At 37.7% G+C, this 72,089-nt stretch overlaps 2 protein-coding genes, 1 non-coding gene and 1 pseudogene across 10 annotated transcripts; 1 reads left to right on the top strand and 3 right to left on the bottom strand.

The window, feature by feature from the left end:
* Nucleotides 1–32,103: 32,103 nt before the first annotated feature.
* On the top strand, nucleotides 32,104–36,749 carry LOC110625483 (B-box zinc finger protein 19). 8 transcript variants are annotated; one of them, XR_002489588.2, is made up of 7 exons: nucleotides 32,106–32,568; nucleotides 33,725–33,821; nucleotides 33,932–34,047; nucleotides 34,137–34,379; nucleotides 34,522–34,616; nucleotides 35,983–36,257; nucleotides 36,475–36,749. XR_002489588.2 is itself a non-coding variant. In XM_021771090.2 (6 exons), exons 1-5 carry the CDS (start codon nucleotides 32,476–32,478, stop codon nucleotides 34,609–34,611), a joined length of 639 nt encoding a protein of 212 aa, XP_021626782.1. In that variant the 5' UTR covers nucleotides 32,104–32,475; the 3' UTR covers nucleotides 34,612–34,616; nucleotides 36,475–36,749. The 8 variants fall into 8 exon arrangements, 7 of the variants coding, with proteins under 7 accessions (XP_021626782.1, XP_021626781.1, XP_021626780.1 ...); XM_021771090.2 differs by lacking the exon at nucleotides 35,983–36,257 and having other exon boundaries at nucleotides 32,104–32,568; XM_021771089.2 differs by lacking the exon at nucleotides 36,475–36,749 and having other exon boundaries at nucleotides 32,104–32,568; nucleotides 35,970–36,238.
* Nucleotides 36,750–39,732: 2,983 nt separating this feature from the next.
* LOC110625609 lies at nucleotides 39,733–43,342 on the bottom strand (annotated as a pseudogene).
* A 131-nt stretch (nucleotides 43,343–43,473) lies between these two features.
* On the bottom strand, nucleotides 43,474–45,418 carry LOC110625869. Its single transcript, XM_021771553.2, has 2 exons — nucleotides 45,321–45,418; nucleotides 43,474–44,524 (listed from the first exon to the last, which is right to left on the bottom strand). Exon 2 carries the CDS (start codon nucleotides 44,453–44,455, stop codon nucleotides 43,712–43,714), a length of 744 nt encoding a protein of 247 aa, XP_021627245.1. The 5' UTR covers nucleotides 44,456–44,524; nucleotides 45,321–45,418; the 3' UTR covers nucleotides 43,474–43,711.
* A 43-nt stretch (nucleotides 45,419–45,461) lies between these two features.
* On the bottom strand, nucleotides 45,462–45,534 carry TRNAE-CUC. Its single transcript has one exon. It is a non-coding gene; the product is annotated as a tRNA-Glu (tRNA).
* Between the last annotated feature and the right edge of the window lie 26,555 nt (nucleotides 45,535–72,089).

Here is a 72,089-nt window from a genome sequence, read left to right as displayed (position 1 = left end):
TGCCAGGGATGTAGAATGGGTACAACCCGGACTTTCTCTTACATAGTGCTAGGGACGTAGAATGGGTACAACCTGGACTTCCATACCACACCGTATCATATCACATCGCATCATATCGAGGACTAAGGATCATCCAATAACCATCCACATCATCATCACATTATGCAATGCAACATATTCGTGAATTCTAATGCAAGCAACCTAGAATATCACATAGCATTCGTGATGCATGAACATGCTCAAATCTATATTGATTTTGCTTTAAAACATAAGTGTTTATTCTACTCACCTCAACTAGCTCTGACAATGACTGAGTAGCTGACTCACTGCTGGGGTCCTCGGTTCCTCGGGTCCGAACCTACACAGGTGGACACAAATGAGGGACCAAACAACTAGAACATAACTCTAAAAACATCCCCCAAAAACCCCCTAAAACACCTCAAAACAATCATGCAAAACATGCAAAGGAAGGCTGAACAGGGCACTTTCGGAGGCAGGTTCGGCGACCGAAAGTCCCTCCAGAGCCGAAAGTCAGGCAGGTTCGGCGGCACCTTCGGCGGCCGAAACTCCCAGACAGAGACAACTCATGCATGTTCGGCGGCACTTTCGGCTGCCGAAACTGCCCTCCAGAGACGAAAGTCCTCTTTCGGGGGCAGGCTTCGACAGCCGAAAGGCTGGCCTCCCAGGCAGGTTCGGCGGCCGAAAGTCCTTCGGCTGCCGAACCTGCTTTCTGCCAAAGGGCAGAAACTTGGTTCATCATGCACATTTGCCTCCCAAAACCATCCAAACATGTATTTTCCTAATCTACAACATACATACTCAAGCATACAAGTTCCTAGGGGCTTAAAACTATCTTAAACCCCATCTACAACACATCAAACATCCACATTGTCCAAAAACATAACATGAACCCATAAACCTAACCATAAGCTAAACATGCATTCTACCCCATAGATCTACTTAAAACTTACTTAAAACATGCCATAAGCTCAAGATCGGCCCTTATGATGCGGAACCCAGGACCAACATGTGGTCAAAAACCCCGTCACACAACTTGACAAAGAACAAGACAAAGAACAAGACAAAGATATCTTCCAGAAGGTTGCAGAAGGTTGCTCTACTACACCCCTAACCAACCAATGTGATTAGAAACATAGATAATCAAGCGAAGATTGCTCTACCACACCCCTAACCAACCAATGTAATTAGAAACATAGATAATCAAGCGATTCCAGCTTCGAGAACGCCACAAGAAATTCTTGATAAGTTAACTAAGCATGGAGGAGATCCATATTAGAACGCCACAAGGTTAAACCTTGATAAGTTGCCAAATAATGGAGAAGAACCAAATATTGTTCATAAAATCATCTTTATTCGCTGTCTCTTGTGGCTGCCACCTTAAAGGTGTTTTTATAGCCTTCAAACCCTAATTCTATTGTACGAAGGTGTAATTACAATATAGGAAGGGTATCTACTCAAATAGTTAAATCTGGATTACATTAAAGATCATTTTCCTAAATTATCTTGGAGAAATCTCCTTCCTAAATGGGCTGCACGAATTTGGCTTCTAATCTATACCAAATTAATTTAAAACAAATCCCACAAAATACTAAAATACCAAAATAATAAAACTGGCCTAAATGCAATTTGGTCATACATGCATTACGCGATCTGAAATTGTGTTGTGCGTCCACATGTATTGAAGAGAGTCTGACTTGTTTCCTTATTCTCCCATGCTTCCCAAATATAGTTCTCATCTCGTAAGCCTTGAATTAAGCGATGGTAACTTGATTTGTCATGATTTGGAGTTTTTCATTTTAAATCTTTGAAGCATTGTATTATTTCCTTACTCGTATCACCTTACCTCTTGAAGATCGAGAGGAGAACGACCCTAGCTCGGAGATGGGAGAGATTGAGCTTCTTGAACCTCAAAGCTCCAAAACTTACTTTATACTCGAAAATCTTCAAAACGAAGGTGAAAACTCATAAAAATCATGAAGAATGGAAGGAAGAAACTCAAGATTGGCGAGGGACGGCGGAGAGCTCACCTTGGCCGAAAATAGGGAGAAAAACTCGCCCGTTTTCGGCTAAGGGACCCCTTTATAGGTGGCTGGCCAGGCCACATTCGAGAGCCGAACGTGCCTCCGCAACGCATGCAAGTTCGGCGGCCGAACATGAGGTTCGGCGGCCGAACCTGGACTTCCCTCACTTATGTTTTCGGGGGCCTAAGGCACACCCGAAGAGCATGCATGTTCGGCGGCCGAACCTGGGCCTTCCTCCAAGATTATATTCATGCAAAAACTCATTTCTTACTTGATTAAAACCATAAAACTCATTAAAACATTTCATGAAAACATGCTTTTACCCTTCTAGAGGTCTCCGACACCCGAGATTCCACCGGACGGTAGGAATTCTGATACTGGAGTCTAGCCGGGTATTACATTCTCCCCCCCTTAAGAACATTCATCCCCGAATGTTCCTCAACTAGAACATGCAAGGCACACAACATAACATACATATAAAACACATGAACTTACAAGGAACTAACCTTAGAAAAGATAAGGGTATTGCTGGAGCATGGACTCCCGTGTCTCCCAGGTGCATTCTTCCAAATTGTGGTGGTTCCAAAGGACTTTCACCATCGGGATTTCCTTGTTCCTTAGCTTTCTGATCTGGGTTTCTATGATCCGTACTGGTTGTTCAACATAGGTGAGATCCTCTTGGATCTCCACATCAGGCTCACTAAGAACCTTGCCCGGATCTGACGCAAATTTCCTCAACATAGAAACATGGAAAACCGGATGGATTCTCTCCATTGAAGCAGGCAAATCCAGCTTGTACGACACATTTCCAATCTTTTGCAAGATTTCAAAGGGTCCGATGTATCGTGGGGCTAGTTTACCTTTCTTCCTAAAACGAACCACTCCTTTCATAAGAGACACCTTGAGCAATACCAAATCCCCCTCCTGAAACTCTACTTGCCTCCTGCGGATGTCTGCATAACTCTTCTGTCTGCTTGCAGCAGTCTTGATCCTTTCTCTGATTATGGGTACCACCCTGCTGGTGATCTCTACTAGCTCAGGCCCTGCCAAGGCCTTTTCTCCAACCTCTTCCCAGCAAACAGGTGATCTGCACTTCCTCCCATACAAAGCCTCATATAGAGCCATACCGAGCATGATGGCTGTTGTTTTAGGCAAACTCCACCAAGGGTAGATGCTGCCTCCAAGACCTGCCAAAATCCAGCACACACATTCTAAGCATATCCTCTATCGTCTGGATGGTCCTTTCTGATTGTCTGTCCGTCTGTGGATGGAAAGCAATGCTAAAATCCAACCTGGTACCCATGGCATTCTGCAGACTCCGCCAAAATCTGGAGGTGAACTGGGGCCCTCTATCGGACACTATCGAAACAGGAACCCCATGCAGTCTGACGATCTCATCGACATACACCTGCGCCAACTTGTCCACAGAATAGCCACTCCTGATAGGGATGAAGTGAGCAGATTTGGTGAGTCTATCCACAATTACCCATATGGAGTCCAATCTGTTGGACGCCGCCGATAACCCCACTATGAAGTCCATAGCTATATTCTCCCATTTCCACTCTGGAATAGGTAGCGGGTTAAGCATTCCAGCCGGCTTCTGATGTTCCAGCTTCACCCTCTGACACACTTCGCAGGCTGACACAAACTGTGCCACTTCTCTCTTCATAGCTGGCCACCAATAAACCTTCTTCAGATCTTGATACATCTTGATGGTTCCGGGGTGAACGCTGTATCTTGCATTATGAGCCTCTCTCATAATGTCTCCTTTTAGCCCTATGTCATCTGGTACACACAATCGGCTTCCATAGCGGAGGATCCCCTTGTTGTCGAATCTGAACTCACTATCCTTGCCTGACTGAACAGTCCTGGCAATCTTCACTAACTTTGGGTCCTCATGCTGTTTCTGAGCCACCTGCTCCAGAAACACGGGTGCCACTCTCATCTGGGCAACTAAAGCACCTGTACCAGACAACTCCAACTGAAGACCTTCATCAACGAGCTTGTAAAACTCCTTCACCACTGGTCTCCTCTCTGCCGATATGTGGGACAAACTGCCGAGTGATTTCTGGCTTAAGGCGTCTACCACAACATTCGCCTTACCCGGATGGTATTGAATCTTGCAATCATAGTCACTCAGCAGCTCCACCCATCTTCTCTGTCTCAAGTTCAAATCTCTTTGACTCAGGATGTACTGCAGGCTCTTATGATCTGTAAAGATCTCACATTTAACCCCATAGAGGTAATGCCTCCACATCTTGAGTGCAAAGATTACTGCTGCCATCTCCAGGTCATGTGTGGGGTAATTCAACTCATGCTTCTTCAGCTGCCTAGAAGTATAAGCAATCACCCTTTCATTTTGCATTAGCACACAACCCAAACCCACTCGGGATGCATCACAGAACACTGTGAAGTCCTCACTGCTAGCTGGCAAAGCTAACACTGGTGCTGACGTTAATCTCTTCTTAAGCTCTTCAAAACTCTCTTCGCACTGGTCGGTCCACACAAACTTCTGATTCTTCCTGGTTAACCTGGTCAGAGGAGCTGCAATCTTTGAGAAGTCCTGAACGAACCTCCTATAGTAACCCGCAAACCCAAGAAACTCCTAATTTCTGTCACTGAAGTGGGTCTAGGCCAGTTAGCCACAGTTTTTGTCTTCTTGGGGTCCACCTCTATTCCATTTTCTGACACTACATGCCCCAAGAATGAAATGCTCCTTAGCCAGAACTCACACTTGGAGAACTTGGCATACAAGCCATGCTCCCTCAAGGTCTGTAGAACCAACCTCAGATGATGGGCATGCTCCTCTGCATTCCTGGAATACACCAAGATATCATCTATGAAGACAATAACGAAGTGATCCAGGTACTGGCTAAACACTCTGTTCATGAGATCCATGAATGCTGCGGGGGCGTTGGTTAACCCGAACGGCATTACAAGGAACTCAAAATGCCCATATCTAGTCCTGAAAGCCGTCTTTGGCACATCCACATCTCTGATCCTCAGCTGATGGTACCCGGACCTCAGATCTATTTTGGAGAAACAACCCGCTCCGGCTAGCTGGTCGAATAGATCATCGATCCTTGGCAAAGGGTACTTGTTCTTGGTAGTGACTTTGTTCAACTGCCTGTAGTCGATACAAAGTCTAAGGGATCCATCCTTCTTTCTCACAAACAGCACTGGAGCACCCCAAGGTGAGGTACTCGGTTGGATGAAACCCTTATCTACCAGCTCTTGCAACTGCTCTTTCAATTCCTTCAACTCAGCTGGAGCCATCCTGTAGGGAGGGATAGAGATCGGTCGGGTTCCAGGCATCAATTCTATCTCAAACTCTATCTCCCTAGCAGGTGGTAAACCTGGCAGCTCATCTGGGAACACATCCAAAAACTCTCTGACCACCGGCACCGAGGCGAGCTCTCTAACCTGACTGCTAAGCTCTCTTACATGAGCCAAATACCCCTGACATCCCTTCCTAAGCAACCTACGAGTCTGAAGAGCTGATATCAGACCACTAGGTGTACCCCTCCTGTCTCCCCGGAAGACAACCTCTGACCCATCCTGACCTCTGAACCTGACTACCTTGTCCCTGCAGTCCAAGGTAGCACCATGGGTAGATAACCAGTTCATCCCTAGAATGACGTCAAAATCTGTCAAATCTAGAACCACAAGATCGCATCTTCCCTCAACAAAGACTGGACTGCACTGGCAGACTGACTCTGCCACTGATGGATCACACTTGGGTCCACTGACCCAGAGAGGACACTCTAACCCAGAGATCATCAGACCCAACCTCTCTACGGCTCTCGGAGCAATAAAAGAATGAGATGCACCAGGGTCCATCAAGGCATACACATCTGAACAACCAATGACTAAGTTACCTGCCACCACGGTGTTAGATGCATCTGCCTCCTGCTGAGTCATCGTGAAGATCCGTGCTGGAGCTGATGGACCTTCACCCCTGTAACCCGCTGAAGAAGAGGCTGCCCCTCTCCCTCTGCCTCTGCCACTGGCCTGAGTCGTGGCTGGAGTTGCTGGCTGCGCTACACTACCTGAAGCTGTCTGCTGGGACTGAGCCATAGGTACCGTCCTAGGACACTCCCGAGCCATGTGTCCCTCTTGCCCGCATCTGAAGCAGGCTGTTGTCCCAGCCCAGCAAACTCCCTTGTGTGGCTTACCACACTTAACACAAACTGCATTATCCGCACCAGAGCTTGAGCCACTCCCTAGTCCCAGACTAGACTTGATCTTGTTCCAGAACTTGTTCTTCTTCGGCTTCCTAATGGTGTTACTCCATCGTTTGCTACCTGAAGTTGCTACACTCAGAGAAGAAGAGCCTGGGGTCTTAGAACCAGAGGGCTGTGCCACTGACTGTTTAACTGTCCCCTGAATGATGGCACTGGCCTCCATCTTCCGGGCCATATCCACTATGGCATGGAAGCTCTCCCTATCTGCTGACTGGATCAAGGAGGAATATCTGGAGTGGAGTTTCATGATATACCTCCTTGACTTTTTCTGGTCTGAGTCAAGATTTTGCCCTGCAAATGGCAACAGCTCCAAGAATCTGTCTGTGAAATCATCCACACTCATATCATCAGTCTGCCTCAACTGTTCAAACTCTATCATCTTCAGCTCCCTTGAACTATCGGGGAAAGCCCATCCTGCAAACTCGTTTGCAAACTCTTCCCAAGACATGCTGTCCACCCTCGGGTTCATATAATTCTTAAACCACTCTCGTGCCTTCTTGCACTTAAGCGTGAACCTAGCCATCTGAATGGCTCTACTGTCATCAGCCCCAATCTCATCTGTGATCACCTTGACCCTCTCAAGATACACAAACGGGTCATCCCCTTTTTCATACTGAGGAGCACCCAGCTTCATGTAGTCGGTCATCTTGACCTTGCTCCCACCAGATGAGCTAGGCTTAGGTACTGGGGTTTCTAGAACTGTGGGTTCTACTGGTGGAGGAGGAGGAGCAGCATCCCCTGGGATAGGGTTTGCTGGATTTGGATAGTAAGGTGGAGGTGGGTACATGGGATACTGTGGGTATGGTGGGTAGTAAGATGGGTATGGCATGTGAGATGGGTAAGGATTAAAGCTGGGGTAATCCGTTCTACCTCCCATCGAATACCCGGGGTTTTGAGAAAAGGGTGGGTAGTGAGGTGTGTAACAACCCGGAAACCGGTACCCCTTAGTAACGGTCCGAACCATCACTGGCACTAGGATCCATATCGGCTTAAGGCCGCCGGGACCCGTAGTCAGCCAACTATACTCTCTGTGTACCTGATAAATCCCATACATGATACAAAGCCACTCAGCAATCCTGTAAAACTCTGTAGGCTTAACTACTGCTCCTCAAATATGTCAATCTGAAATGGCCCTCAGGGCCTATACCAGGGACTACTATCTGCTGTGGGTCAAGGGATTGAAACCCTTTTACTCTGTAACACATCCCACTGGTATCTCATCGAAGCCATACATTAAGCCTAACTCACACATTTCTCATCAAGAAGCGTAAAACAGGATTCCTGTACAAGGGACTAATCATACATCACACTATAGTAATGACACTAGGGAAAGCACAAGTCTATCCAGCATATGACAGTACATATCTATACATTACATTACAACTAAACCTGTAATTACATCATGTCCACTATACTATTACAACATACAATCATGCAGAACGTTCCTCTGTACTCTTGCTGACTTTGACTTCCCATAGCTATCTCAGGACCTGCAAAACTAGGATTAAGGGAGTGGGATGAGCTCTAGAGCCCAGTGAGAAGGAACAATAAAATATCTCAAGAAAATATGATTTCATGGAATGCACCATATCACAGACAATCCACATCAAGAGTAAACTTGTCACCACATAGTCCCAGTAACTCTGTGCCAGGGCGTAGAATCGAGCACCTGCTCTTCCTGTCATATATGTATATGTGTCTATAACACGTCTGTACTTACCATTGCCAGGGCGTAGTCAAAGGCTCCTGGACTTTACTATATACCTGCCAGGGCGTAGTCAAAGGCTCCTGGACTTCTCTATACCTGCCAGGGCGTAGTCAAAGGCTCCTGGACTTCCTGTCTGAGACTATTGGATCATTCAGCATTCACTCACATCACCAAAGAACTATGCAATGCAACATATTCGTGGATACTAATGCAATCACCCTATTGCATAATCATGATGCATGAGATATGCTAAACATTCCATTGTGCAAGTAAAAGAATTAAGTTTAGTTCCACTCACCTGTAGCCTCGGCTTGGCTAACTCCGGGCTACCTCTAACTCTGACGCAGCTCCTACTGCTAAATTCTTCGGTTCCTCGGGTCCAATCCTACAATGGAGGACGCAAATGAGGCACCACACATACGCTAGTTAACTGATAAAACAACTCCCTAAAACCCCTCTAGAACACCTCAAAACATGCATGCAAAACAAACAAAGGAAAACTGGACAGGGCACCTTCGGCAGCACCTTCGGCGGCCGAATGTCTCCTCCAGAGACGAAAGTCTGGCATGTTCGGCGGCCGAATCCTCCTTCGGCTGCCGAACCTGAGTTCATCCAGAACTCAGCCCCGACGGCAACCTCCCTCCTTCACTCACTTCTACCTCTCAAAACATGCATAACTCCTCCCTCAACTCACATATACTTCAGTATATGCTTAAAGGGGTATATAACTACCTAACAACCCCAACACAAACAACAAACATACACATAAACCATTAAAACATCAAAAACTAAACTTAACAACCTATATATGCAACTCTACCCTTAACCTCTTTATAAAGTTTTTATAAATCAGGAAAAGAAGTTCAAAACCTTCCCTTACCTTCTGAAACCAGAAGAGGAACAACCTGAAAGCTGATCTATGGACCAACTTCTCTTCAAAAGCTTCAAACCACCAACCCTCTCCTTTGGATCCAAAATCTGCAAACTCACTTGAAAGACACCAAACCTGTGCATGGGGTGATAAACCCCTGCAGATGAGTCATGAGAGACGTGGCCAAATCCTCTGTCTGTGATTTGGAAGCAACACCTGGCCATTTCACCGACGGAGGAGTGCACAATAGCTGGCTGACCAGCTCAACTTCGGCTGCCGAATCGCATGCAAAACCATGCAACATTCGGGGGCCGAACTTGAACTTCGGGGGCCGAACATTGGGCACTTTCGGCGGCCGAACTTTACCTTCGACGGCCGAACATGGCAAAATGCCTCCTTGGCCTTTTCTCTTCACAACTCAATCCTTTTTCACTCTAAACCTTTAAAACACTTGAAATCATTTTAGAAAACTTTCTCTTACCCTTCCAGAGACCTCTGACATCCTCGAATTCCATCGGACGGTAGAAATTCCGATGTCTGAATCTAGCCGGGTATTACATTCTTCCCGCCTTTAAGACCATTCGTCCTCGAATGTTCACACAACAAACACATATGCACATAAGCACGTAAGGAAAGCCTAACACTTTTCTCAGTGAAGAGACACAGATATTACTGGAGTAAAAACTTCCGGGTTATCTATACTTAACTGCTCAAGCTGTGTCCACACTATACACTGATTGCTAACTGTTCTTTCTCTTTGGCTCTTCTTAGCTTTATTCACACTATTCTAGTTATACTATCTCTTTACTCAACCCGGGCAGAGGAGCAAGAACTCTACGGAAAGCCTTGCCTAACTCTCTCAAGTATGCCCCGACATGGAACTCAGATTACAGAACTTGGCCTCTATGCCGTGTTCTCTTACATGCTACAACACTTAGTAAATAATGGGCATGCTTCTCTGTTGTTGTTTTTTTTTTTTTTTTTGTAGTCTACGCTTTTGCTGCGCCACTCTGACTCTTGCCCGCCTTTCTTCTTCTTTACTATACTGGCTTCTTCTCTTTTAATCCCTTTTTAACTACACTAGACTATCTCTAGCTCTTTAGCTCTCTAGGTATCTATTTCTGTAGGATAAACTGATAAGCGACTTCTGACTGAGGGCAGCTAACATCTCGTCTGCCTTACCCAGTCAATACTGTCTTGTATACGCAGAGTCGCTGAGCAGTTTTACTCCTTACCTCTGGTTTAGCCTCGTCACTATACTACAGATCTCATCTCTACGCAACTGCTAAACTGACTTTTCTCTACCTGTCGACATATAGTTCCCAATTCTCAGATCATACGGAATTAGCTAGTCCGATAGATCATCCATTCTGCATGGGAACACCTGGCCTTGGTAGTGATTTTGTGCAACTGGTCACAGTTGTGACAAATTCTCAAGGTTTCATCCTTCGTTTCTTACACCGACACTGGAACATTCCAGGGGGTAGTACTAAGTCGGATAGAAGCCTTCGCTACCAAGTTCACAGCTGCTCTACTATCTTTCTCACTTATGCAACCGTTTTGCTACCTTTTCCACTTTTACACTCTATAGGTACCATTTCAAAGGAAGAGGTGAAGATGAGTCTAGTCTCCATCTTCACTTGACTTCCACACTCTATATTGTTTTACCAATGGTAAGCATGCTAGCTTGTCTGGGATAACATAGAACACTCTTTCTCTTTTCTATCTATGAGTACTGAGGCTGGTTCCCTGACCTGGCTATTATGCTCTCGACCAAGAGCAAGAAACCCCTGACTACCCTGCCTAAACAATTCACGAGCCTGTAGGGCTGATATCAAACTTCTGGGAATCCTGTACTGTCCCCGCTACGGACTAACTCTGATCCATCCGAGCCTCTGAACTCTACACTCTCCTACCTTGTCTGTGCAGACTCAGGTAGTACCTCGAGTAGCTAGCCAATCCGCCCTAGATTGTCATCACCGGTCAACTCTAGAACCATAAGGTCAGCTGGAAGGCATCTACTACTCTCAATAAACTCTAAACTATACTGACTCACTGACTCTGCCTCAGATGGATCACACTCGGGTCTACCAACCCAAAGAGATCACGCTAAGCCCAGAAGTTATCAAACCCCCCTCTATCTACAGCTCTCAAAACAACAGGGAAAGAAACATCAGGGTCCACTATAACCTACACATCTGAACATCCTCAAGTGAACGTATCTGACGTCACCGTGTTCGATGTGTTAGCCTCCTACTGAGTCAGGATGAAGATCCAAGCTACAGCTGACGAATCTTCCCTCGGGAACCGACCCAAGAAAAGGAGAACTCTCTCCTCCTGCCTCAACCACTGTCCTGAAACATGGCTAGAGCTATAGGCTGAGTTACACTACTAGAAGTCATCTGCTGGGACTGTGCCAATCAGGGCCGCAGTAGGACACTCACACACAAGATGAGTCCTTCCTGCTCGCATCTATACATGCCGTAGTCCCATGCCAACAAACTCCTCTTGTGTACACTCTACACCTCCCATATCCAGAACTATCTGAACTAGAGCTCAATTGCCATCTAATTCTAGACTCCACTGAAATCTCTGTCTGACTTTATACTAACTTTATATGTATTCTATTCTCTTCCTTCTCTGCTCTATTCTACCTCATTTACTCTTCTCTTTGCTTACTTTGAGTCTTTTTCTTACTCTTCACATTTGTACACTATTCTCTGCCTTATTTCTTTATTTGAGGTTTACACTCAGAGATGAGAGATCACTCTCTCCCTACCTGGAGTTATAAAATCCATGGCTATAACTCTCGAGCTCTCTCCTGGCTCACTAACCTTTAGCGACTCACTCGTCTCTAACTCTTTCTCTCCGTCCATCTACCTTTATTACACTTTACTATTTTCACCTCAACCGATATTCTACTAGTATCCAGAGAACCAGACACATTCGAACACTCAAAAGTGAGCTTAACTAACTGACTTCCACTTAAGGAACCTCCTGAAGAAGGGACTATCCCTCTTTCTCTATCTCTGCCCTGTACTAAGGTTGGAGCTTCTGGTGGAATTATATTTGTCTGCGGAAACTGGGCTGACAAAGTCATAGTGGGACACTCTCGTGCCATGTGCCCCTCCTGTCCACACCTGAAACATACTGTTGTCCTAGCCCGACAGACTCCTTTGTGCTTTCTACCGCACTTCGCACATCTAGACCTATTCCAACCAGAACTCGAATCCTCACAAAAACCCATGCTAAACTTTACCCTATTCCAAAACTCTCTTTTCTTTGACCCTTTCAGGCCTCTCACTTTCTTTTTATTCTTTGCCGCAGCCTCACCCAAAGGGAAACGATCATTGTTCTCTGGGTAAGTTGCTACACGCATGTTTTCTGTCTGCTCTAGCTGCGCAAAGTCACTCTCTTTATGCTCCCTTGAGCTATCTGGACAAGCCCATCCTGCAAACTCTGTAGCAAACTGCTCCCAGGATAAGCTTTCTACCCTCGAGTTCACATACTGGGTGAACCATTCCCTTGCCTTCTCACATTTCCATGTGACCCCTGCCATCTGCATGGCTCTACTCTCACTGACTCCCAACTCATCAGCTAGCATCTTGACCATTCTAAAATACTCAACAGGGTCATCACCAGTCTCAAATGTGGGAACATCCAACCTCAAAGAGTCTGTTATCTGCACCATCCTTCCTCCAGGTGAACTAGGCTTAAGTATTTGGACAACTGGGGCTCCTGGTTCTACTGGTGGTGGAGGAGGTGCAACTTGCCCTGGGTTAGGGTTTACTGAACCTGGGTAACCACAGAAGGGTGGGAACATGGGATACTGTGACTATGACGAGTAAAAGGAAGGATAGGGCATAAAGGTGGGATATGGGTTATACCTAGGACACTACGATGTACCCCCCTATCAGGTACTCTGCCCCCCACGGGTAGGGTGGATACTGAGGTGGAACATATCTCGAGGCTTGAGTACCTCCTTGGGACTCACCCCTATCTCCTCCTAACCTACTCCTGCCAAAGCTATCATCTCTACTCTGCTCATCCTCCTCTCCTTCTCTCATATACCCTGACATACCACTCTGAACAACTCCCCTTCTACTCTCATCAACAGACCTTCTAGGGTCCCTTGATGTACCTTCTCTGCTTAAGCTATCTGATGTTTCCCTTTGCAGAACGGGGAGATGGACATTCATGTCCTCATTCTCCGGCGGAGCTCCAGTCAATCTAGCAGATCGACGAGTTCCTCTCATCTGAAAAGCACAACATCACATACAAAAATATCATCAAATGATCCATGTGAGAACACATGAATCCTCAGCACATATCAAACATATCAATAAGGCACATGCAGCTCATCATGGCATTTCACATCATCATGCAAGACAGGACTCACATCCTATCCTAGTGGACATGATTTTACCTATTGTGCTTCCCTCCTATACAAGACAACACCTCTTTCCGATGTGGAATATCTCTAGTCCTTGAGCATCTTTGCTCAGCACATCGTACTCTTGAGGCCCTATGCTCTGATACCAATCTATAACGACCCGGAAACCGGTATCCCTTAGTAACGGTCCGAACCATCACTGGCACTAGGATCCAGATCGGCTTAAGGCCGCCGGGACCCGTAGTCAGCCAACTATACTCTCTGTGTACCTGATAAATCCCATACATGATACAAAGCCACTCAGCAATCCTGTAAAACTTTGTAGGCTTAACTACTGCTCCTCAGATATGTCAATCTGAAATGGCCCTCAGGGCCTATACCAGGGACTACTATCTGCTGTGGGTCAAGGGATTGAAACCCTTTTACTCTGTAACACATCCCACTGGTATCTCATCGAAGCCATACATTAAGCCTAACTCACACATTTCTCATCAAGAAACGTAAAACAGGATTCCTGTACAAGGGACTAATCATACATCACACTATAGTAATGACACTAGGGAAAGCACAAGTCTATCCAGCATATGACAGTACATATCTATACATTACATTACAACTAAACCTGTAATTACATCATGTCCACTATACTATTACAACATACAATCATGCAGAACGTTCCTCTGTACTCTTGCTGACTTTGACTTCCCATAGCTATCTCAGGACCTGCAAAACTGGGATTAAGGGAGTGGGATGAGCTCTAGAGCCCAGTGAGAAGGAACAATAAAATATCTCAGGAAAATATGATTTCATGGAATGCACCATATCACAGACAATCCACATCAAGAGTAAACTTGTCACCACATAGTCCCAGTAACTCTGTGCCAGGGCATAGAATCGAGCTCCTGGTCTTCCTGTCATATATGTATATGTGTCTATAACACGTCTGTACTTACCATTGCCAGGGCGTAGTCAAAGGCTCCTGGACTTTTCTATATACCTGCCAGGGCGTAGTCAAAGGCTCCTGGACTTCTCTATACCTGCCAGGGCGTAGTCAAAGGCTCCTGGACTTCCTGTCTGAGACTATTGGATCATTCAGCATTCACTCACATCACCAAAGAACTATGCAATGCAACATATTCGTGGATACTAATGCAATCACCCTATTGCATAATCATGATGCATGAGATATGCTAAAACATTCCATTGTGCAAGTAAAAGAATTAAGTTTAGTTCCACTCACCTGTAGCCTCGGCTTGGCTAACTCCGGGCTACCTCTAACTCTGACGCAGCTCCTACTGCTAAATTCTTCAGTTCCTCGGGTCCAATCCTACAATGGAGGACGCAAATGAGGCACCACACATACGCTAGTTAACTGATAAAACAACTCCCTAAAACCCCTCTAGAACACCTCAAAACATGCATGCAAAACAAACAAAGGAAAACTGGACAGGGCACCTTCGGCAGCACCTTCGGCGGCCGAATGTCTCCTCCAGAGACGAAAGTCTGGCATGTTCGGCGGCCGAATCCTCCTTCGGCTGCCGAACCTGAGTTCATCCAGAACTCAGCCCCGACGGCAACCTCCCTCCTTCACTCACTTCTACCTCTCAAAACATGCATAACTCCTCCCTCAACTCACATATACTTCAGTATATGCTTAAAGGGGTCTATAACTACCTAACAACCCCAACACAAACAACAAACATACACATAAACCATTAAAACATCAAAAACTAAACTTAACAACCTATATATGCAACTTTACCCTTAACCTCTTTATAAAGTTTTTATAAATCAGGAAAAGAAGTTCAAAACCTTCCCTTACCTTTTGAAACCAGAAGAGGAACAACCTGAAAGCTGATCTATGGACCAACTTCTCTTCAAAAGCTTCAAACCACCAACCCTCTCCTTTGGATCCAAAATTTGCAAACTCACTTGAAAGACACCAAACCTGTGCATGGGGTGATAAACCCCTGCAGATGAGTCATGAGAGACGTGGCCAAATCCTCTGTCTGTGATTTGGAAGCAACACCTGGCCATTTTACCGACGGAGGAGTGCACAATAGCTGGCTGACCAGCTCAACTTCGGTTGCCAAATCGCATGCAAAACCATGCAACATTCGGGGGCCGAACTTGAACTTTGGGGGCCGAACATTGGGCACTTTCGGCGGCCGAACTTTACCTTCGGCGGCCGAACATGGTAAAATGCCTCCTTGGCCTTTTCTCTTCACAACTCAATCCTTTTTCACTCTAAACCTTTAAAACACTTGAAGTCATTTTAGAAAACTTTCTCTTACCCTTCCAGAGACCTCTGACATCCTCGAATTCCACCGGACGGTAGAAATTCCGATGTCTGAATCTAGCCGGGTATTACAAGGTGGCTGAACAAATCCCGAGGCCTGGGTGCCTCCTTGGGACTCTCCCATTCCCTCTTCCGACATGCTCACTCCTAAACTGCCATCCCTCCTCTGGTCCACATCCATCTCATCCCCCATATCCTCTGACATTCCTCCCTGAACTGTTCCCCTCACTGATCTGCTCCTTCCCAGATCCAAAGACCTTCTAGGGTCTCTAACTGCTCTTTCTCTGCTGGACCTACTAGACATTGCCCTAGGCAATGTTGAAGGACGGGCGCTCGTGCCCTCATCCTCAGGTGGTACTCAGTCAATCGTGCAGATCGATGAGTTCCTCTCATCCTGTTTTCTGAAAAACAGTACACATCACATAAACGTTAGCATCATATGGTTCATGTGGGCACACATGAACCCGCATCACAAACATATCATTCATATCATAGCATTAATGCACATGTATATAATCATGGCATTTCACATCATCATACAAGACAGGACTCCACATCCTATCCTAGTGGACATGACCTTTCCTATTGTGCTTGACCTTCTATAACATCTATGAGCCCGACACTCTAGGTCCGACCATATGAACCTAGGGCTATGATACCATTCTGAAACGATCCGAAAATCGGACCGTTACCGGCGCTAGGATCCAGGTCGGCTTAAGGCCGCCGGGACCCGTAGCAAGCCTGACATACAACCTGTAAACATGTATAATCCCATACATGATCAAGAAAGTACATAAAAATTTGGACTTTTCTTTTCTTTTACCAAGCTCAACCTGTGCATGCACATAAACGTATACATAAACATAAACATAAACCCCACACTGGAGCTCTCATCAAATGCTCCAATGGGGCATTCATCATACACAAGCTTGGAGGAACAAAAACATTTTTAAACATAGATCATGCTTACAAGAGGGATTATCATGCAACTCGATCAAGCACAACTTCTAAACCTCAATCTCATACTCAATATTTACATCACATAACTATTCATAACTTTACATCATTTTACAGTTTGTCATGTCCACATTCTAGCTATTACAACTCAAGACTTCATTCACCTTGACTTCTCTGTCTAGCCTGTACCTGCAACCCTGGGGGATTAGGGAAAAGGGGTGAGCTACTAGAGCCCAGTGAGCAGAATAATAAAACATTTAAATCATATGCTATAATGGAATGCAACACATCACAGACAATTCACATCACGGATGCGTATTGTCACCAAGAGTTCTCTACATTTCAAAGTGTCGGGACGTAGAATGGGTCAACCGGTCTTTCTCTTAACATAACATAACATTACATAACATTCCAATGTGCCAGGGACGTAGAATGGGTACAACCTGGACTTTCTCTTACATAGTGCCAGGGACGTAGAATGGGTACAACCTGGACTTCCGTACCATACCGTATCATATCACATCGCATCATATCGAGGACTAAGGATCATCCAATAACCATCCACATCATCATCACATTATGCAATGCAACATATTCGTGAATTCTAATGCAAGCAACCTAGAATATCACATAGCATTCGTGATGCATGAACATGCTCAAATCTATATTGATTTTGCTTTAAAACATAAGTGTTTATTCTACTCACCTCAACTAGCTCTGACAATGACTGAGCAGCTGACTCACTGCTGGGGTCCTCGGTTCCTCGGGTCCGAACCTACACAGGTGGACACAAATGAGGGACCAAACAACTAGAACATAACTCTAAAAACATCCCCCAAAAACCCCCTAAAACACCTCAAAACAATCATGCAAAACATGCAAAGGAAGGCTGAACAGGGCACTTTCGGTGGCAGGTTCGGCGGCCGAAAGTCCTTCCAGAGCCGAAAGTCAGGCAGGTTCGGCGGCACCTTCGGCGGCCGAAACTCCCAAACAGAGACGAAACTCATACATGTTCGGCGGCACTTTCGGCGGCCGAAACTGCCCTCTAGAGATGAAAGTCCTCTTTCGGAGGCAGGCTTCGGCAGCCGAAAGGCTGGCCTCCCAGGCAGGTTCGACGGCCGAAAGTCCTTCGGCTGCCGAACCTGGTTTCTGCCAAAGGGCAGAAACTTAGTTCATCATGCACATTTGCCTCCCAAAACCATCCAAACATGTATTTTCCTAATCTACAACATACATACTCAAGCATACAAGTTCCTAGGGGCTTCAAACTATCTTAAACCCCATCTACAACACATCAAACATCCACATTGTCCAAAAACATAACATGAACCCATAAACCTAACCATAAGCTAAACATGCATTCTACCCCATAGATCCACTTAAAACATGCCATAAGCTCAAGATCGGCCCTTACCTCTTGAAGATCGAAAGGAGAACGACCCTAGCTCGGAGATGGGAGAGATTGAGCTTCTTGAACCTCAAAGCTCCAAAACTTGCTTTATACTCGAAAATCTTCAAAACGAAGGTGAAAACTCATAAAAATCATGAAGAATGGAAGGAAGAAACTCAAGATTGGCGAGGGACAGCGGAGAGCTCACCTTGGCCGAAAATGGGGAGAAAAACTCGCCCGTTTTCGGCTAAGGGACCCTTTTATAGGTGGCTGGCCAGGCCACATTCAGGAGCCGAACGTGCCTCCGCAACGCATGCAAGTTCGGCGGCCGAACCTGGACTTCCCTCACTTATGCTTTTGGGGGCCTAAGGCACACCCGAAGTGTAATACCCGGCTCATTCCGGCATCGAAATTCCTACCGTTCGGTGGAATCTCGGATGTCGGATTCATTTTGGAGGGTAAACTGACGTTTTCTACAAGGTTTTCTAACATGTTTTTAAGTGTTTTATGGGTTTGAAAGGAATGGAAATGCGTTTGACGAGAAAAGACTAAGGAGGCAAAATGCAGGTTCGGCCGCTGAAGGTAATGTTCGGCCGCCGAAAGTGCTACAGGTTCGGCTTTCGAAACGTCACATTAGGCCGCCGAATGTTGCATGGTTTTGCATGCAGTTTCGGCAGCCGAAGGAAAGGCGGTTGGTCACCTATTAAACCCCTTTGACCGGCCATGGAGGGTGTTGGAAGCTCTCTTGGTAGTCAAAGGTGAGGTTATGCTCTCCTTGGATGTTTTCATGGTGTTTTCCTCAAATCTTGTAAGGTTTTCATGAGTTTTCACTTGGTGTTGAAGGTTTTGAGTAAAAAGAGGAAGTTGTGGAGCTTGAAGTTCTTGAAGCTTGTTTTGAAGCTAGGATCACACCAGCCTTTGTTCTAGAAGAGGTAAGTGTTGATCCTTGTGTTTTCTAGTGTTTTAAGCAAGTTTTATGGAGGGAAAGGGTAGAGTTGCATGGTGAGGTGTAAAAGGATGTTTTTGAGGGTTTTTATGCATGAGTATGTTTATGTGTTATGGGTGTTGTTTGTTGGGGTTTTTAAGGTAGTTTTGGACCCCTTTGTGCATATATTTGAGTATATGCTTGCTATGTGTGTTGGGATGCATGTTGAGTGAGGTTTGGGGGAAGTTGTGCATGAGGTGAGCTAGGTTCTGCCTAACTGGAGAACCCAGCTTCGGCCGCCGAAGAAGGGTTCGGCCGCCGAACGTGTTGAGGAGGTGGTTTCGGCTGCCTCAACCTGCCCCCGAAGGATTGGACTTTCGTCTCTGGAGGGGAGGTTCGGCAGCCGAAGGTGCCTCCGAAGGTTGAGACTTTCGTCTCTGGAGTGTGTTTTGGCCCCCGAACCTTGCCCCCGAAGGCTTCGGCCGCCGAAAGAGGAGCTTCGGCCGCCGAAAGTAGGCGAGTTTCGTCTCTGGAGAGGACATTCGGCCGCCGAACCTGCCGCCGAACGTGTCCTGCCCAGCCTTCTTTTGCATGCTTTGTGTGATTGTTCTAGGGTCTTTTAGGGAGCTGTGTAGGAGATGTTTTAGAGTTATGTTAGAGTTGTTTGGCACCTCATGTGAGTCAATTTGTATAGGATCGGCTCTGAGGCGAGGCGTTTAACTCCAGTGTAAGAGTTGGCCCAGAGTTAGCCACAGCTTGGCTTCAGGTGAGTAGAACTAACTATGCATGTTTTAAAGCTAATGGTTAAAGATAGTGACAGTATGAGCATGAGACACGCATCATGGATGCCATAGGATACTAGGTTGTACTGCATTAGAGATCACGAATATGCTGCATTGCATTGTTATGGTTAATGGGATGGACCAAGGCGATCTCAGTAGCCCGCTACCTGTTATGGCTAGATAAGACCTTTGGGAGCTCCGCAGTTAGGGGTCGGGCTCTAGTACATGTAGTGACCTGGGAGTCCGTAGGGACCGGGCACCGACAAAGGGAGTTCTGGGATCATGTCTAATCCGAGATGTGATATGTTTGTGTTATGCCACATTCCATGAAAGCATGTAATGAATGAACTGTTTTATGGTTTCTACTCACTGGGCTCTTGTAGCTTACCCCATTCCCTTAACCCCAGTTTTGCAGGGCCAGAGTTCAGCAGAGTGAGCTATGGGAGAGCAGAATTGAAGCATGGGTTGCCGTGTTTGGCTGTAATAGCATAGCTAGGTTTTGATAGAGTGGTATGTGGCATGTATATGGATTAAAGAAGCTTAATGTATATGTGTTGATGATGTAAAGAGGCAGTGAGATGATATTATGGTATGTTATGTTATGTATGTGTGTATAGTCTAGTCGTGGACATGATGTATGGACATGATGTTTTAGCATGATGTATATACAGGTTATTCATGGAAAGAGCATGTGGTAAAGAGATAGAGTATAATGAGATAATGTCTAGAGTTGTGCTTTGCCTAGTGTATGCTGAATCCCTAGTTTATGCATGTATCCTGTTTTACGTTTCTTGCTGAGAAATGTGTCAAACTAGGCTTAACGTATGCTGTGTTTATAAAACTCCAGTGATCAGGGAAGAAAGGGTATCAAACCCCTTGACCCATAACGGAAAGTAAGACTAACCTGTGATATGCTGACCCTGAGAGAGTGGGTTCTATGTTTTCAGACATAGTGCATAGAGGTTGAGTGTGGTAGTAGATCACTGGTGTCGGCCTTGAAGGCTGTGATTTTAAGGTTAAGCCTGGTAGTTTTACAGAAAAGGTTTTCAAAGCTAGTGTTTAGTTGGCTCATGTATGGGATTGAGCAGGTACCCAGAGTTCAGTAGCAGGCTTGCTACGGGTCTAGGCGGCCTTAAGCCGATCTGGATCCTAGCGCCGAGTAGTTTGGAGCCGTTACAGAGGGGTATCGGTTTCCGGGCCGTTACACGAAGCGCATGCATGTTCGGCGGCCGAACTTGAGGTTTGGCGGCCGAACCTGGGCCTTCCTCCAAGATTATATTCATGCAAAAACTCATTTCTTACTTGATTAAAACCATAAAACTCATTAAAACATTTCATGAAAACATGCTTTTACCCTTCTAGAGGTCTCCGACACCCGAAATTTCACCGGACGGTAGGAATTCCGATACCGGAGTCTAGCCGGGTGTTACACAAAGAAATAGCGATGGTGAAAGTCCTTTGGAATCACTACAACATGTAAGAGTGCACCTGGAAGACCCGTGAGTTCATACTTCAACAATACCCCTATCTCTTTTAAAGTAAGTGTCTTATGTTTCATGTGTTTTCTTGATGTTTATATTTGCTTGTTTGCTGTGTTGAACATTCGAGGATGAATGTTCTTAAGGGGGGAAGAATGTAATACCCGGCTAAACTCTGGCGTCGGAATTTCAACCTTCCAACAGAATTCCTGTTGGAACCCGGAATCTCGAAGCTGAAATCTCCTTAGGCAGTGTAAAATAAGGTTTTTATAAAAAGAATTTAAAAATTTTAAGGTTTTGAGTTAAAAAGAAAGAAAATAGTTTTAGAAGGAAAACCCCAGATTCGGCCGCCGAACCTTCAAGTTCGGCCGCCGAAGGTGGTGCCGCCGCGGGACCTCCCCTTTTGGCCCCTGAAGGTGGTTTGTTCAGCCACTTATAAGAGGCCTTTAGCTCGAAAATGAGGGAGTTTTCTCTCCATTTTCGGGTAGAGGTGAGTCATTGCCATTCCTTTGATGCTCCTGTTATTTTTCCTTCAAATCTTTCAGAAAATTCATGAGTTTTCTCTTGTTTTTGAAGATTTGAGCTTGAATCCAAGTTTTTTAAACCTTGGAGACCTTCGGAGACCGTTTTACCTCATCTCCAAGTGGAGTTGCTGTCACCTTTAGATCTCCAAGAGGTAAGTTTAGATCTTTGCCTTTTCTATATTTTAATCAAGTTTTAAGAAAGGGTTAAAGGGTTAATATGCATGAAATGGTTAGATCTATAAGTTTTAGGGTTTGTGTTAGTTTGGATGATAAATGCTCCCTCTTGTGTGTTTGTTGTTGCTTGTTGGGGATTAAACTATTTTTTATATCCCTTATGCATGATTGAGTGAGTATGTATGTTTTTGAGTTGTTGGGTGTGAGGATCGGAGAGTTGGGTAGCTGTATACATAGGGCAGAATCGGGTTCTGCCTTGTTGGAGAACCCAGGTTCGGCCGCCGAACCTGCTTGTGAAGGCAGCCTTTTGACCGTCTAACTTGCCCCCGAAAGCATAGACTTTCAGATCTGTGAAAGGGTTTAGGCGCTGAATCTGCCCCCGAAAGTTGCTGACTTTCGGATCTATGAAGGGTTTAGGCCGCCGAACCTGCCGCCGAAAGTCCCATGCCCAGCCTTCCTCTGATTGTTTTGTGTACATGTTTTGGTATGTTTTAGGAGGTTTTTGGGGAGTTGTTTAAAGTCATGTAATAGTTATGTTTGGTCCCTCATTTGAGTCCATCTGTGTAGGATCGGACCTGGAAGACCATAGAGGCCTGCAGTGAGATAACTGCACCAATTTTAGGCGAGCGTCAGCCAAAGGTGAGTAGAACTGAACTAATCTATTGTTTTTAAAGTAACCAAACTTTTAAGCATGTTCATGCATCAAGAATGCCATGTTTATTTATTAGGATGTTTGCATTAAAATTCACGAATATGATGCATTGCATAATTTACTGTTGATGTGGATGGATATTGGATGACTCACTAGCCCTCGAGTATGATATGATATGATATGATACGGAAGTCCAGGTGAGGCTTATTCTATGCCCCTGGCAATATGTAAGAGAAAGTTCAGGTCGAGACCCATTCTACGTCCCTGGCATTATGGATATGTTATGTTATGTTTAAGATGAAGTTCTGAGGAGCTCCGTCGAGGGCCGGGCACTATTGGAAGATGTAGAGGGTTACTGGCGACAAGTCCATCTTAATGTGAATTGTTTGTGTTGTGACGCATTTCATACGAGCATATGTTTATTTAATTATTTTTATGTTCTACTCACTAGGCTCTTGTAGCTTATCTCTTTCCCCTAACCCTAGGTTTGCAGGGTCAAAGATAGCTCGGGGAAGTCGACATAGTTGCTGGTATAGTCTAATGTAATAGAATAGTGTGGACATGTAAATTTTAATGGATTAGAATTGTGCTTTACCCTAATTTTTATCTTTGTAATCCCTGTTAACATGATCCCTATGTAAATGTTTTTAATTTTGAGTTATGTTTGAACTAAGCTTAAGGCATGTGATGTTTACCATACTGGAGCATTTAATGAGAGTTTTAGTATGGGTTTATATTTTTCAGTTTTGATGCATGCACAAATCGAACCTTAGTTCATGGAATGTTATATTTATGTTGTCCTGTGTGATAATGTATGGGATTTTATCATGTACACAGAATGTATAATAGACTTGCTACGGGTTCCGGCGACCTTAAATCTATCTGAATCCTAGAGCCGATAGTGGTCCGATTTCCGAATCGTTACAACTACTTTCTTTCACTTGATCAATTTTCGTATTCAAGTAATGAAATGTGTTGTGTTTATGCATTGCATGTGTTTTTTTCCAAAACTATAAATATAACTTTTACCATCAACTTGAACAAGTTTGATTTGCAAAACACTCCTAATAATTTGAATAATTTTTAAAATTAAATTTAAAGATAAACAATTAAATATATCATTCACGGTGATAACTTTTTATAATAATAATTATAAATATTTTATAACAGATATATTATTTAACTCAAAATAATAATAAATATAAAATAATTAAGAAAAATATATATATTATAAAATCTTTATAATTATTACTATAAATAAAATTTATCTATTGAATTATTATTATTTTTAAAATTAAATATATCAATTAATTATAGTTTAATTTAAGTTAAATTTATTTTTATATATAAAATTAATTTACATTAAAAAATAATAAAATATTACATTTTGACATGCCATCTTAACTAAGGATTTTAATTTTTAAACATTAGCTAAAATTACATTCAAATAAAACATTAAGTTAATTTATTTAAAATTTAAATGTGTGGAATAAAATATAAAATAATGTAACCACTAGACTTTTTCAGTTAATTCCTTTAAAAGACGAATAATAAATTTTATAATCTTTATTTGGCATTATTTATTTTATAAAAAAAATTCAAGTAAGTTATTGCAAATTATAAATATAAAAAAAAATCAATATTTTCATTTCAAACAATAACATTGATTAAGAGAAATTAAATTAAATGAAATTCTTATAAAATCTTTAATTTCAATTAACAGAACTAATTTCTCGTATTAGTTTGATTTCTTGTATTAGTTTGATGTGTTATTATATTTGGTATTTTTGTATTTAGTATTTTTTTTTTATATAAATCACATATTGTCAATAATAATATTTAAAATTTTTAATTCAAATTTATATAATCCAAACTTGACCAAAGTAAATTTCAACAAATATGGCATATCATTTTTCAAATAAAGATAAGCTCATGGAATATTATCATAGTGATTTATTTATTTTAATAAAAGGGGACAAAACTACTGAAAAAAGGTGGGAGTTGGTGGAAAAAAGTAATATTTCTACAAAAAGCTTAAAGGATGCAACAGAGACAGAGAGATGCCATAAAAAAAAAAAATAAAGCTTTATAAATAGAGGTTGCATCAGAAGCTCATGTGAATAAAGCCCACAAGGCCATTATCAACAAAGCTCCTTGTGTTGTCTGTACTCTACTCATTATGCGGCCCTCTCTTTTTATTTTATTTTTCTGAAATTTAATGCCCAAAATACTAAATGATAAATAATCTTGTAATAAATAAAGCTTTGATTTAAAATTAAAAATTAAATATAAATTAATTCAAACACAACTGATTTGATTCGATTTGATTAGTTGATATTTTAATAAATTTTTATTTTTTATAATTTATTTTTAGTATTCTAAAATTTAATTAAAATATTTTAATTTTAATTATGGTATAATTTCTCTATATTATTAATAATATAGTATTGTTTACCAATTAATTTACTTTAATTTTATCTAATTTTTTTCTGATTAAAATTGAATCAAACTGAAATAATTAAAATTTTAAAATTAAAAATTAAATTAAATAATAATAAATTAATTTTTAAATTAATTCAATTCGATTAATTTTTTTAATTTCATTTTCACGGATAATAAGCAGATAAAATTTTTGGATTTGCTCGACTGAAAAAAAAAAAATCAAACTACTCTGCTAATCCTTAAAAACAACACACCTAGCTTGTTTTTATAATTAATGGTCAATTATACTAAATTGTAAGAATAGCTTATTGTTAAATTAGATTAGATTTATTGTTAAATTATTCTAAGCAATATTTATTTTTTTTAAGAATAAATTTAAATTGAAAAATAAAATTTATTATTTTTTTGATGTTACATAATTTAAAAATAAATCTAATTTTAAAAAAGATTTATTGTAAGTTTAGATGATATATAATTTTATATTTATTGAGGTGCGTATAAGAATTTTTGATGGAGATGTTTTTAGTTGAAAGGTAGGCACTCCAAATCCAAAAGTGGAGTTGGACAATTTTACATATGATATGCTGCCTTTAATCCAACCTAACCTAATTTATCATGGTCTTTCTCATAAAAAAATCTAAATATAAATCTAAATTTGATAAATTTTTGGCTTTTCTATCTAATACAATTTTTAATATAACAATCAAAATATAATTGAAGACATGAATAAGACTTATCCATTCTAGACAAGCCCAACTAAACTGGGCCTAAACACACTATGCCCTATCCATTCTAGACATGAATAAAACTAATTTCCACACAGATAGAAGACTCAAAGGCTAAAGCATCACCATCAACTAAGGACTTTTTTATTACACGTGGCAAGAAACTATTGGCCAAATGTACTTGAATTTGTAGTTTACCAAACATCTATTTTATGGTGGTTAATTTTTGCAAGGAACCTTGAGGGCCATTGAGATGTGAAATTATAGAAAAGAGAGAGAGGTGGGCCATTACAAAAGATATGAGATTAGTGGCTCTCATTGGATTCCAAGTTGCTTTCATCACTCTTCCAGCTTTCAAGCTTTGTGGCTATCAATCAACCCTTTCAATTCTTTACTTTTTCTCTCACTCATAATTTCCACCTTTCTTTTTTATTATTATTTTACTAACATTATTAAAATAATGTATATTATCTAATATATTTTATTTAATAATCAATTATTAGTACCAAAATACTTGATTAAATGGTGATATTTTAGAAATAGGGAGAACAAAAAAAATAAATTTTCATAATTCTAATTAATTAATTAATTTAACTTGTCTGTCGAATTTATGTGGGGCCATATCCTTCTGGAATCTTTGGATTGGACCCTCATGATCTCCTAAATCCTAATATCCACCCTTTGTCAAATGATGTTGTCTTTTTAATGTTCTCATTATCCTCTTTGGTTCATTTTTTTTTCTAATTATAAATTTAAAATTATTATTTAATATCATTATTATATACCAAACTAACGGTATATTTCTTATTTGATCATTAAAATTATATACAAGAAAAATGAATTGAATCTTAATTAAATAATAAAACAAAATTTAAGATTACTAATTTTAATTATTATTAAAAAATACAGAAAATTATACTTTACATGAAATTTAAATAGAGTTATTCATAAAAGTTTTCTAAAATAATTATGTACTAATTTTAGAATTTTTTTAAAAATATATATATATCAAATCGATCAATTTTTAATATATATAATTTTTTTTTTTGGTTGTGGTTCACTTTTTTTTTATTTTAAATGTATTGATTAGATTGCAGTTGATTTTTTTTTTAATAATCATTGTAATTAATAAGATTGTTGATATCTGTTCAACAAAAAATTTCTTCATTATAAATAAAAGTTTTAGTATTTGTGAGAATAAAGAAGGGTGCCTTTGGCTGTCGGGTATAGTAATCTTTTGGTATTGATTGTATATTTTGGATTATAAAGACCTGAATTTTTTTATTTTTAATTGTAATCTTTTGGATCTCTCTTTTATGAACTTTGATCAATTTATATATATTTTGAAAACAGTGGACGAGTAAAAGTAGTAATGTCAGGTCACGTTGACTAATAGTATTCTGCCACGTGGTCACACACTGAGAAGACCTTATTAGTATTGGTCATTAATCTATTGATAGGATTGGGAATGATAATCCACCTATCAACCCTAACTTGCCGTCAACAATTTCTCATTATTAAACAAATTCTCATGGACCCCAACATTTTAATATATTTATAAAATATTTTTACAAATGAATTGTTATCATTTATATTTAATCACTGATTTATCCTAATTATGAATATGAGTCTTGATTAATAAAAAAGAGTTTTCTAAAAGAATTTATAAATAAAATATTTTATTCACATTTGTCTTTTTTAATAAAAAATTTTTATACTTAGTTAAATTTTAAATATTTTTATTCAATAAAAGAAAAAAATATAAATTAAATAATAAGTAAAAAAATAAACATAATTTTGTGAAAATTTTAAATTATTTTATTAATAAATTAAAAAATAATAAAAGAATAAAGTAGAACCGGCTGATTTGAGTTTTGGCCAAAATTTATTTTAACTCATGGGTAAAGTCGCAACCAATATCAATTTAGATTTAGGAGAAACATTTTTTAGAAGAAATATTCCTCTAGCATGGAATTATTTTATTTTTAAAATAATTATAAAAAAAAATAAATTATTCGCATTTTAATAGATACATTTTAAATTATAAAAATGAACTAATATAACTTAATTCTACCATTAAATTTAATAAAAATATCACACTAGCACCAAAAATTAATATAACTGATATAGTAATGTCTATTTTTTAATGGATCATTTCTGATGTAGTTGAGTTGAATTCAATTATATATTAGATATATTGATTTTTCTGAGAGATAATGGAAACGGGTAATCAATATATTCTGTTATAAATTGTTTATTATTAGAAATTAATTAGGTGTATTTTGGATGATGAAAGAAAAATTGAGCTTTACTTAGTTATGCGCTTAAACATATTTATTTATTTATTTTGATATTAAAGAAACACTCAGTCAGGGTAAACAATAGGAAATAGTTTTCTACCTTTTTATTGTAAAAGTGAATATATATTTTAATTTTTTATAATCATTTCAATTTTAAATTTTTAAAATTTAATTAAAAATCTTATTTTCTTAATTATGCAACTTTTCAATTTTTAATCATTATTATGACAGGAAAGAAATTTAGGTTAAAATTATGACTGGTTAGAGTTGTCATAATATGCATATTTAAAATATTGTATGGATATTTAAAAATTGAAAATTAAACACAAATTTTATGAGAATCATGATGTCAGTATTATTGATATCAGATCCATCACAAAATGCATACATAAATAAAATCAATCGATATTAGTTAAACCGTCGAGAGTCTAACGAAAACTAATCAAATCTTTAAAAGATGTCCGGAATATGGCACACTATTATCTCAACTTATATTTTACATATATATCTAATTTTACTGTTTATAATTTTTTTTAAATATATATATAATTCCATGTTTCTTCTAATTTATTTAGTAAATTTTTTATTTATTTATTTTTATTGAGATTACGTCTCTTTACACATGACTTTTTATCATAGTAATTGGTATTTATTTGAATTTTAAATCGATTTAATGACAAAACAATATAAGCTATTTGACTAATTTTTTTCAAGTTCATACTTGTTTTAAATCATTAATATTCATACAAAATTTCATCTATTTAGTAATTTAAAATTAAAATTTAAATATACATGCGAAAACAAAAGGCTATTTTAATGTAAAATTCGGTATGATAAAAAATATTATGTTTTGTAAACTTTTCTTTGTAAAAAAAAAAATAATAATTTTTTTATGAATATATTTATATCTTCAAATTATTTTTTACAGGAAAAATAGTTTACCGTCATTAACATTTAAATTAGTAAAAAAATGTTTTCTTTCTTAATTGTTATAGTTATATAATTTTTTATTTCCTTCATTAAATGGGTCAGAATTTTTATCTATATTAATATGTTAGACTAAATCGATAAAATTAATATAAAATATTTTTATTAGGCCTTTTTAGTTTGATAATTTTTGTTTTCAAGCATTAAATTGTATTAACTAAAACCAATTACAGTGGGAATTTCCAATCAATAAAAGAAAACATTGTGCTGAAATACTTGTATAACGAATAAATTTAATTTTTAATAAGTACTTAATAACACTTGATAATTTATTCACAGTGCTTTATTTAAAAATTGAGACCAACAGTAAAAAGATTTTAAAATCACTATGAATTTATTTTAAATATAAATATAAATGATTACATATAATAATATAATTTCAGATATAATTTATTAATACAAATAATTATAGTATTCCCTTCTCCAGATTGGCTTGCTTTTTCTTTTTCCAATTGTGTTAGATTATGTGTCACTCTCTTTTTAAAGTTATAATGTGTTTATTATTATCTTATTGATATATTTATATTTAATATGCATTAAAAATTAAAATTTATTAATTTCAATAATAATGTAACAATGTAAGTGAAAGGTATATTAAAAAATATATATATATAATTTATTATTTTAATTATATTATTTAATTTAATTTAATTAGAAAAAGTAAATGCACCGGATGGAGTAGTTACACTTAAATTAATATTTTGTAAGAAGAAATAATTTCCTCTTGTTCAAGATCTCCATTGAAAAGGGAGGCCAAAATACAAGGGCGTAGGGGAGCTTTGGCCTCCCAAATTTCAAGAATTATTTATTTATATATATTAATACTTATTCATAATAATCTCTCAAAATTATTGATAATATTTAAGTATTAAAGTATACATTTCTAAAAAATATTATTAGTATATATTTCAAAAGTCAACAAAAAATAATTAATGAAAATTTTATTTTAAAGAATTATTAATTGAAAAAAACTAATAAAAAATAAAACAATTGCTTATGTATAAGTGTTAAATATTATTTTCTTTATTTAGATTATTATTATTATTGTAATTATTCACATAATTATCAATAATTATGCCTAGTTTTTCCTTGCAATGTTATCTAGGTAAAACTTAATGCTGAGTTCTACAAGTTTTTGGGTTATGTGCATGGATTTCATATATTGGGTTGAGTTAGTAGTGGAATAAATTTATTCTTTCTTCTATTACATTTGTTTATTTGTAAAAAAATAATTTATGTTTAAAAAAATATTTTTTAATAAAATAATTTATTAATAAATTTATATATAGAGTTTTTAATAAGAATTTTAAAGTGTGAATTTTTTGAGTGCTTAAATATTAAAAAATATAAAAAATATTTTTTATAAAATAAACGCAAGTTTTAATTATAATTTATTGCTGTTTTAGACTTTAATGCAATAGTTATAATTAAAAAAATTAGAATTTTAAATATTTTTTAAGAATATTGTTATTTAAAAATAATAATTTTATATATAATTTATAAAATTTAATAAAATTTATATTTTAATCTTTACTATTTTAATAAAAAATAATTTTATTTTATTAATAAATAGTAGTCTATAACAAGTCAGTCTTTTCAATTTTACATTTTATAATAATTTAATCTTTTTAATTTTAACTATTTATAATAATTTAGCTAAAAAGTAAATATTAAATTATAAATTTAATTAAATTTTAAAGAATATATTATAAATTACCCATAATGAAACAAAAGCAAAAAAAGAAAAGGGTTCTCTAGACAGTAGACACCGAGAATTTGGTGTCCTTGGACTCGCATTCCCTTGAATGTCTTCGAAACATAACATACAGACTTATTTCAATTTTCAACCGCCTCATCGTGTCGGGACACCAGTGGACCCCCCCCGCCCACCAAAAGCGCCAGGTAAGCTTCGTTGCATCACCACCGAGCGTGCTTCTTACGTCCCATGAACGAGGGTGGGATTTTGTAAAATTCCGCATTCACCATTAGGAGCAATCGAACAGATCATCAAAATTAACAACCTAGCTCTGACAAACTCTACTCCACGCGCCTACATTAATTTCATCGTACTCGCCACTCTCCGGTATCTTATAGGGGTGTAGACATAGTTGACAAATATAGAATTTAAAACTGCAATAGGAATTAATTATATTAACATTCTATAAAAAATAATTTATATTTTATATTCTATAAAAATATTTTTAACAAAATAATTTATTTTTAATTTAAAAAATAAAATATATTAATATATAAAAATCTTAAAGTATGGAAAATGAATTTCTTAAAATAGTTTAATTTTTTATTAGAAAAATATTTTTTATAAAATAAATAAAACTTTAAAAATAAAATAAATTTAATTCAATATCCTTACTTCCATTTCAATAATTAAACAACTTACAACATCCATCCACATCATCCAAGTTAAAAATTGTCTTAAAGAGTTAAATAAATTGAAACCAATTTATTGAATAGGAAAGTAAAATTAAATTAAATTAATTTGATTTAAAATTTTTAATTAAATACAAATATGCTTCTCCCTATTATTATGAATTCTAATGTTTCTTCAACTAAAATATTATTACAAGAATTATACAATTAAATATTACATGTTTATTTATTGAAAGTATTGAATTTGTTGTAGAGTTCAAATTTTATTTTTATATGATGATTCATAATCTAACTTAATTTTATGAAATATGAAACGTCAATTTTTTTTAATGAATTACGGTCTAATTGTCTACCAGAAAGAATAAATTTTATGTTTGTTTGTCTTCAAACACAATATAAAGGTTAAACTTAAATTTGTAAACAATACAATGTTTTTAAGTATAAAAAATTATTTATTATTCCATAAACTCTTTCTTTATTAATCTTAGATTATAAGTCAATAATAATTTCTTTTGTATTTATATTTAATATTCACTTATTAATTATAAAATAATTTAATAATAATATAACATGAATAATTAATATCTTAATATAAACAATATAATTTTTTTTTTAAAATACTACTTGAAAACAAATGGTAGGAGTGAAAAATAATCTCATAATTTACAAACTATTATTTATTAGTATTATTTTTTAAAATACTACTTGAATTAAAAAATAAAACACTACTTTATTAGGAATTTCATTTGGTTATTTATCTATTACGAATGGGATTATTAAGAAAACAAACGTGTCGAAGAAATGCAGCGAGTAGTGAAGGAAGGAACTACAACGGAGACTTTTAGCCGAGTCCGAAGCTATTTCTTTTTCTTTCTCCAGTTCCCCACACTCCAAACGACTTCCATTTGTCTCTCTCCTTCTCTCTGCTTCTTCTTCTTCTTCTTCTTCTTCTTCTTCTTCGCCATACACTATCCCTCTTAATCCTCCATTTCTGAATCTATTTCAATCTCTCTCTGATTTCCTTATTCAAGACTCTCTGAAGATGATCAACTCTTCTCTTTTGCTCTGCAAGATATAGAAATGGCGTTCACCAGAAGACAGGAATGACAATGAGCAGCACAGGATTATAGAGTAAATTAAAATTATTAAGCCAATATAATATAAAGAAGAAACTATAAGCAAGTAAGTAGAGAAATGCGAACGCTTTGCGACGTGTGCGAGAGCGCCGCCGCGATCCTCTTCTGCGCAGCCGATGAGGCCGCTCTTTGCCGCTCTTGTGATGAGAAGGTATTTTTTTTGTTAATTTTCTTTAATCTCTCTCTTTCTATTGTCACGCTTAAAAGATTTGTTTAGCGAGTCTGTAAAATGCTTAAAATTTTGATTAGTGAGTCTGTAATTGAGTTGATCGAAGTGGACTATTGGATTGAGGTACTTTAGCTATGCTATGATGAGTCAATATGATTCAGGTGTTTGTAAAGCTGCAAGTAACTGTTCTCTCAGATTCTTTATACGTGAAGTTAATTGGATTCTTAATCGTTTGTTTGTTTCGAGGGAACTGAGGGGAAATGGGAAAAAAAGGGAAATAAAATCAGTTTAAGTTCTGTTGGTTGGATATTTAAGAGAGGAAGGAAAAGAACAGAAATGAAAAGAAAGGAGAGGAAAATAACTCACCTTACATTTCTTCTCAAAATAGAGAGAAAATCGTAGGAAAATGAACTTACTGAGCTATATATTTTTTTTTGAATTTCCATATATAACCTCTTATCGATGCAAATAAGGATCCTTGTTGTAGGGGTACCAAGGTACAATTATTCCTCCCATTCGTCAATCTCCTAAATAGACATAAAAACAATCAGAGAAAGATTTTGTTTTATTTTCATTTCCCTCTCTGAATATCCTCTCCTTTCCCCAGCAACCTTTAACATTCTAACAATCAAAGTGCGGTTGTATAGTTTTCTTCACCACCCCCCCCCCCCCCCCCGACCCACCCACCCACACACACAAAATGATATCCATTATGCATTAGCTTGATTTTTTTAATTGTAGGACGTATGGCAAATTCTGAGCTAGACATTATTGAAAATGGGATTTTTGGTGTTATGACTGACCATAAAACGTTCTTACTTATTGCCCCAGGTTGTATTTAGTAAAATATGACATAACTAGCCATCTGAAGATTTTATTTAAAAGCACATATTTCACACTAGATATCATAAGTGTGAGTAACAACACATGTTGTTATATACTGTTATTTGCTATTTATATACAATTAGTTGAGTGCAGAATGTGGAGTATTTGTTTCCATAATGATAATATGTTGGCCTTGCTTGTATAATTTTTGAACTTTTCTTCCACCTCTCCAGTAGTTTTTTTACTCCTCGAAAGTAAATAAATAATAAAGATTACTGCTACATCATGTGTTTTTTATGCATTGGAGTTGCAGGTCCATTTATGTAACAAGCTTGCTAGCCGACATATTCGTGTTGGGCTCGCTGACCCTAGTGATGTGCCCCGTTGTGACATATGTGAAAATGCACCTGGTATAGGTTTTTGACATTTAGTAGTTTTACTTTTTGCAAGTATATGCATATTTGATCTTCTATTCAAGATTATGTTACTTTTTGATGCTTCCCTTGCAACATGCATGTAGCTTTCTTTTACTGTGAGATAGATGGTAGTTCTCTCTGTCTGCAATGTGATATGATTGTGCATGTTGGTGGTAAAAGAACCCATGGGAGATATCTTCTATTGAGGCAGAGGGTTGAGGTTTGTCTCTGGAGTCTGGAATGGTGTTTGGTTTTCTTTTCTGTAAAGGTCCCAGAACTAATATGCTTCCCTTTGATTGTCTGGTTTAGTTTCCAGGGGATAAATCTGGTCGTTTGGATGAACTCGGACAGCAACCTCTTGATCAAAATGAAGTAAGGAGGGACCAAAATCAGCCACCTAAACTCACAATGAGAGACAATAAGCAAAATCACAGAGCATCTCCCATTCCAATGATGGAGAATAACACCGATGGTGATGGCAAGATTGACAACAAATTGATTGATCTTAATGCCAGGCCTCAGCGGATACATGGACAAAATTCAAGTAATCAGGTACTCACTTTACTGTTGACCATCTTGAATCTATCTTTACATTTTTTGAACTCCATGACTTCATATTCATATACATGCTAAGAGCTGTAGTTTTATGAATTATATTTACTAAATAAAATTACATGGTTCTATTTGTTTCAAGGAACAGGGTATAGATGTTGTGAGTGGTACTAATCATGAATCTGCGAGTATGGTTCCTGCTGGATCCTTCAAAAGAGAGCCTGACAAGTAAGCAAGGTATAATGTACATACTTCATAATTAATCAAGTATGGTTCACACGTGTTCTTTTCATTATTTATTATCAAGTTAACATATAGGTTGGAAAGCTTCACAATAGCTTTGAAATTGCATTCCTCAAACTAATGGGCAGAGATATCTCTTTCCTAAACTTAAAAGCTGCGCTGCTTATAAGATGCTAAATGTGCTCCCTTATGCCCCAATATCTTATGTTTTCTTGGCTTTGCACAATATAGTATTTAAAATATTTTAAGAGAAGTAATTATGTATTCATTCTTAATTAAATAGAGGAGTGATAATTTTAGTGTTTAGCATGGCAGACTATTTTTATAAGAGGGAAAAGTCTTTTATAGAGTTTGATTTGATCTGAAAAATTTCCAAGATTTTATATTTTCGCTAACCTGCACTAAATTGTTAGTTATCTTTTGACTGCATTTGGTCCTATAATGTTTGGAATGCTGGAGTATATGTAAAGTTATGGTGATTTAACTGGCAGGCTTCATCATTAATTCTGAACCAATTTAATTAGTTGGTAATAACAATAAAATGCAAATATTATGGTAGAATTAAATTAGTCAGTAAAAGGAATGAAATGCAGATATTATGGTAGCTATTCACTCCAGGCATGGTTCTGCTGACTGACTCCTTATTTGGTTGTGATCACTGTAATTGACAAACCTAAAATAGAAATTTTGAATCTTTGACAAGTAGCAACTTCATCGGCAGTAACCAGTTTACTAATTGTGTTGAGAAGTGAGTGGCTTTGCCGAGAAGTGGATATTATGTTTTTCTTCAGAAGGATGCGTGTAGATATTAGACCTAGTTCACATTTTTCAGATGTCAGATTGGATAACACATTCATCATTTATTTATGTTGATAGGTTCAGGACATTGATTTGAATATGACAGTGGAACTTGATTTTATATTACTTTAGAACTGGTCCATGTCTATGCATGATGATTTGCTGAACATGATTTAGGAAAGTTGTTTAGTGCTACAGAATTTAAAAACATAGTCTTCATGTCTTCTATGATTGATAAATGATTGCTAATTGGAGTGGCCCGAACTAGGACTACAACTTCCTTGATGGACGAATTAAAAAACCTGGGAAGTTTTCGGGTTTTCTTGAATATGAATTGCATGCAAGTGCATATAGCCATATACTGAAGATGGCCTTTATGCCTGCTTTGTCAAGTGGTTATTTTCAACAGTTCACGACAAATTAGTTTTCTAGATGAAGGGGTACCTTAAAGGAAAAAAACATGAACTAAAGAGTATTATTCTTTTTATTTATTTTTTATTTGTTGTAAAGACATTTATTAGAATCCCTGCATTCTTACTATGAAGGCAGGCATTTTTTACAGGTCTTCGCCCATAAATGGAGTGATACTAGTAGGACTATTGAACAAAAGTGGGCTGTCAGTATAATGTGCAGTTGCGAAGAAGTGGAGGAAATATTTAGTCACGTGTAGATCCTCTCTATTAAGTATATTTGACACAGACATTTTTTACAGAAGCAGTGATTGGCCAAAGATGCCTTTGAAGTTGTGTAATTATTGAATTTCAATTCAACCAGCACCATTGTTAAATATTAATGAAGACACGAGCTGCCTTCATCTACTTGCTCTCCTTGTTTCTGGTCTGGGATTGTCCTCATTTCTATGACTTCATTGCCCTGTTGAATTAATCTCTAGCATATCATTTGGGCATCATTTGAAAATAAACACCATAAAGTAGTTCAAGATTGAAAATGGAAGGCAACTGAAAGCATATGCATGTGTGTATTTTTTATTGAAGAGTCTTCACTATCTGAGAATAATGTGGAACCCTCTCATCCTTCAAATTTGTGGCTGCAGGTATATTTGGATGCCTTGTGAAATACAAGTTGAGTAGTTCAACCTGCTTTTTAGTCATCATCCCTTTGGCAAAGTTGTTTAGATGGGGAGAATTTCAGCCTGTTCCTGTATATCTAAAGTAATATAGTCTGTGTTTAAGAAAATAAAACAACTGTTTGCATTTGGTCCCATTCACTGGCTGAACACACCCACTGCCTGCTGCTCATTGCTTTATATTCAACAAACGTGGAGACACTTTTTTCCCCTTTTTTTTAAAAAAAAAAAAAAAAAAATTTGACATCAAATGAAGTAGGTTCCATTACTTCTGTTCAAATTAAACATTCCAATCTACCCTTGTCCGGTGTCAAACCACTCAATCATTGTCTCAATCCACAATTGCAGATATCTCCAGCTTCAGGATAATGTTCCTATGGACAAAGATTCCGGTGCTATGGCAATTCTGAGGGACCACTTGTTATTATTGGCATAGAGTTTTATTCAAATCCCATCTAACATTTGGCTTAATTATTAGAATAAAGGGAGATTTACAATTTAGTCTCTGAGTATTGCCATTATTAATAAATCAGTCTTTATATTTTCAAAAACCTATTAAAACGTTCTTAACTTTTCTTTCCGTTAATAAAATAGTTCTTCTGCCATTTTTTCCGTAGATAAAATTTTTAAAATTCAATTTTGTCTTCAAATAAAACTCCTTATCTAGTTCTTGGATATTGCTATTATTAACAAGTCAGTCCTTACATTTTTAGAAATCTATTAAAATGTTCTTATCTTTTCTCATATTTATTAAAATATCCTTAACGTTTCTTTCCGTCAATAAAATAGTTCTTATCTTTTATCATATATATTAAAACGTGCTTATCGTTTCTTTCCGTCAACGAAATAATCTCTCCTCATTGTTTCTTTCTTAACGAAACAGTATCTCCCTACATTTTCATAAATTTATTAAAATATTCTTTTCTTTTTTTTTATATCTATTAAAATATTATTATTATTTCTTTTCATCAACGAAATAATTCCTATCTTTTATTACATTTATAAAAACGTCATTATCATTTCTTTTCGTCAATAAAATAGTCCCTCCTCCTCTTAAAAAAAACGAAAAAAAAAAAGAAGAAAAAGATAATGGTGATGAAGAAAAAAGAAGAAGAAAAAGAAGAAAAAATGAAGAAGAAAAAGAAGGAGAAGAAGAAAAAGAAGATGATTAAGAAAAAAAAAAAAGAAAAATCACCTCCTCCTTAAAGCAGAATAGAAAGAAAAATTGAAGTAGAATTAAAGAAAAAGAAGAAGAGGAAGAGAAATAGGAAGAGGAAGAACCGATGAAGAAGAAGAAGGAGGAGGAGAAGGAGAAAAAGAAGAAGAATGGGGAAAAGAAGGAGAAAGGGATAATTTGGTCTTTTACTATATTTTTAATGGCAAAAATAGATAAAAGAAATATTTTATTGACGATAGAAAATATAAAGACGTTTTAATAAATTTTTAAAAATATAGGGACTGATTTGTTATTAATGATAATACTCAAAAATTAAATTATAAACTTTTTTAAAATAAATAAAAAGATTTGGTTTATTTAGTAGCATAGATAAAAACCAGTAGAAGGTAGACTTTAATATCCTATATTATAGCATATTCAGTACTTTATTTTGTTGCAAATAAGGACTATAGACATATGACTAATGACTTTAAGTATCGCTGAAGTGTCATGTTGTCAATTTCATTTGATGACACGGTGCTAATCTGGTATACTGGCACAAAAAGGATGATGTGGCAGGATACGTCAGTTTTATAAAAGGCAAATTACATTTTAATTTATTAATTTTAATCTAATTAACAAATTAATGTATATATTTTTAAAATTGAACGTATTCAATTTGTTTAAATTGAAAATATTTTTATTTATAATTTTAGTTATTCAGTTAAAGAGAGAATAAATATTTTAAATATTTAAAATATTTTATAAACACTTAAATCTTTTTTAATATAAATAAAAATTTTTATATTATATAAATTACATTTTGATATTAAATTTTAGTATAATTTGACAGATTAATTTTTATATTTTTAAAATTAAAATTTTAAATCTTTTTGTATTTAATCTATCTAAAATTACAGTTGTTCCATCTATTATAAATATTAGATCAAAACTAGTGGATAGTCAAAATTTTTCTGAAAGTATAATTTTTTTAAAAATACTCTTCATAAAAATTTACAATCTACTTAAAAAATACTTGATATCACTTAAAAATAGCTGAAATTGTAAGTATTTTATGAAAGTTTTAAAATTATAAATATTGAAATATTTTAATGAATGAAAATTGAATAAAAAAGTATTAAAAATTAATTAAATGAAATATCATAGACAAAAGTTAATGAGAATTTAAGTCTTTTTTTCAAATAAAAAATGAAAAATGAAAACATTTAAATTATAACAGATGAGATCAGACTGATTATAGAGAGATTTAAATATACGATTTTAAAAATATAAGGACCAATTCATTAATTATGCTTAAATTCAAGAACTCAAATAAAGTTTATCTACTTAAAAAGATAATAAAAATATTTTTATACTTTTAACAATAAAAATGACAAAAATAGATGAAAAACTTTTAATTTGAATAGACTGTTCAATTTTAAAAATATAAGAATCAATCCGTTAATTATATTAAAATTCAGAAATTAAAGTATAATTTATTTTTTCACATAAACTCCATATTATTTATTTTGATTGAGTTGTTACTTTCAAAAATTTGAAAGTAAAAATTAAATTGCCCATAATAGCGGAAAGGTGAAACACGGATCGAAAAGAAAACTTTCCACTTTTTCTCTCTCATGGATTTTCTTCTTGAAGGCTTAATCCTTCTTGTATTGCTGCTAGTCGGCTTCATCTGTCCCCCTAGACAGAGAATGGTCTCATCCTTTGCCTGATGAGAAGGGAAACTTTACACCATAAGATGAGGTTGTAAAAATAGCTTGTTTGTGTTTTGACAAAGGTGAGCTTTAAGGAGAGAGTCCTTTTGTAGATCTCTGCTTGCCATTTGACTGCTTGTTTTGAGCCTTGCATGACAATTTGGGTGTGTCTTGTTGGTTGATGTCTCTATTTTGCAGATTTTGAAAACTCAAATATCCAGTGCCTTTATTTATTAAGTCTAATACAGAGATGTAGAGAGTTATATGCTAGTGGCATCCCAGAGGGAACCATGAATGAAAGTGTAAATGAGACGTCAAAAAGTCCTATCACCTCCACTTATCGTTAACGTTTTAGAGATTTATTTTTCTCTGATAATTTTGATATTTCCTTGACTCCTAACCCAATTTCTTTCCTCAAACATTCAGTTTGATGCGCTTATAATGTTTTTTTTTCCAATGTTTCTTACAAGTCTCTAGCAGCGTCGGCCTCTCAGAAAGCTGATAGTGATGAAAAAGTGTCTAATGCAGCTTTTGCTAGAGTATGATTTTTATCTCTTGAGCTTGTTTGTTCTTTTGGGTTTGAATGTAGATTAATATTTTTATTTTTATTTTAGACTACTCGTTATATTTGGGTTCACTTTCCAGTTTGGTTATGATATATTGAATCTTAGCATTTAAAAAAAAAAAAAGAATTATCCATAATACAAATTTAAGCTTTAAATGTTAAAAACGTTAAAATTTTAAAATACATAGATAAAATCAGAAAAAAGGAAAAGTAATGGAGAAAGAGACATGGTGAATGACATATCCAAACAGGGAGAGATATGGAGAGAAAGAGAGACAAAATGAGAGAGGAAAAGAGGCAAGGGAAAGTCAGTTTATTTCTCTCTATCCTCCTTATCTTTTTTTCTTTTTATTTTTTAATTAAATTAGAAAAAGTGAAAGAGAGGAGAATTTGAAAAAAAGAAAAAGAAGAAGACAACGAGGGGATCTATATATGATTGCTTTCTGCAGCTCAAAAACCAATAAAAAATGATGGCTTTCTGATTTGGAGCTGATGAAGATGATGGGTTGGGATGTTTGTGGTGGCCAATGGGAGCAAAAAGTTAATAGTTTCTCCAGTAGGTTTGGAGCTTGAGGATCTTGGGTTCGGATTTAAACTAAACCAAAATACAAGGGTGCTCTGGGTTGGACTGGCTCGTGTTCTCTGTCATGTATTCCAAATGCATCTTCTAATCATTGTTCAAAAAATAAAAACTTCATTGCTAAACTAAAACTTATATATAAACCTAAAATTATTAGATCTTTTGGTTATAACTTGCTCGTTTGTAGTTTAAAAAAAAAAGTTAGATATTTTTAACTTTGGAAATGTTTGGTGAAATTGATTAAATCTTGAAACTAGACACTTAGCCACATAATTTTAATTTACGTAATAGTAAACCCTCTATTGAGATAAATAGACTATTATTTGGTTTGATCATTAAAATTTCTTAGTAAGTAAAGCATTCTAATTCTTTTACGTAAGGGAAATAATTTGTCTAAAGACTTATTCCTTAAAAAGTTAATTTATATACTAAACTTTTAATTACAATTCGTAAAATTTATTAACCCATAGTTTAGTCAGTTATAACCTAATAACGCACACGCCTGCACCTCTTACCTCACTTGTTTTTGTTCCTCTTTATGCTTTCACCGAACGAACCTCTCTCTATAAAAATTTCCCATTTGGTAACAGCTACAAAAACTCCATCTCCCTACTCTCTTCTCATCTTAATTCAACACAAATCCACAACTAATAATTTTTATTCACAAAGAATGATTTACACCGATTTGCAATTAAATTTTACTATGATGCAAACTGCAATTCTGTATTAACAAAATATTCACCAATAAAACCTAACAATGCATATGATAAAAAGGATATCCTTGTCGCAGATGTACTTAAATATAAGTTTTAGAAATTTAGATTTTGGCAATCCGTTGGTCTTTTACAAATAAAACCAGTAAATTAAAGCTTACATTAGGCTGCCAAAAATATATCTACAACTTCATTACATAAAGAAGGCTTTACATACAACAAAAGATAACAAATATGCATTAAAAAATGGCTAAAATATTGCCACAAATTCACATTATCAACATCTTAACTTCATATCCCTATTTTCAAGCAACAGCTACTTTGAAACTTTCCATAGTCAGATTTATTCAAGGTTACTACTTCCAGAAACATCTTCTCACACAATCTCTCTCATTTTTCCCCTCCAAATGCAACCATTGCACTTAAATTCACCAGCAAACAGAAAATTAAAGTAAGGATTACACTTAGGGCTGCTTTGAACCCTTGGCGATTCCCGCTCAACTAGTGTACCCTTCTACACAGAGTATGCTGAGCTTACCAAAGTGAGGCAAATGAGGATCATGTTAAGGTGTAAGTTATTGACTTATTAGACACCACCATTCTACGCCTCTTTCAAGGCCAATGGGTTGAAATCGGGTGCTTTTAGATTTCCTGAGTTCACCACACTACAGAACCTTGGAGAAGAGCTCTTCCCCACAATTGAAATCATTCAAACAATCACAATGGTAATGTTGGAGGTGTGTGAGATCCCATCTCGACAACTTATAGGGTATATAAGTTATATATAATAACTAGCATAAAACTACTAAATAATTTGGATTAACCATTTTGGACCATGCAAAAAATGGGTCCAAAAGTTATATAGATCAATTTTAGCCAACTGTTATAAAGTGGTTCTCGAACAGAGCAGTGGCAATAAGGCTATGGTTGAGCAGCTTGAGCCCATGCTTGTATCACCCTAAGTTAACACATGTGAAATTTACCCTTTCAAGAAACTACCAACTAAATTAAATCGCACTTGGCCCATTTTTCTGCTGTTGTTTATGCTGATCCTAGCCATCATATTGTACCTAACCTATTTCACCAGTTTTTGTTGCTTTAGCTATATGGGTGATCAAAGTGGGGACAAATTTCTTGACTTATATTTCAGTTCCAAGATGGTTAGCAATCAATTCAAAATTGGTTCTCTTTGTACTTGGTTGTAGTGTCCTGTTTCACTATACTTTTAGATTCGGTATAGTTAAGGACTTCTCCTCAAGGATACAAAGCATTAACATACAATCACAAGAAATTAATCTTTTATTTGAGTTCTCTTTTCATCTACCTTCATTCTGTAGAGCTCTTGACATACCTGTCTTGGCCTCTTCTGATTCTTCCTCATTGATATACTGGCCAAGCTGAGCAAGTGAGTTGGCCTTGGTGGACAAGAAATCTTGAGGCAAGCATTCTTGAAAACCCTCGTGTATGAGGAGGACACATGCAATGGATTTGGACCTTGGTTTCTGGAGTTTAGATTCAGGGTTGCTTCAACCTCAGATTGCCCACCAGAAAATCCCTACACCAACAAAATGATTCACAAACAATTAGTACATCTATATAGGTACCAGGGATATTAGGTAAATTTAAAGGAAAAAGAGAAGGGAACTTGCCATGATTTTGGGTACTGCCCAGGGGGTTCTCTTGAGGACCTCAAGAGTATAGTCTGCAACTTGCTGAGGGGTGGCCCTGTGCTTGCTCTTAGCTGCAGGAGTGACCATGCAAGGCTTGAGTAGAATACCCTTAAACATGATATTGTTCACGGCCAAGTAGTAGAAAACCTTAACCCACACCTTTTGTGCTACTTCAAAAGTCCTGCCAATGCTATGGTCACCATCAAGAAAGATTTTTGGCTCAACAATTTGGACCAACCCATCATACTAAAGGTTCCAATAAACATAATTTCCTCTATCAGAAATATATTCATGATAAAAAGCTGATAGGAAATGCAGAATTGCAGATGCATAACCGAGATAGCAGCATAACAAGCGAGACCCAGGCAGATTCCTTCACTACTAGAGTAGATGGGCTGTTCGGAATGCTCACAACAGTATGCCTAATCAGTTGCATTATGAATTATACATGAGAAACTAATTCAAAGCTTTAATATCATACAATTTAAATTTTGATCCAATCCAACTGAATATTATACCCTTTATCTTTCGCCTTCACCTATGATTGGCTAAGTTTAAAAACCTTGATAAATAACTTATGAACTAAATTAATAAAATTAAAAATATAAGATACAACTTAAGAAAAGCAAGTAGAGAGTATATCAAACCATGAATCCTAAAACACAGTGGTCCCATAACATAAGGACACAAAAAAACACTATGAATTCCTTCCATTTCAGTGCAGCATCCAAATGCATTGTTAACTGTTAGTATCAATATTTCAACTTCACAGATGTTAAGGATGTACTATGAACATGTTCTCTAGTTAGAAATGCTGATCCAAAGACAGGTCTGCAATGCCAGCAACTAAATCATCAACTGATTTTTCAGTAAAATCCTTCCATGCCCCTAAATCATCAGTCCTTGATGGCATCACTTGATCATTACTTTCTGAAAGCGCCTTGTTCAACTGTTTAACAAGCTCATCTTCCACTAATGGAATGCCCAAATCCCAGACCCTAAAGATATCCTCAGTAGATGGCTCTGTCTCATCTGCTGGAGAACCAACATCTAGTCCTGAATCAACCGATTCACCCATTCTCTTGTTTTCCTCCCTGTAATTTGGCTGAAAAGCATTTCTCAAAGTTTCTGAGAGATCTCCCTGATAATGTTGTGATAATAAATTGCTACTCTCCTCCTTGTTTGGAAAATCATCACTGCTCATTTCTGTATCTTTATTAATTTGAATAGTACCTACATCAATTCCTCCTGAGAACTTGACAATTCCTTGTTCAGCAGAATGAAGCATCTCAGTTTCAGTTACTCCAGGAAAGTCATCAGTTCCAGGGTCAGATGAGTCCTGTGAATCAGGTTGCAAACCAAGGATTTCTATCAAGGTATCTTTCATGGAACTCCAGTCACCATCTGAATTTTCTGGATCTTTAACCAGGCAAGAATCGACCCATGCTATTTCTTCAGGTGAAAGCAAATCTCCACTCTGATTAGACTTCAAGGAACCAATAAAAAGAGAAGATATAGAGCCCTCAATTACATCATCACTAGAAGCCATGGCTAAAGATTTATTGAAGAAAATGTTTGTATAAAGAAAACAGACAGGCTTGTGTACAGTTGAGCAAACCTGCAGAGGTGAACACAATGCTCGAGTCAAAAGTGCAAGATGTAAAAATTGGAGAAATTCTCAGTACACTTAGTCTACAACATCTTCTATAGAATAAATCAATAGAATTCTTCCATGTTAAGGTAAAAATTGATAAGCGTGTGATTTATTTTAAATCACTTCAAAATTATGGATACTGTAAAATTGAAAATCATGAATAGACTTCAACGAACTCAACGCTTGAAAAAGGACCAACCTTTGCCCAAGAACATCAACGAACTCTATTTGCAAGAGATAGAAAAGGAAAATTTTAGCAAATAAAGCCAACAAGGAAATTTCAGTTCTTCAAAAAAAGATGAGCAGAATCAAACCGTGGGAAACACTCCAAATGCCCAATTCTCAGAGAAACAACATAGGAAACGGTCCAAGTCCTACAATATGGCTCTATAATAGAGTGTTGCATCTTACAATTTATCAAACACTACATACTAATTATCAGATAAATTGATACATATGATCCTATGAAGTTACTCTGAAACCATCATAAGATTCTCAATAACTAAAACAAACCCTAATTTAGAATCTCAATATCTAACTCTACTTAGGTTAGGAAATGAAGAAAGAACTAAAAATTTCGTGGATTGGCAATACATTGAATGGAAAAGGGGGTTATCTGTCTATTAATTTTCCAGTTTCTACCATTAATAATTCCAATTATAAACTTAGTGCAGGTAATTTCGCAAAATTTTCTACAACACAGAAAGATGAAAAATAGATGAATTTGCTACAGAAGAAGAAGAGAGAAGCACGAACACACCTGAATTTTGGACACTGAGAACCCTTATAATTTGTCAAGTACTTTGAACGTTCTCTCAATTATACCGGACTTTGAATTTCCGAGTGGTGAAGAAATAACTCAAACGACGTAGTTTTGTTTAAATTTGAAAGCAAAACTATATTCCGTTGCCGGGAATCGAACCCGGGTCTTTCGGGTGAGAGCCGAATATCCTAACCAACTAGACTACAACGGAATCCATTCATAATGTGCAATATTATTTTTTATAGTCTTCTAAATTAACTCTAATGTCCTTCAAACTTAACAAATTTATCTCTCAATTATAATTAAATTTATTTCAATAAAAAAAATAGTAATTAAGAACATAAAATTTATATTCTCAAAAAGAATTAACGACTAAAATAATGCTTCACACTGGTCTTCACTTTCTTTGTATTTAACCATTTATTATAGTATTGCATATTATTTATCAGCAGCCCAATTGACTTTAAAAAGCTAAAATTTTTGGATGTTTGGATGATTTTTATCTTAATATTTTTATTTTAATTTTAATAAATTAATTTAAAATTAAAATTATTTTAAAAATTTTATCTTAATTTAAAACTTTTACCGAAAAAATTGTTGCCTGAAAGAATTGTGACATTGTTAACTTGTCGTGACAAACATCTTCAAGTATTAGATATGAATCTCACATTAACACATAAACAACAATAATTACTTACTAAAGTGGTTCGCTCAATGCATAATAAAAGATCAGGTCTTGGATGGATGATCTTAAAGATTGGTTTAGAGAAAACTTATGATAAAGTGAGATGAGACTTTTTATTAGATTGTCCGCATCTGACCCGCTCTTTGTTGGCTTGGAGAGAGCGAATTAAGACCTGTTTACGGCCGTGTTCTATACGTGTGGCGTGGAACAGGAAATGTACAGAAGCCTTCTTACCTTCAAAAGGGGTGCGGCAAGGGATTCCTTATCACCATCACTATTTATACTTGTTATAGAGCCTTTGAGTCATTGTATTTCCTATTCAGTTGCGGAGGGGTTTTGGAAGCCCATCTAGATGACCAGCGATGTTCTGCTATTTCCCACTTATTCTTTACTAACAACTTATTATTGTTTGGAGAAACTTTTGTTGCAGAGATCATGGTTATGAAACAATGTTTGGATCTTTTTTGTGTAGCATCGGGTCAAAAGGTAAATTTTCATAAATCACTGTCCTTTTTCTCAGGTAATGTGGATGAGGCTCTTCAGCAGCAAATCTGTGAGATAGCGGGGTTATGCGGGTTGGATGAGATTGATATGTACTTGGGAGTTCCTATGTTTGATGAGATTGGTATGTACTTTGGGGTTCCTACGTTTCATGGGCGGGTAAAAAAATATGCTTTTAGCCCGTTGCTCAATAAAGTAGAGGATCATCTTGTCCTTTGCTAGATGGGTGTCTTTGGCCAAATCGATTTTAGTCGCCTTGCCAAATCATCTAATGCAGACCTTATATTTACCCCGGACGGTGTGTGATGAGTTTGATAGAAGGATTCGTCAGTTCATATGAGGAGACTGCTATGGTAAGTAACGTGTTCATCTTGTTTATTAGGACCAAGTGACTGTGCCTTTGACTCATAAAGGGTGAGGGATTAGAACTTGTTAAGAGATGAATGTTGCTTTTCTCGCAAAGTTAGGATGGCACATGATAAATGAGGAGGATGCTCTTTGGACTAAAATCTTACGTGGCAAATATGCCACTTATGGTGTTGGGTTGACAGGGATTGCACCACGACCCAATACATCTGTCACTTGAAAGGGAATGGTAAGTAGTAAGGGGTTGTTGTTACAGAGAACGTATATGGAGGTAGGAAATGATCATCTAACGAGCTTTTGGACGGATATATAGCTGGGGGATTCTCCTTTGATTATGCATGCGCTAGTTGTAGTTTCAGATTCTTTATTGCAAGTTTCGGTCACACAGATGTGTGGTAAGATATATCATGGAATTGGGAGTTGATTAATCCTTTTCTTCTTCACTCTCTCTAGTTACAGTTGGAAGTTATGGTGGTAAGTCCACATTTGGAAGATCATAATTAGCTGGCATGGAAAGGCACTTCCTCCAGGCAATTTTCTTGTAAAGTCTACTTTTCACATGCAAAGGGTTGGAGAACTTACTCAGGTAGATAAGGTATGGGGGTTGTATTTGGAAAGTTAAGATTGCTCAGAAAATTCATTCCTTTCTATATAGCCTATACAAGTTGGCAAGTTAATGACTAATTGTGAAAGACAATTTGAGAGTTTACTGCAGATCCATTGTGCCCATTGTGTGTTGGGGTTGTGGAGGATATAAACTATCTTTTCAAGGATTGTTCTAAAATTAGAGAGTTATGGAGTTTAATATGGGAACTGAATTTCTTGCATTTTTTGTATTCTAGGTCGGTCAGGGACTGGCTGCTAGTTGCATCAAATTTATGTCCGTGACCAAATTTAACCTCTTCTTCTATACAAGTCTTATGTGTAATTTTATGGTTGTTGTGGAAGTGGAAAAACAATTGCGTTTTTTAATAGTTTGGCCTTATCTCTGGATAGTAAACTCTATCAAATCAAAAGTTTTTTGTGTTTGAATGATGCTGCTTGAGATGAGAGTTATAGTGTTAAGAGATATACAGTTATATTGGTATCATGGAGTCCTCATTTAGAGCATTGGGTGAAATTGAATACTGATGGTACTTCTAGGGGTAATCCAGGTACTCGACAAGTGCAGATTGAGACGGATTTAACAATAATCTTGAATTTGTACAGCTAAAAGAACTAAAGTCCGCTTCTTAAGTTTGATATCCCAGTATCGTGAAATGATTTTACTGTCTTGACGGGTTAAGATGAGACATTGTTATTGTGAAGCGAATAAAATGACTGATGGATTGGCTAATCTTGCCATAGAAAACACAATGCACTTAGAGTACTTTAGTTCTCCTTCAACTCATATTATTGAGTTTGTTGATTGAGATATTCGAAGAGTTGAATACTTTCAAGTGATCCCAGATTAATTTTAGGTAGTCTTTTATTTTTTATTATATCGACCTCCTTTCTATTAAAAACAATAATAAAATCTATTTTCTATTAATAATAAGTCCTAAATTGAAACATCCTAATTCTACATAAAATGCTTCTAATTAGAAGGAAACATAAATAAAATTACAATTTAACCATGATTTCTACATTGAGTTTTGTAAATCATTTGTCTGCAGTTTCAATTTAACCATACTCTGCACTTCCAAATCTTTCATAGCACTTCCGCCAGCAGCTTTAATTGTATCCACTGACAGATAGAGCATTCAAAATTGAAATATTACAATAAAATCATTAAATTATATAAATATTTAATTTTTTAAGATTAATTGGTGTTATTGCATGATTCAAAAACTTTTTCAAGGATTATTAAATTAAAAAAAAAGAGATTTACTATTTAGTATTTGTATATTACCATTATTAATAAGTCGGTCCTATATTTTTAAAAATCTTTAAAAACATCTTATCTTTTCTCACTATAAATAAAATAGTCATTCTGTTTATTTCTGCCATTAAAAATACAGCAAAATACTAAATTATTCCCCTCCTTCTCCTTCTCTTTTTCATTCTCCTTCTTCTTTTCCTTCTCTTTCTCATTCTCCTTCTTCTTCTCCTTCTTAGAAGGAAGCAGTTCTTTTTCTTCTTATTTAAGGAGGAGGATGAAGTGGTTCTTCTTCTTCTTCTTAGGAGGAAGCAGTTCTTCTTTTTATTCTTCTTCTTTTTTAAGGAGGAGGAGGAGACGGTTCTCTTTCTTCTTCTTTTTTTTTAGGAGGAGGAGGATGGACTATTTCATTGACGGAGAGAAACGATAAGAACGTTTTAATAGGTTTGAGAAAATATAAGAACGTTTTAATAGATTTGAGAAAATATAAGAACGTTTTAATAGATCTGAGAAAAAAAATAAGAACGTTTTAATAGATTTCTGAAAATGTAGAGACTGACTTATTAATAATGGTAACACTCAGAGACTAAATAAGAGATTTTATTTGAGGGCGAAATTGGTTTTAAAAATTTTTTCTCCTATTTTTCATCTATTTTTAACGAAAAAGAAGATAAAATGACTATTTCGTTGATTGAGAGAAAAAATAAGGACATTTTAATAAATTTTTAAAAATATAAAAACTAACTTATTATTAATAATAATATCTAGGGACTAAATAGTAAATTTTTCTAAAAAATTTAAATATTTACGATAATTCATATTTATATCTACCGTTTAAATCGGTAAAACCAAATCTTTTTAATTTGTCACAATTATAACAAAAAGATTAAATTAAATTTTAAAAAATTAATAATAAATTATAATATAGTCCCTAAAATTATATTTCATTAATAAAATAATCCTTAAATGCATATTTTTATTACAATAATGTCATTTTTTATTGATTCAATTATTTGCTTTATATTTTTATTTTTATATAATATTATAGATTATTAATAAAAAATTAAAATATAAAAAATAAAATTTTAAAATTTAAAACATATAATAATTTATTTTATTTAAAATATTATCAATAGAAAGTAAAATTTTTTAAATACAAAAAATATACACAATGAGTATAAACATTCAATTAAATATTTTAATATATATTATTCATATAATATTTTATATAATTTAAATTTATTTATAATAAATATTTATAATATATTTAATATTACATATAATAAATTCAAGATATATTTAATTTTAATATAAAATTTAAATTAAAAAATAAATTATCTGTTGTTTTGAGAATTTTAAAGTAATATTAATTTTTATTTTTTATATATATCTTTAAGAGTCTTTTAAGTCATTTAATATTAATAAGTGAAAATAAATAACCATTTAAAAGGTATTTTTTAAAATAAATTATTATAAATTTTTTAAATTAAGGTTATTAATTAATTTTATTGATTTGAGTCTATAAATTTTAAATGACAAATATTAGAGGGTGAATATAAATTTTAAACCATAAATATCATGAGGAATATAAATTTTAAATGATACATCGTGAGATGAATATATTGAAAACTTTTTATTGATTTATTGCATAAACAATCTTGTTCGGATGATAATTGCCCTCACATAAATTATTATTATTATTATTGTTTCGGTATTAAAAATATTTGAAAACTGATATGATATTATACTCACAAGTTTAGTTTAATAATAAGTATATCTAAATAAATTTAAAAAATTTCAATTTTTTTTCTTTTTTAATTCTCATTTAAAAAAAAATTGATATGATGTCAAAAGAAAAAAGTTTTAATAAATGAAATTTGATTTAGTGCTGTAAAAAAGTTTATAACGATTAATTGGTGCAAAGGGTTTATTTTTATCAAAAGTTAACTTTTAAGAACGAGAGAGCTTTAATTTTTTTTTTTTTTTGAAATGGGTGAGCTTTAATTTTAAGAAGTTAAAAGAAGAAATAACTGATTAAATACATATATTTTTAATATTTTCTGAAAGTTTAAAATTTTTCAATTGAGTTACTGTCAAGTTGAGGAGAAAGAAAAAAAAAAGAAAGATTATATTTAATGCATAGTAATAAAAAATTAGATAATTACTATTAAATTCTTAAATTTTTAAAAAATTCACTGATTCATCTTTATTTTAAAATCTTTATTTTAAAATTATTCAATTAAAACATCACATAAAATTAAATTTTTTAATCAATTTTATCAAAAAGACTAAATAGTATTAATATTTAATATTATAAAACTAAATAATATAAATAATTAAAATTATAGGGTCTAAATAATATAAATAATAATTTATTTTTAATAAAATGATTAAAAATTTTAATTTTATAAAATATTAATTGTATTAATAAAATAATTTTAAAATAAAAATAAATTAATAATTTTCATAAAAAAAGAAATTAGACTTCTAGTAACTTACCCAAAAAACTTAATACAATTACTTAGGCTCTATTTATTTATAAAAAATAGCTTTATTTAGAAAATGTTTTACATAAGACTATTTATTTATAAAAAATAATTTATATTTAAAAAACATTTCCTAAATTGAACAGGAAAAAAAAAAGATGGAAGAGACCTGTTCAGCCACCTCTATTTACTCCAAATCATCTTTATTGAAATCGACACACTAATAGCTATCAAAGTAGTGGATGACAGAGATCTAAGAATTTAAGAAATTAACAAAGCACGTACCAAAAATAAAACACAGAGGAGGCACTGAACCAAGAGGAAATATTCCAAAAGCTCTGAAATGCCAACAAAGGAGAATATGAAGTTATTTGTTGGCGTTCCATTCACACATTCCAGTCTCTTTGAAATTACCTTATCTTTATTTTAAAATTACTTCATTAAAACATTTAATATATTTTGATGATTTGAGATCTAGAAAAGAGTAAAATTAAGGTTTATGTGTATAAACTTAGTCTGAATTATTCACGCCTTCTTCCTTATTCTTTCTTCCTTTTGTCCTTTAATAACGTGTAACCGCCACCCTACTACAGTACCACATATCACTATCATGTAGAGCCGTACGTATGGACATACTACTCTCTTCTCCATCGTCAGACGTCTATTTAATTCCCTCCGGAGCCCATGCTAACATGGTCTGGATGTGGAGGGGTCTGTTCCCCACTGATCTATCAAGTCAGGTGAGCTGGATCCTTCTTTGTTGGGTCCGGACCTTATTCTGCCCAGCCTGTTCGAGCGTGGTCTGGGCTGCGTACTAGAGGACAGGCTTGCGTACTAGGCTCTGATGGGGTTACAGCCTGGCATTCCTATGTGGACTCGACTGCGGCCTGGATAGCAAAGGCCCTGATGTAAGCACAACCAACAATACCAAAAATGATGAGCTAGCATTGCCTCAAGGACCAATTACAAGGTTGAGATCCAAGAGGTTGAAGGAAGCACTTCAAGGATTCATGAAGGAATATGTTGAAGCTTTGCAAGTTCATTTTGAAGTTGAAGAACAATCTGGCCATTCCAAGTTAATTAGGCCGAATGTGTCCTTATTGACAATTCAAATTTTGTATTTGTAGTGGGTAGTTATTTAGTGGTGGGTAGTTATTTAGCAGTTGGTAGTTAACCAGTAGTGGGTAGTTATCTAGTAGTGGGTAGTTATCCAGTAGTGGATAGTTAACCAGTAGTGGGTAGTTATCCAATAGTGGATAGTGGCATAGATCATGGATCCATGCAGAGTAGTGGGTAGTGGCATAGATCATGGGTTCATGCATAGTAGTGGGAAGTGGCAAAAATCATGGGTCTTTATTTAGGTTATATAAAGCATCTCTTTTTTCATATTGTGGACAGATTATCAATTATTCAATATAATTGCTTTATGCGATTCTTCTTTGAGAGCTTAAGAGATGTCTTGGTTCTTGACATTGCATCACGATTAAGGTTTGATACTAACTTGTATGTTTCTTATTCTTGCTGCTTTTAAAATCAATCATTTATAAGTTTTCTTAATTGCATGTTAATTAAGGGTGCTTTAGATTGGAAAATTATTTTCTGAACTAAGTTCTTTTTATTAGGGTATGTGTCATTTCAGTCTCTAATAGGCTGGGGTTCCGCATCAATTGGTATCAAAGCTAGGCTTAGTAATAATTTCTTAACTATCATTTGTGTTTTTTCTTCAATTTTTCATGATATTTCTATTTGGGATACCTATTAGAGTCGAATACACTGTTTAGTTGCTGTTCAAATCGAACTTTACCCTAAATTCTTGTTTAGGCGGAATTACTATCTTCAGTAGTTTGGTTTGTGCTTTTTGCCCTAATTCGTATGCTCCTATTCTAACACTCTTAGAATAGTATTTCTAGTATTTTACTTTAGTGCATATAAAAAAAAATATCAAAAAGAAGAAAAATAAAAAGAAAAAGAATTTCTGCAATTTGGGTCAATTGTTCAAACTTCATTTTGATATTGATACCTACTGGTATAAATCATATTTCATATACCTTGAACATATTTCTGGGTTTGGGATTCGAAATACATATTTGGGGTAGGTTTAGGGCAAATTTGGATAGTATTTTCACAAAAACAGTTGTACTTAATACTTGTTGTTTTAAGTGTCTATTTTGTTTGCTTGTTTTGAATTATTTTTGTTGAGTCAATATTAAGATCAGTTAACCTAGGATTGCATGCTTTAGGATAACTTCGTGTTAAGCACATCCGTCTTGTTAATTTTTGATTCTTAATTTGTCAATTTGGTGTATTTCTGTCTGTTGGTTCCTTACACTTAGTTTGACAAATTGCACATTGTTGAACATCTAATTACACTTAGTACACGAAATTTCACTTTTGTGTGCTAAATCAATCCGTTTATTCATTTTGGTCAGTTTGCATCTAGTGTTGTTTCCTATCTTTTCTTGTTAGGTCTTTCTTTGCTTTTCTTATTATTTGAATCATACAAGCTTGGCTTATTGAGTCTTTATTCTGAAGTGCACTTTTGAGATACCAAGTGAGTGCTTGAAAGTTAAACACGTGAGTTGAGAGAATTGTGAATTTTTCTATAATGTCTAGGCATAATACTGGTGATACTTTTGACCCTACGTTTGATCTTAAAGATATGTATAAAGTCTTCATGGATAGCTTTCAGAAGCTAAATTTGAGAATGGATAACTTTGAGGACAACCTTAGATCTTCAAAGGGCAAGTCCAATCAGGGGGATGATGATACACACGATCCATCCTATGAAGAGGAAAATGTGGCACAATCAGCCCCTTTCCGAGTCAGAAGGTTCAATGATCATGTACCCTATGTAGATAACAATATGAACTCCATAAAGATGAAGATTCCAAGCTTCAATGGCAAGGCTGATGTTGATGCCAATTTAGAGTGAGAGCATAAAGTGGAGATGATTTTTAACTGTCAAAGCTATTCCGATGATAAGAAGGTAAAACTTGCTGCCCTTGAGTTTTCAGACTATGCACTAATATGGTGGGATGAGCTTGTGAAATCTAGGAGAAGGAATGGAGAGTTACCCATTGCTAGTTAGGAAGAGATGAAGCGAATCATGAGGAAGAAATATGTGCATACTTATTACCATAGAGATCTCCATCATCAGTTGTAAAGATTAACCCAAGGATCAAAATCTGTTGATGAGTATCATAAGGAGATTGTAATACCCAGCTAGACTCCGGCATCAGAATTCCTGCCTTCCGGCGGAATCTCGGATGTTGGGACCCTCTAGAAGGGTAAAATCATGTTTTTCTAAAATGTTTTTACATGTTTTATGGTTTGAATGAAGAAAGAAATTTAGTTTTGAAAGAAAAAATATCTTGGAAGGAAGTTCAAGTTCGGCCGCCGAACATGGTGCAGTTTAGGGAGCACCTTTGGCCTCAGAAGGTGGTCTGGCCAGCCACCTATAAAAAGGCCCCATGTCCGAAAATGGGCTAGTTTTCTTCTCCATTTTCGGGTAGAGGTGAGTCCATGCCCTTCCATGGTTAGTTTTGATATTTTCCTACAATCTCTTCAAGTTTTAACAAGTTTTAACTTGGTTTTGAAGATTTTTAAGCTAAAGATCAAGTTTTGAAGCTTGGAGACCACGGAGCTCGATTTCTCCCCATCTCCGAGTTTGGGTCGTCTCTCCTCTCGATCTTCAAGAGGTAAGAGTAGATCCTACCCTTCTTTCATGTTTTTAGTAAGTTTTGAGGGGTTTGAAGGGTATTGAATGCATGTTTAGGCTAGTTGTAAAATGTTAGGGTTTATGTGCAATGTATGTTCATTGTTTGTTAAATGAGTTGTTTTTAGGGTATAGGTTAGTTCTAAGCCCCTATATGCTTGAAAATGTGTATATGCATGTTTTAGAATAGCTGGTTGTGTGTTAAAAAGGTTTGGGAGGCAAATTGTGCATGAGAGGCTGAGTTCTGCCATTTTGGAAGAACTCAGGTTCGGCAGCCGAAGCCATGTTCGGCCGCCGAACCTGCCTGTGGAGGCATGTTTTGGCTGCCGAACCCTGCCCCCGAAAGATGGACTTTCGGCTCTTGAGGGGAGTTTCGGCCTCCGAAGGTGCCGCCGAAGGTGCATGAGTTTCGGATCTGGAAGGGACTTTCGACCGCCGAAGGTGCCGCCGAAGGTGCATGACTTTCGGATCTGGAGGGGGTTTCGGCCGCCGAAGGTGCCGCCGAAAGTCCTCTGTTCAGCCTTCCTTTGCATGTTTTCTATGATTGTTTTATGATGTTTTAGGGGATTTTTGGGGAGATGTTTAGAGTCATGTTAGTATATGTTTGGTCCCTCATTTGAGTCCACCTGTGTAGGTTCGGACCCGAGGAACCGAGGACCCCAGCAGTGAGATAGCTGCTTCAGAGTCAGTCCAGTATCTGCCAGAGGTGAGTAGAACGTAACTTCTTTATTTTCAAAGCAATGAAATTCTTTCTAGCATGATCCATGCATCATGAAGGCCATGATATGTATTAGGTTGTCTTGCATTAGAATTCACGAATATGCTGCATTGCATTAATTGTTGTTGATGTGGATGGATTTTGGATGACCCATTAGCCCTCAGTATGTAAGAAAGTCCAGGGCTACCCATGCCACGCGTCCTGGCACCATGTAAGAAAGTCCAGGGCTGTTCATGCCACGCGTCCTGGCAATATGTTATGATAAAGAGGTAAGAGGGGGTTATTGGTGACAAATCCATCCGTGATGTGAATTGTCTGTGATGTGATGCATTACATGATGGTATATTTTTATAAATTATTTTATTGTTCTACTCACTGGGCTCTAGTAGTTCACCCCTTTCCCTTAACCCCCAGGTTTGCAGGTCCAAGATAGACCAGGATGTCAGCAAGAGTAAATGGTTCTATGGTTGTAATAGTTAGATGTGGACATGAGAAAACAATGAAAGACAATGTAATGTAAAGTATTGTATTTAAATGTTATGAGGTTTAGTATTGTGCTTGACCTTAGAGTTATGGTTAATCCCTTTTGTTCATGATCAATGTGAAATGTTTTATTTAATGTGATGTAAACCAAGCTTGGCATATGTTATGATGTCCCACTAGAGCATTTGATGAGGGCTCTTGTGTGGGGTCTATGTTACGATTATGATGCATGCAGGTCAAGCTTGTTGAATGTTAAAGTTTAAAATTTTATGTAAATGTTTGATCATATATGGGATTATCAGGTATGTCAGGTTGTATGTTAGGCTTGCTACGGGTCCTGGCGACCTTAAGTCGATCTGGATCCTAGCGCCGGTAGCGGTCCGATTTCGGGTCGTTACAGAGATGGAGTTGCTTCTGATCAAAGCAAACATAGTGGAGGAGGAAGACCAGACTATGACTTGTTTCTTTGGTGGTCTAAACAAGGAGATTACTGATGTGGTTGATTTGCAACCATATGTTGATTTGGAAGACTTGGTGAACATTGCCATTAAGGTGGAAAGACAAAGAGGTCGAAATAGATGGGGGAGTAACAGGGCTGCTCAAAACTCCAACAGCAAATGGGGTTCCAAATGAAACACCAAGACTGATCCTAAAAGGTTTGATAAGTCTTCAACTCAAAAAGGCCTGTTACCTTCTAAAGAAACAACCAACTCTCATGGTAAAAATGAATTAGCCCCTAAATCTAATAGGACTAGAGATATTCAATGCTTTAAATGTAAAGGGCATGGGCATTATGCCAATGAGTGTGTTAATAAACGTGTCATGATAGTGACGGGAGATGAGATAGTCTCTGAAACTGATTCTGATTCTGATGAACTACCACCTTTAGAAGATTGTTCTGATGTAGAGATAGAAGAGTATCCTGTTCAGGGAGAGTCCTTGGTCATATTGCGTACTTTAAATGTCTCTATTAAAGAAAGGGGCTTGAATAGCGTGAAAACATCTTTCACACTCGTTGTTTGATAGGTGGTAAAGTCTGTTTTTTATATGATAATAGATTCAGGTAGTCAAGTTAATTGTGCTAGTACTATTTTAGTTGATAAATTAGGACTAGAAACTATTAAACACCCTAATCCTTACAGACTTCAGTGGTTGAATGATAGTGGCGAGGCAAAGGTAACCAAGCAATGTAAAGTGTCATTTTCTATTGGCAAGTATGTAGATGAGGTTACTTGTGATATTGTACCCATGCAGGCTGGACATATTTTGTTGGGTAGACCATGGCAATTTGATAGGCGTGTCATTCATGATGGGTATAGTAATAGGTTTTCTTTTACGTTCCTTGGCGTAAAATATATACTTGTACCATTATCTCCTAAAGATGTATATGCAGATCAAGTGAAATTACAACAATATGCTAAATTGGGTAAGAGAGGTGAGACAAGTAAAAAGAATGAGGGAAAAGAGGCCAGTAGTAAAAAGAAGGTTTCAAATGGCCCAAAGGAGAGTGACTGCACAGGACAGGATAAAAATGAGAGACGTGTAGAAGAGAAAACGTTAGTGAGTGTGGAGGTAAAAGGAGAGCTGAGTGAGAAGAGTGAATAATTCAGCAAGTCTTCCTTTTATTGTAAAGAGAGAGAGTTGAAGAAGGCATACTTAGGGAAGAGAGCTTTGATTATGTTGCGTTTTAGTTCCAATTTTATGATTGAGACTAACCCTACTAATGAATTGCCTAGTTCTTTTTCTAAGTTATTGCAGGATTTTGTGGATGTATTTCCTGAGGAGGTGCCATTTGGGTTGCCACCCATTAGGGGAATAGAACATCATAAAGATTTTGTTCCTGGAGCTCAAATTCCAAACCGTCCAGCTTACCGGAGTAATCCTGAGGAGACGAAAGAAATGCAAAAGCAAGTTGATGAGTTGCTAGCTAAGGAACACATCAGGGAGAGCCTCAGTCTATGCGCAGTACCTGTTTTGTTGGTTCCAAAGAAAGATGGAACAATGCGCATGTGTGTTGATTGTCGTGAGATTAGCAAAATCACTGTAAAGTATCGCCATCCTATTCCTAGATTAGATGATATGCTTGAAGAATTATGTGGTGCTGTTTTCACCAAAATTGATTTGAAAAGCGGTTATCATCAAATTAGGATGAAGTTAAGTGATGAGTGGAAAACTGCCTTTATGACTAAATATGGTTTATATGAATGGTTAGTGATGCCTTTTGGCTTAACTAATGCACCTAGCACATTTATGAGATTGATGAACCATGTTTTGCGTGATTATCTAGGTAAGTTTGTGGTTGTGTATTTTGATGATATATTGATTTATAGCCGAAACCTGGATGATCATATTAGGTATATTGAACTTGTTCTACAGAAGTTGCATGAACATGAATTGTATGCTAATCTTAAAAAATGCACATTTTGTACTGATAGTGTCATATTCCTAGAATTTATTATTAGTTCACGTGGAGTTGAGGTAGATACTGAAAAGGTTAAAGCTATCCAAGAATGGCCTACACCTAAGAATGCTAATGATGTGAGATCCTTTCATGGATTAGCAAGCTTCTATAGGAGGTTTGTTAGAGATTTCAGCACTATTGCTGCACCTCTAAATGAGATTATTAAAAAGGCTGTTGGGTTTAAATGGGGTAAAGAACAGGAAGTTGCATTTAACACATTAAAAGAAAAAATTACTGCTGCTCCTGTTTTAAGGTTACCTGATTTTTCTAAAACCTTTGAAATCGAATGTGATGCTTCTGGGATTGGTATTGGTGCTATTCTTATGCAAGAAGGCCAACCCATATCATATTTTAGTGAGAAACTAGGTGGCGCACATTTGAACTATTCCACCTATGACAAAGAGTTCTATGCACTGATTAGGGCTCTCGAAGTTTGGGAACACTACTTGCTGCCTAATGAGTTTGTGATTCATACCGACCATCAGTCTCTCAAACACTTGAAGGGACAAGGTAAGTTGAACAAGCGGCATGGTAAGTGGGTTGAGTATCTCGAAATCTTTCCTTATGTGATTAAATACAAGCAAGGTAAAGAGAATGTGGTAGTTGATGCATTATCTAGACGTTATGTATTTGTTAGGGTTTGAGCATTTGAAAGACATGTATGAGAATGATACTGATTTTTCTGATGTATTTAAGGCATGTGAATATGGGGCGTTTAACAAGTTTTATTTGCATGATGGGTTTCTTTTTAGGGAAAAATAAATATGCATACCCAATTATTTAGTGCGTGAGTTGCTTGTTAGAGAATCGCATTCAGGAGGGTTAATGGGACATTTTGGTGTGCAAAAGACTTTAGACATGTTGAATGAACATTTTTATTGGCCTAACATGCGAAAATATGTAGAGAAAATTTGTGCTCAATGCTTTGCATGTAAACAGGCTAAATCTAAGTCCTTACCATATGGGTTGTATACTCCTTTGCCTGTACCTACTGAACCTTGGACTGATATCTTTATGGATTTTGTGATAGGTTTACCTAGGACAAAACGAGGTAGAGATTCAGTGTTTGTTGTTGTAGATTGCTTTAGTAAGATGACACATTTTATTCCATGCCATAAAACTGATGATGCAACAAACATAGCTTATTTGTTTTTTAGGGAAGTAGTCCGTTTGCATGGTATACCTAGGACTATTGTTTCTGATAGAGATTCTAAGTTCCTTAGTCATTTCTAGCGTGTTTTATGGGGGAAATTGGGTACTAAGCTTTTATTTTCTACTACTTGTCATCCACAGACAGATGGCCAAACTGAAGTTGTTAATAGGACTTTAGGAACTATGCTTCGTGCTATTGTGGGTAGGAACTTAAAAACTTGGAAAGAATATTTGCCATATGTTGAATTTGCTTATAATCGCGCTGTCCATTCTTCTACTGGTTATTCACCTTTTGAGATTGTGTATGGTTTTAATCCATTAACTGTATTAGATTTAATGCCTTTACCTTGGAACGAGTTGTCTAATTTAGATGGAAAAGAGAAGGCTGAAATGGTTAAATCAATACACATGAAAGCGCGTGAGCATATTGAGAAGCGTAACAAAATGTATGAGAAACAGGCCAATAAGGGCCGCAAGAAAGTTGTATTTAGACCAGGTGATTGAGTTTGGATCCATATGCGAAAGGAGAGGTTTCCTAATCTAAGGAAATCAAAACTGGATGCACGAGGGGATGGACCATATCAAGCGCTGAAACGAATCAATGACAACGCATATATAATTGATTTGCCAGGTGAGTTTGGTGTAAGTGCTACCTTTAATATTTCTGATTTGTCTCCTTTTGATTTTGGTACAGATTCGAGGACGAATCCTTTTCAAGAGGGAGGGGATGATGTAAGCGCAAACAACAACACCAAAAATGATGAGCTAACATTGCCTCAAGGACCAATTACAAGGTTGAGATCCAAGAGGTTGAAGGAAGCACTTCAAGGATTCATGAAGGAATATGTTGAAACTTTGCAAGTTTATTTTGAAGTTGAAGAACAATCTGGCCATTCTAAGTCAATTAGGCCGAATGTGTCCTTATTGACAATTCAAATGTTATATTTATAGTGGGTAGTTATTTAGTAGTGGGTAGTTATTTAGCAGTTGGTAGTTAACCAGTAGTGGGTAGTTATCTAGTAGTGGGTAGTTATCCAGTAGTGGATAGTTAACCAGTTGTGGGTAGTTATCCAATAGTGGATAGTGGCATAGATCATGGATCCATGCAGAGTAGTGGGTAGTGGCATAGATCATGGGTCCATGCATAGTAGTGGGAAGTGGCAAAGATCATGGGTCTTTATTTAGGTTATATAAAGCATCTCTTTTTCCATAGTGTGGACAGATTATCAATTATTCAATACAATTACTTTATGCGATTCTTCTTTGAGAACTTAAGGGAGATCTTGGTTCTTGACATTACATCATGAATAAGGTTTGATACTAACTTGTATGTTTCTTATTCTTGCTGCTTTTAAAATCAATTAGTTATGAGTATTCTTAATTGCATGTTAATTAAGGGTGCTTTAGATTGGGAAATTATTTTCTGAACTAAGTTCTTTTTACTAGGGTATGTGTCGTTTCAGTCTCTAATAGGCTGGGGTTCCGCATTAGGCCCAGCGGTTATCAAGTGCCCCTTTACATGCTCATTAGTTATTCCATGATTAATGAGGGGATAAATCCCGAAACCTCAATTATGACTGCGTGGCTCTAAGAATTCTTTTGTGAAAACGTCTTCTCTCCGCCTTTACCCATTTCAAATTCGTACTCTCGATTTTGCTCTTGACTCTTCTTCTCGCTCTGCTCCCATTAACCTGTTCTCTTTCGCCTCTGCCATCTCTGCTCTGAGATATGTCCCACTCTTCTCATGACTTCCGTTAGAATTCTTGATGTCGTGGATTTGATGTCGTGGATTTGATTTCCTTTGTCACTCCTTCTTCCCTTTCTAATTTTTTCTCCAGTGAATATATTGATACTTCCATTTATAGAATTAGGGCTCCTCTTTGCAATGATAGGATTGTACTTTACAGTCTGCCTCCGGCGGGCTTGATAGACCCCTAACAGGGTTGCAGCTTAGTTTTCTTCATTAAGTAACGTGATTTTGGACTAATCTTCCCCTTCACCCCCTTCTTGATTGAGGTTTTTAGTCATTTCAGTGTGACTCCTCCCATGTTATCCCTAAATTCTATCCTCTTTGTGTGCTACTTTGAGTCGATTTCCTTTGTTGGGGTTTTGCCCCTTCAGTTGCTTTGTTCTCCACTTTCTTCCGCCTTATTCGAGCTAACCATGGGTTTTACTATTTTGCTCCTCAAGGGGGTTGTCCATCTTTGCTGGGTACAAAGATTCAATAAAAGGCTGGGCTGAGGCCTTCGTGGTGGTCGAGCAAAAGGAGAGCTCGGAGATCAATTGGGATGTTGATCTTTCTTGGAGGGAGGTCCCTCATGGCTGCAATGACCTTCCCCGGTTGACCCTGGTGGACCAAATCTGCCTTCTCTGATTGACCTCCATATGAAATAAGTATGATGTCGAGAAGTGCATGTTCATGTCTAACCTCCGAGACTGTCGGAAAGCTGGTACTGTTAGTGATTGTTTTCTTGCTTTTTTTTTCTTCTGGTTGTATTTTTCTTCTGTTATTCTGAATTATGACTTGTATTGTTTTCTCTTTTCCAGCTTCTGCCTCTCTCATGAACAACATCAGATTGCCAAAGAACTTTTCCCTATCTAGGGAGAGCTTGAAGGCCACGTTGGAAGCCTTCAAGGCTAGCAAGTCTGTGGCGAATGTGACTCGCGAGGTTTTCCAGGTCGTTGCCCCTGCCTCTGCGCGCTGGACTCCTGCTCTTGCTTGATGTGGAACCCCAGCCTCTTGCAAAGCTTCAACATATCCCTTCATGAATCCTTGAAGTGCTTCCTTCAACCTCTTGGATCTCAACCTTATAATCTGTCCTTGAGGCAATGCTAGCTCATCCTTTTTGGTGTTGTTGTTTGTGCTTACATCATCCACTCCCTCTTGAAAAGGATTCATCCTCGAATCCTGCCAGTTTGTCGGCTTACTCGCTTTAATATACTTAGGAGATTTTTATGTATTTAGCCAATCTAGGCTGTGAGCTCGCTTACATTTGAGATACTTTGGCTATTTTTGTGTTTTTAGCGAGCTCGTCTAGGCTATGAGCTTGATTATATTATACTTAGGCTATTTTTGCGTTTTTAGCCTGTAATACCCGGCGAGACGCCGGCATCGGAATTCTTACTTTTCGGCGGATTTCCGTTGGAATCTGGAATTCGAGGATGTCAGAGGTTCTTTGAAGGGTTAGAGAAGGTTTTCAAAATGATTTTACGTGTTTTATGGTTTTGCATGCAAAGGATTTGGGTTTTGAAAGGGAAAAGACCAAGGAGGAAACTTTCAGGTTCGGCCGCCGAAGGATAAGTTCGGCCGCCGAAAATGGTATGGTTTCGCTCGCCGAAGGTGAAGTTCGGCTGCCGAATGTTGCATGGTTTGGCATGCAGCTGAGGCCGCCGAAGGAGAGGCGATTGGCCACCTATAAAAGCCCCGTTGACTGGAAATGGAGTGTGTTTCACTCTCTTTTCGTGCAAGGGTAGGTTCATGCTCTCCTTGGGTTGTTTTCATGATGTTTCTTCAAATCTTTCAAGGTTTTCATGAGTTTTCTCCTTGTTTTGAAGAGTTGTGAGCTTTGAGCAAGATTTTAAAGTTTGGAGACTTGTGGAGCTTGGATCTCCATATTTTCACGTTTGGGGTCACACCAGCCTTTGTTCTTCAAGAGGTAAGTGTAGATCCTATGTTTTATAGTGAAGGGAAATGGTTAGTTTGTATGAGTTTGCATGGTTGTGCATAAGGGTTTATGTACCCTTTGTGCATCTTTGATGTGTTTGCGCTTGTTTGGAGTTTAAGCTTGGTTGCAGCTCCTTTATGCTTGGTTAGGGGTTTGTGCATGTTTTGGAGAGGTTGGATGCATGTTTTGGAAGGTTTGAGAGGTTTGGGAGGCTTGTTGTACGCGAGGCTGAGTTCTGGATGAACTCAGGTTCGGCAGCTTAAGGTAGGTTCGGCAGCCGAAGGTATGTTCGGCCGCCGAACCCCTTGTGGAGGTGGTTTCGGCTGCCTAAGCCAGAGGTGAGTAGAACTAAACTTAATGTTTTAATGAGAAATTAAATGCTTTGAGCATATTCCATGCATCATGGATATCATGATATATATTAGGGTGATTGCATTAGTAGACACGAATATGCTGCATTGCATTGGTTATTGTTGATGGGGATTGGACCCAGGCGACTTCACTAGCCCATGATCTGTTATGGCTAGATAAGACCTGTGGGTGCTCCATAGGAGGAGCCGGGCGCTAGTCCATGTAGTGACTTGGGAATCCATAGGGGCTGGGCACCGACAGAGGTCATGTCTAATACGAGATGTGAAATGTTTGTGCAGTGACGCATTTCATGAAAGCATGTCATTCATAAACTGATTTACTGTTTCTACTCACTGGGCTTTAGTAGCTCATCCCATTCCTTTCACCCCAGTGTGCAGGTTCAGAGGAAGTGATTGGGAAGTCAGAGTCAGCAAGAATAAGAGTAAAGATATAGCTAATGTAATACCCGGCTAGACTCCGGTATCGGAATTCCTACCGTCCGGTGGAATTCGGTTGTCGGAAATCTCTAGAAGGGGTGAAAGCATGTTTTTATAAAATGTTTTCATGTTTTTAATGTTTTTAAGTATGGAATTAATTGAGTTTTTGCATGAAAAATCTTTTGAGGAAAACCCAGGTTCGGCCGCCGAAACTCACTTTCGGCCGCCGAACATGCATGGACTTTGGGAGGCACGTTAGGCCCCCGAAAGTCTAAGTGAGGGAAGTGCAGGTTCGGCCGCCGAACCTCATGTTCGGCCGCCGAACATTGCATGGATGCGGAGGCACATTCGGCCCCCGAACGTGGCCTGGCCAGCCACTATAAAAGGGTCCCCTTGGTCCGCACGGGCGAGCTTTTTCTCTCCCATTGTCGGCCAAGGTGAGTCTCCACCGTTCCTCCCTCGATCTTGAGTGTTTCCTCTAGATCTTTCATGGTTTTAACAAGTTTATAACTTTGTTTTGAAGATTTGTGAGTTTTGAACAAGTTTTGAGCTTGGAGGCCCAAGGAGCTAGATTTCTCCCAACTCCAAGTTAGATCGCCTCTACTCTCGATCTTCAAGAGGTAAGGGTCGATCTTGAACTCTTTTTATGCTTGACACAAGTTTTATGAAGATCTTTGGGGATTAAAGGCATGTTTAGTTCATGTGTAGGTTTATGGGTTTAAGTTGTGATTTTGAGCAATGTAGCTTGTTTGTGTTTGTTTTGAAGTGTGGTAGATGGGGTATATGCATGTTTGAGACCCCTAGGAACTTGTATGTGTGTTTTGGTTGAGAAATATGCATGATTTATGGTTTTGGGAGGCAGGAGGTTCATTTGAACCAAGTTTCTGCCATTTGGCAGAAACCAGGTTCGGCAGCCGAAGGGAGTTTCGGCCGCCGAACCCCTCTTGTGGAGGCAGCTTTCGGCTGCCGAAGGTGCCCCCGAAAAGAGACTTTCGTCTCTGTCTGGCACTTTCGGCCGCCGAAGGTGCCGCCGAACCTAGCTGAGTTTCGTCTCTGTCCAGGACTTTCGGCCGCCGAAGGTGCCGCCGAAGGTGCCCTGTTCAGCCATTTCATGCATATTTTCTGTGATGTTTTCATGATGTTTTAGGGGGTTTTTGGGGGATATATTAGAGTTATGTTTATATATGTTTGGTCCCTCATTGGAGTCCACCTGTGTAGGTTCGGACCCGAGGAACCGAGGACCCCAGCAGTGAGTGAGCTGCTTCAGTGTCTGGTCAGAGCTAACCAGAGGTGAGTGGAAACAAGCTTAATGTTTTAAATCAAGTAATTAAATGTTTTGAGCATGCTTCACGCATCATGATGATATGTAATAGGTTGATTGCATTAGTTCACGAATATGTTGCATTGCATTTTCCTTTGCGCTTGTGGGTGAATGCTGTATGATCCAATTAGTCCACGAGACTTTATAGATGTTATGACAGGAAGACCAGGACCCCATGCTACGGCCTGGCACGAGACTTAACAGATATATAATGTGACAGGAAGACCAGGACCCCATGCTACGGCCTGGCACGAGGCTTTATGTATGTTATGACAGGAAGACCAGGACCCCATGCTACGGCCTGGCACGAGACTTTATAGATGTTATGACAGGAAGACCAGGACCCCATGCTACGGCCTGGCAAGAGACTATGTTGGGACTAATTGGTGACAGGTTCACCCTTGATGTGAATTGTCTGTGATATGATGCATTTCATGATAGCATGAACTTTAATATAATGTTTTTAGTTTCTGCTCACTGGGCTTTTAGCTCACCCCTCTCCCCTAACCCCCAGGTTTGCAGGTACGGGATTGATAGAGAAGAAAGGAAGAGAAAAGTCATATGTATGTAATAGCTAGAGTATGTGGACATGACAATGATAAGAATGTAATGTAAAGTTTGAACAGTTATGTTTATGTATTTATGTTGTTGAGGATAGAGTTGTGCTTGACCATAGTATATGTTAATCCCTTGGTATGTACATGATCTTGTGTTTTGATATTGATGTAAACCAACTCACCATATGATGTATAGCCCTTGAGGCTTTGATGAGATCCCACAGAGGGATTAATGTTTATGTATATGATGAAAACAGTGCATGCACAGGTTGAGTTTGGTGTATGAAGAAAAAGAAAAGTTTTTAATTCTTATGTATGTTTGTTGATCATGTATGGGATTAAACAGGTAAACAGGATGTATGTAGGCTTGCTACGGGTTCCGGCGGCCTTAAGCCGATCTGAATCCTAGCGCCGGTAGCGGTCCGGATTTCCGGGGCGTTACAGAGTGGTATCAAAGCCCTAGGTTCATATGGTCGGACCTAGAGTGTCGGGCTCATAGATGTTATAGAAGGTCAAGCACAATAGGAAAGGTCATGTCCACTAGGATAGGATGTAGAGTCCTGTCTTGCTATAATGATATGATATGCCATGATAAAATGCATGTGCATAAATGATGTGATATGTATGTGATGAGGGTTCATGTGTGCCCACATGAATCATATGATGCTAATGGTTGCTATGCTATGTGCTGTTTTCAGAAAACAGGATGAGAGGAACCCGTCGATCTGCGCGATTGACTGGAATGCCACCTCAGGACGAGGGCACTGATGCCCGTCCTTCAGCATTGCCTAGGGCAATGTCTAGTAGGTCCAACAGGGACCGAGCAGTGAGAGACCCTAGAAGGTCTTTAGATCTGGGAAGAAGCAGATCAGTCAGAGGAACAGTGCAGGGAGGTATGTCAGAGGATATGGGGGATCAGATGGATGTTGATCAAAGGAGGGATGGCAGTTTGGGCGTCAGTATGTCAGAAGAGGGTATGGGAGAATCCCAAGGAGGCACTCAAGCCTCGGGATTTGTTCAGCCACCTCACTATCCGCCCTACACCCAAAATCCCGGGTATTCGATGGGAGGTACATCGGATTACCCTAGTTTTAACCCTTACTCCACACAGATGCCATACCCACCATACTACCCACCATATCCACAGTACCCAATGTACCCACCTCCACCATACCATCCAAATCCAGCAAACCCTACCTCAGGGGATGCTGTACCTCCTCCACCACCAGCACCTACAGTCCCAGATATCCGGATACCTCAGCCTAGCTCATCTGGGGGAAGCAAGGCTAAAATGACAGATTACATGAAGTTGGGTGCTCCCCAGTTTGAGTCAGGTGATGACCCGTTTGTGTATCTAGAGAGGGTCAAAACAATAACAGATGAAATTAGAGCTGATGACAGTAGAGCCATTCAGATGGCTGGTTTCACCTTGAAATGCAAAAAGGCCCGTGAGTGGTTCAAAAACTATGTGAAGCCGAGGGTGGATAGCCTATCATGGGAGGAGTTCGCTAATGAATTTGCAGGATGGGCTTTCCCTGATAGTTGAAGGGAATTGAAGATGATAGAATTCGAGCAGTTGAGGCAAACTGATGACATGAGTGTAGACGAATATACTGACAGGTTTATGGAGTTGCTGCCATTTGCTGGGCAAGACCTTAGCACAGACCAGAAGAAGTCGAGGAGGTATATCATGAAGCTCCATCCCAGGTATTCCTCCTTGGTACAGTCAGCAGATAGAGAGAGTTTTCACGCCATAGTAGACATGGCTAGGAGAATGGAGGCTAGTGCCATCGTTCAGGGGACAGTCAAACAGACAGTGGCACAAGCTTCTGGTTCTAAAACTCCGGGTGGGGGAAGGTTAGATCCCTCTACCTTGAGTGCAGCAGCTTCAGGCAGTAAGAGATGGGGTAAACCCAAGGGTAAGAAGAATAAGTTCTGGAACAAGGTCAAGTCTAGTCTGGGATTTGGCAGGGGTTCTAGTTCTGGGGCAGATAATGCAGCTTGTGCGAAGTGTGGTAGGCCACACAGGGGTTTATGCCGGTATGGGACGACGACCTGCTACAGATGTGGGCAAGAGGGGCATATGTCATGGCAATGTCCTAAAGCAGTTCCTATGGCACAGACAGCTTCAGGAAGTGTGGCACAGCCAGTAGCTCCAGCTGCTACACAGGCCAGTGGCAGAGGCAGAGGGAGAGGGTCAGCCTCTTCTTCAGCAGGGTTCAGAGGTGAGGGTCCGTCAGCTCCAGCCAGGATCTTCACCATGACGCAGCAGGAGGCTAACACATCCAACACCGTGGTGTCAGGTAATCTCATCATTGGGTGTTCTGATGTGTATGCATTAATGGACCCGGGTGCATCTCATTCTTTTATTGCACCGAGAGCCGTTCAGAGGTTAGGGTTGATGGTCTCTGGGCTAGAGTGTCCCCTATGGGTCAGTGGACCCAAGTGTGACCCGTCAGTGGCAGAGGCAGTCTGCCAGTGTAGTCCAGTTTTTATAGAGGGAAGATGCTTGTCCGCCGACCTTGTGGTTCTAGATTTGACAGACTTTGACGTCATTCTAGGGATGGATTGGCTATCTACCCATGGTGCTACCTTGGACTGCAGGGACAAGGTAGTTAAGTTCAGATGTCAGGATGGGTCAGAGGTCGTCTTCAGAGGAGACAAGAGGGGTACACCTAGAGGTCTGATATCAGCTCTTCAGGCTCGTAGGTTGCTTAGGAGGGGATGTCAGGGGTTTTTGGCTCATGTGAGGGAACTAGACAGTCAGGTTAGAGAGCCCACCTCAGTGCCAGTGGTCAATGAGTTTTTAGATGTCTTCCCAGACGAGCTTCCAGGACTACCACCTGCAAGGGAGATAGAGTTTGAAATAGAGTTGATGCCTGGAACTAGGCCTGTCTCTATCCCTCCCTACAGGATGGCCCCAGCTGAGATGAAAGAATTGAAAGAACAGTTGCAGGAACTGGTAGACAAGGGTTTCATCCGACCGAGTACCTCACCTTGGGGTGCTCCAGTACTCTTTGTGAAGAAAAAGGATGGATCCCTCAGGCTTTGTATCGACTACAGGCAGTTGAACAAAGTCACCATTAAGAATAAGTACCCATTGCCAAGGATCGACGATCTATTCGATCAGCTAGCAGGAGCGGGCTGTTTCTCCAAGATAGATCTGAGATCAGGGTACCATCAGCTGAGGATAAGGGAAGAGGACGTACCAAAGACAGCATTCAGGACCAGATATGGGCACTATGAGTTCCTTGTAATGCCGTTTGGGTTAACTAACGCCCCTGCAGCATTCATGGACCTCATGAACAGAGTATTCAGACCATACCTGGATCACTTCGTTATTGTCTTCATAGATGATATCCTAGTGTATTCCAGGAATGCAGAGGAGCATGCCCATCATCTGAGGATAGTTCTGCAGACCTTGAGGGAACATGGCTTGTATGCCAAGTTCTCCAAGTGTGAGTTCTGGTTAAGGAGCATATCATTCTTGGGGCATATAGTGTCAGAGAATGGAATAGAGGTAGACCCCAAGAAAGTAGAGGCTGTGACTAACTGGCCCAGACCCACCTCAGTGACAGAGATCAGAAGTTTCTTGGGTTTGGCTGGTTATTACAGGAGGTTCGTACAGGACTTCTCCAAGATTGCAGCTCCTCTAACCAGATTGACTAGAAAGAATCAGAGGTTCGATTGGACCGACCAGTGTGAAGAAAGTTTCGAAGAGCTCAAGAAGAGGTTGACTTCAGCACCAGTGTTAGCTCTGCCAACCAGCAATGAGGACTTCACAGTGTTCTGTGATGCATCCAGAGTAGGCTTGGGTTGTGTGTTGATGCAGAATGGTAGGGTGATCGCTTATGCTTCTAGACAGCTAAAGAGGCATGAGATGAATTACCCCACACACGATCTGGAGATGGCAGCGGTTATCTTTGCACTCAAGATGTGGAGGCATTACCTCTATGGGGTAAAATGTGAGATCTTCACAGATCATAAGAGCCTGCAGCACATCTTGAACCAGAGAGAGCTGAACTTGAGGCAGAGGAGATGGGTAGAACTGCTCAGTGACTATGATTGTAAGATACAGTACCATCCGGGTAGGGCTAATGTAGTAGCTGATGCCTTAAGCCGGAAATCACTTGGCAGTCTATCCCACGTCACGGCAGAGAGGAGACCGGTGGTGAAGGAATTTTATAAGCTCATTGAGGAAGGTCTACAGATGGAGTTGTCTGGTACAGGTGCTTTGATTGCACAGATGAAAGTAACACCCGTGTTTCTAGAGCAGGTAGCTCAGAAACAGCATGAGGACCCAGAGTTAGTGAAGATTGCCAGGACTGTTCAGTCAGGCAGAGACAGTGAGTTCAGATTCGATAGTAAGGGGATCCTCCGCTATGGGAATAGACTATGTGTACCAGATGACATCGGGCTAAAAGGAGACATTATGAGAGAGGCTCATAATGCAAAATACAGTGTTCACCCTGGAGCCACCAAGATGTATCAAGATCTGAAGAGAGGGTATTGGTGGCCAGCTATGAAGAGGGAAGTGGCACAATTCGTGTCAGCCTGCGAAATATGTCAGAGGGTGAAGCTGGAACATCAGAAGCCGGCTGGAATGCTTAACCCGCTACCTATTCCAGAATGGAAATGGGAGAATATTGCTATGGATTTTGTAGTGGGGTTACCGGCAACATCCAACAGACTAGACTCCATATGGGTGATTGTGGACAGACTCACCAAATCTGCTCACTTCATCCCAGTTAGGAGCAACTACTCTGTGGATAAGTTAGCGCAGGTGTATGTTGAGGAGATTGTCAGACTACACGGGGTCCCAGTTTCAATAGTATCAGATAGAGGGCCCCAGTTCACCTCCAGGTTTTGGCGGAGTCTGCAGAATGCTATGGGTACCAGGTTGGATTTCAGTACTGCCTTCCACCCCCAGACTGATGGACAGTCAGAGAGGACCATCCAGACAATAGAGGATATGCTCAGGATGTGTGTGCTAGATTTTGGCGGTTCTTGGAGGCAACATCTACCTTTGGTGGAGTTTGCCTACAATAACAGCTATCATGCTAGCATAGGGATGGCTCCATATGAAGCCTTGTATGGGAGGAAGTGCAGATCACCGGTTTGCTGGGAAGAGGTTGGAGAGAGGTCCTTAGCAGGGCCTGAACTTGTAGAGATCACCAGCAGGGTGGTGCCCATTATCCGAGAGAGAATAAAGACTGCCACCAGCAGGCAGAAAAGCTATGCAGACATCCGCAGGAAACAGGTAGAGTTTCAGGAGGGGGATCTAGTATTGCTCAAGGTGTCTCCGATGAAAGGGGTGGTTCGGTTTGGTAAGAAGGGTAAGCTAGCTCCACGGTACATCGGACCCTTTGAGGTCTTGCAAAAAGTTGGGAATGTATCGTACAAGCTGGACTTGCCTGCTTCTATGGAGAGAATCCATCCGGTTTTCCATGTTTCCATGTTGAGGAAGTTCGTGTCAGATCCGGGCAAGGTTCTTAGCGAACCTGATGTGGAGATCCAAGAGGATCTCACTTATGTTGAACAGCCAGTGCGGATTCTTGACACTCAGATCAGAAAGTTGAGGAACAAGGAAATCCCGATGGTGAAAGTCCTTTGGAACCACCACAATTTGGAAGAATGCACTTGGGAGACCCGGGAGTCCATGCTCCAGCAGTACCCCCACCTCTTCTAAGGTTAGTTGAGATGTGTTCCATGTGCTATATGTGTTACATGTATGTTATGTTTGTTTCGCTATGCATGTATTAGTTGAGGAACATTCGGGGACGAATGTTCTTAAGGGGGGGAGAATGTAATACCCGGCTAGACTCCGGTATCGGAATTCCTACCGTTCGGTGGAATTCGGTTGTCGGAAATCTCTAGAAGGGGTGAAAGCATGTTTTTATAAAATGTTTTCATGTTTTTAATGTTTTTAAGTATGGAATTAATTGAGTTTTTGCATGAAAAATCTTTTGAGGAAAACCCAGGTTCGGCCGCCGAAACTCACTTTCGGCCG

Source organism: Manihot esculenta, chromosome 11 (genome assembly GCF_001659605.2).
Source record: "Manihot esculenta cultivar AM560-2 chromosome 11, M.esculenta_v8, whole genome shotgun sequence".
Classification (NCBI taxonomy): Eukaryota; Viridiplantae; Streptophyta; class Magnoliopsida; order Malpighiales; family Euphorbiaceae; genus Manihot; species Manihot esculenta.
The sequence above is the reverse complement of the archived record's forward strand: the minus strand, read 5'-3'. Positions and strand labels throughout refer to the sequence as shown.

Bases quoted from the DNA above. Each gene is read 5' to 3' on its own strand.
- LOC110625483 (XM_021771090.2), top strand. From the start codon at position 32,476: ATGCGAACGCTTTGCGACGTGTGCGAGAGCGCCGCCGCGATCCTCTTC. The intron at 32,569-33,724 runs GTATTTTTTTTG...TTGGAGTTGCAG, and splicing joins GCCGCTCTTGTGATGAGAAG to GTCCATTTATGTAACAAGCT. The intron at 34,380-34,521 runs GTACTCACTTTA...ATTTGTTTCAAG, and splicing joins GACAAAATTCAAGTAATCAG to GAACAGGGTATAGATGTTGT.
- LOC110625869 (XM_021771553.2), bottom strand. From the start codon at position 44,455: ATGGCTTCTAGTGATGATGTAATTGAGGGCTCTATATCTTCTCTTTTT.